The sequence below is a fragment of the Mytilus edulis genome, chromosome 1 (genome assembly GCF_963676685.1).
Source record: "Mytilus edulis chromosome 1, xbMytEdul2.2, whole genome shotgun sequence".
Classification (NCBI taxonomy): Eukaryota; Metazoa; Mollusca; class Bivalvia; order Mytilida; family Mytilidae; genus Mytilus; species Mytilus edulis.
Window position 1 is genome coordinate 120,581,502 of NC_092344.1, and position 59,190 is coordinate 120,640,691.

At 31.1% G+C, this 59,190-nt stretch overlaps 1 protein-coding gene across 1 annotated transcript; it reads right to left on the reverse strand.

Annotated features, from left to right (window-relative positions):
* Positions 1 to 8,949: 8,949 nt before the first annotated feature.
* LOC139503797 (rho-associated protein kinase 1-like) lies at positions 8,950 to 53,261 on the reverse strand. Its single transcript, XM_071293728.1, has 37 exons — positions 52,718 to 53,261; positions 50,286 to 50,367; positions 45,094 to 45,194; positions 44,337 to 44,396; positions 43,825 to 43,902; positions 41,575 to 41,750; positions 40,785 to 40,869; positions 40,387 to 40,531; positions 40,050 to 40,188; positions 39,076 to 39,167; positions 38,550 to 38,709; positions 36,564 to 36,597; positions 36,061 to 36,072; positions 34,096 to 34,175; positions 32,655 to 32,763; positions 31,474 to 31,632; positions 30,227 to 30,307; positions 26,565 to 26,730; positions 24,738 to 24,844; positions 23,875 to 24,025; positions 22,983 to 23,143; positions 21,616 to 21,738; positions 21,222 to 21,283; positions 20,642 to 20,711; positions 20,157 to 20,260; positions 19,608 to 19,794; positions 18,983 to 19,076; positions 18,529 to 18,620; positions 17,924 to 18,061; positions 17,389 to 17,608; positions 16,727 to 16,886; positions 16,163 to 16,241; positions 15,624 to 15,686; positions 14,701 to 14,833; positions 13,497 to 13,562; positions 13,090 to 13,222; positions 8,950 to 12,456 (listed from the first exon to the last, which is right to left on the reverse strand). Exons 1-37 carry the CDS (start codon positions 52,811 to 52,813, stop codon positions 12,351 to 12,353), a joined length of 4,104 nt encoding a protein of 1,367 aa, XP_071149829.1. The 5' UTR covers positions 52,814 to 53,261; the 3' UTR covers positions 8,950 to 12,350.
* Between the last annotated feature and the right edge of the window lie 5,929 nt (positions 53,262 to 59,190).

Below are 59,190 nucleotides of genomic sequence, written 5' to 3' on the forward strand. Positions count from 1 at the left end.
TCCTTGCAGGTTTTTCTGCATTTTAAGAATTTTTTTTATATCCATCCTCATAGCAATTTCCCCATATTGAGCAACAAAAATCAAATATGGGCAGAATATAAGCATTATAAAACAGCTTTCTACTACTTATATCCAAAAATTTCTTAATTCTAGATAGCAGTGCGATACGAGAACTTAAGTTTTTACATACATAGTCAATTTGAAATTTCCAGTCCAAATTTTTGTCAATATATACACCCAAAAGTTTCTGTATTTCAACGGGTGTGATTGGGCTATCTTGTATACATATATTCATATCATTTCCTAGCAAAGTCCGTTTCTTATTTGTTCCAATTAACATAGAAGTAGTTTTTAAGGGATTTATAACCATCCTATTGTTCAGACACCAATTATTTATGGAGTTGGCATCGTAATTTAGTTTTGTTTTTATAATAAATGCAAGCACTCATGACAGAGAAATACATAAATAAATAATATAATAGAACATTACGCCATGTTAATCACACAATAACAACAATGACCTTAAATAAATTTAGGACAGTACACAAATCAATATAATAGAATAATGAACTGTGCGTCACACGAAAATATAAACGCCTCCAAAAAGTACAACTTCTAATTAAGCACATATTGAATGAGAATGCACTAGCATAACGCATGAATTGATACATTGTATATGTTAACTTATTACCAAAGAAAATATCAAGATTAGAAGCTAAATAAAATCAGAACTTCTATTCTAGTTTCGGTAGTTTCATCAATTCCAAGTTCACTGGGATATATGAGCTGCAAACACCTACTTGTATGTGGGTTATTGAGTGACAATATATCTGAAAGTGTAAATAAAGAACTTCCCAAATTATCGTTTATTATCTTTGAAAAGGTTTTCTATAAATTCCATTTCATGTAAGTACAAAAACCAGTCTACATGAAGTGGTTTACAATTAAAGCCCATTGGTATACCGTCAGTTTATGGAAAATTCTCATAACAAAAAAAAATGGAATCATAAAAAAAGTCGAGTATTTTGCTAATATTCCATTTGGGGTTTTTGTTTTTATAATAAGTGTCGCATGTCATAAAGTAAGATATTTAAAGACCTAAAATGAAACATTTCTTTCGACAATTCCTATTTTTTTTTATGTATGTACTGTTCCCCTTTTCTTGGCGAATGGCTGACTTCATATAGGAACTTCTTAGTAAGAAAGAAAAGAAGTTAACCGAATCCCTTAACTTTACTTTCCGGTATATATTTAATCATATCTAGATTTGAAAAAGAGATGATTTCAGCGTCCAAGTTGTGAACGTTCGATTTCCTTGAAGCAACATCAAAGAAGCGCCTGCATACGTGGTATTTATCTCCCAGTTTATACGATATTCCAGGATTTGTATTTCTTATCATGATTTTCTAGAAAGAAATTTGTCAGATAAAGGCAAGGGTAGTATATCGCTTTTCAATAGTCGTGAATCGATTTCACTCAAACAAATCCGAATCACAAACCAAAATGAAAGAAACACATCAACTATAAGAGAAATTAAAACGGAGAAACAGAAAATTTTAACTCTTACAAAATCAGACGCCAACATACATAGAGACGGACTATGGGATAACAACTGCCATACTCCTGACTTGGTACAGGACATTTTAAGATAACAGAGGTTTTACTCAGCTTGGCGTTCTGGAATATCCGTTTCACAGATTATAGTCGAAATGTTCCTAATATCGGCACTACTATCCTTTCTTCTTTCCGAATGAGACCTACCAAATTAGAATTACTGTCGTGTTTGAACTAACATGAGCAGCACCTGAGATCACCCATTTTTTTTTTTTTGAGTCCATATTGCTTAGTTTTTATTTTTCTATGTTGTGTTTTGAGTACTATTGTTTGTCTGGTGGTCTTTTTTCATTTTTAGACATAGCGTTATCAGCTTATTTATTTCAAGTTTCAAGGTTCCTGTCTTATGTTTCCCCTCTCTTGTAGAAAAGGCTCGAATTACTGAGACAGTGTATTCTTTTTCAATTGAGCATAGAAGTGTAAAGCGTAGAAAATCAGAAGTTTTCAAATTACTACAGAACTGTAAAAATATGATTGTAGATCTTTGTATCTTTTTAAAACTCCGAATTTAATTGCCACAACAAATGAAATTTACCTCATTACAATATTTCTGAAGGCCAATTTTACTGTAAATGAGGGTGGTATCAATATAAGATAAAAGTAAAATCACAAAAAAATACTGAATTTTGAGGAAAATTCAAAACGGAAATTCCCTAATCAAAGATATTGATTCAACAGATAACACTTGGTGTATCTTTGGGTCTACGACAAAATATATTTCTGATTGAGAGTTGTATCATTGACACTCATACCATCTATTCTTATTTTTATTGATAGAGCGGTATGCTTATAACTATTATGAAGTTCATTATTTTCAGTGTTCCATATATAGAATCTCGACAGAATAATTCTATATTTTGGAAAGCAATTTAAGGATAAATAATCCGTCAGAACCTTTGATTATTTCAATATTAATCGAAAATAAATGTGACATTTAACACGGATGCACTTGCTGTATGATGCATTTATTTGATAAGGAAATATCGCCTAAAGGACATTTGTTTGTTGTCATGGAAATAATGTCAATAACGCTTCCATCGAAACAATTTTATTAAATTCACTGTCTCAAATCAAATCAACATTCTAAAGCTCTATGGATTAAGAATGTAATTATGTTGTTTATTTCTCGTGCCAATTGCGTCATTATAACATTAATTGATACAGTCAACAATTAACGTATGCAACAAACATATGTAGGCTACTAATTATTGAGTTGCATGCAGTTTCTGTTTAGTGTATTGATGCATTAGAATAACAATCTTGGTGTAAATCATACATTTTTTCAGCTCTTTAGGTACATTTTGATATTCTTTTTTTAAATTTTTTAAAGACTTTTTATAATTGATAATTGTTGACAACCAACCAGCTCCACAGACGTGTAGCATAAATAATAATTATGTTTTATATTAGACAATAAGGATGATGTATATTTTACTCTTTGATAATGGACCGACCTCATGGGGAAAAAAAAAAATTCTTTTAATTTCCTCTGTATTTTGGTTTATTTTGTTGAGTGCTGTCCAGTAATGAAGCAGAGTTATTGTTTATGTAGTGTTTTTGTCATAATGGCCAATCAGCTCATGCTGGCGACCGTAAAATTTCTTGAGTGATGACCTTAATTTGATTGATTCATAGCCCTGTCTTAGCAACTTTTGAGAAAGCAGTATTGTTCGTTCAACAAAATCAATGTACTTTGAGCTAGCTCTAGTGTAACGTATCAATTGAGACACATATACTCCGTATGCCGGTGCCGCTGAGCTTAAATAAAAGGTCTTAATATCAAATTTGCTTCATCAGCTGAGAAGATATTATCATGATACATATTTTTTTTTATTTAAGTGCTGTTAAAAGAGGCATAGTGGGACACAATATACTTTTGAATTTTTAGTTTTCAATAAGTAAAGGAAATGTAAATTCACAACAATATCGAACTCCGAGGAAAATTCAAAACGGAAAGTCCATTATTAAATGGCAAAATCAAAAGGTCAAACACATCAAACGAATGGACAGCAACTGTCATATTCCGGACCTGGTACAGGTATTTTTTTATGTAGAAATGGTGGATTGAACCTGATTTTAAAGCAATATAAACCTCTCACTTGCATGACAGTCGCATCAAATCCATTATATTGACAACTATGCGTGAACAAAACAAAAAGACATAATAGGTGAAAATGTCAAAAATAGGGATAAAGCAGTCAAATTTGAGATATAGTCTTAATCACTATAAAATCAAACAAATATGTAACAAAGAAGCACAAATCTATAATATTAAAATAACGAGGTCCAATTTATCAGCCGTCATGGGGAAAAACTACAGATCAAAGAATTGAACTTTATATATAGCTAATATAGGACTATGGTGTGGATTAAAAATTACACCACTCCAGACCATTTTGTTTTCCACATTATTAATATTTCCAATAATTGACAAGTTCCGGGTCGAATCCGATACCGATACCAATAGTATATTCACCTGTTACCTATTACCTTATCTGAACGTTTCGCATCTGACAGGCGCACCACCAAACGGTGTATTTAGGATTTTGCTATATAAACTGGTCATAATCACAGGGTTGACACTAGTTTTCAATTTGTTAACCAGCATATGACATAAAACAGCCAATCAAATTCAACTTTATTTATAGGACAATGCTGTTGATTAAAAAATACTCAATGCCAGGCCCTTTTGTTTTCCCGAAATAATTAATATTAACAATAATTGATAAGTTCCAAGTCGACGGGTTAAACCAGAAAGATTTTGAAAGCAGGGAAAACTGTGCATCTTATAATCGGCAGGACTTTATCAGATGACAAAATAAATACTAAAATAAGGCTTACGCATAGTAATATACATGAATTCAGTCACGGACCCGCGATATCACGGGTGTGTTATAGTATATCAAATTTAACAACCTCATTCATTTGTAAGTTAAACCACTATGTATACTTAAGTTGTTTTTGTTGTTATTGCTGTTGTTATATTTGCGTGTATTTAAAGTGGTTCCTTGGTTTCTTCTGTCTCCAATATAAGGGATGCCTCTTGTTTTATGTTTATATCTGTTTTCTTCATCCATATTGACTTTTTCTTTTAGTGCCATACGTTTATTTGCTACTTGCTGACATGCAATTGCAGTTAGTCAGACAGATATTCTATATAAAAGAATTCAATATTCTTTGACAAATGATTCTGTTTGCTGAATTCTTTAAAAAATTCTGAATGTATAGTGAATAGTAGGGTGATGGCCATAACTGTTTTTGGATGTCTCCCTGTGCATTTGCTGCAGACATGCAATGTAATTGCTTTCTGGTATATATCACCAGATATGATTTACGACGTTTTAAATCCGTTGTGAATTCACTATGATGTATATACTGTCAACATATATTGACGGTTTAAATCACCAACACTTAATAAGGCTTTGTCAGTTAACAAAGCAATAATGGTGTCAAAGAGAATCAGACAAAAATAATACAGTCATATCATGGACATGGCATATATTGTGGACAGGTCAAAAAGTGAGTTCTTACAAATTGTCATGTAAACGAAAGACATGTAATGTTTAATTAAATATGACAAATACCATGATTGATCAAGTCTAAACAGACTTAAACTGAATAGACATATTTGTATTTTCTTTGAGGTCGCTGAGCGAGAAATCCAAGATATTATCAGATATGTTTCATTTATTGGGATACAACTGAGTAGCATAACGCAATGTTTTTTTTATGAACGCACCATTCTATTGACACTAGTATCCCTTAGCCCGATTTTCTGTGTGCACCTTAAATGAAGTTAAAACAAAACTTTACGCCAAAAGAGATGATTTCAGCTTTCCAATTGTGAACTTTCCATTTCTAAGTAGCAACATTCCAGCAGCACCTGCATACGGGGTATATATCTCCCAATTGATACGATATTCCCGTGCTTGCATTTCCTATCATGATTTTCTTGATAGAGGTTTGCTGCTCAGGGGGAAGCTATTAAACCAAGAGTTCCAAATGGTGAAGTTGAAATCATCCCTTCGTAAATTTTACGGACGCCATCACGAGTTGGTTGACCGTTATGGAATAACCGTTTCACAAATGATATCGGATATGTTCCTTACGTCGTAACTACAATCCCCTTCCCTTTCATGAATATGACCTACCGAATTATACTATTTACCGGATTTGTAATCACATAAGCAACACGACGGGTGCCACATGTGGAGCAGGATCTGCTTACCCTTCCGGAGCACCTGATATCACCCCTAGTTTTTGGTAGGGTTCGTGTTGTTTATTCTTTAGTTTTCTATGTTGTGTCGTGTGTACTATTGTTTTTCTGTTTGTCTTTTTCATTTTTAGCCATGGCGTTGTCAGTTTGTTTTAGATTTATGCGTTTGACTGTCCCTTTGGTATCTTTCGTCCCTCTTTTATTGCTAGTCTTACTAAATATTCAAAGCTCAACTGGAGAAATGTGAAAGCACAGTATCAAAGAAGGATTCATCAATTTACTATTTGTGCCGTGTCCACCAGTTGATCGAACTTATTCAAATGGTAAATTGCATTTTCTTTGATCGAATTGAATATGGAAGCTTTCCCTGGAAAAAGAACTTGACGTATTTCAAGACTATCCGGACTATAATTGGAAGATTAGAAAGATGTCAAAATGTTTTAAAAAAATGGACCCTTAAAGTTTGCGGGTTGAAAATGTTCCAAAGTAGTTTTTCTTCTTTATTTATCAAGGTATTTCCGAACATCAACTTTAAGAACGCTGTTTTCTTCTAATTCTACTATTGTGCCCTTTGTGAAACGCGATTGCATTTCCTCGACCTAACAGAACTCTAGAATTGTTAACCTAAGTAAATTAAGGCACAGTAGTTTACCACTGTTCAAGTCATAAATCGATTAAGCGAAAACAAATCCAGGTCAAAAATCTAAAAAACATCGGAACAACTGGAACACTTAACTGCTACAAAAACAAGCGCCAACATATATAGAAGCGGATTATTTGATAACTGCCATGTTCCTGACTTGGTACAGGACATTTTGAGACAAAATGGTAGGTAAAACCTGGTTTTATAACTAGCTAAACCTCCCGCTTATATGGCAATGTTAAAAATACCGCTAAAATGACAACATTATGTAACATGAATGCAGTACAAATAAACACAAGAACACTAAGGACAAAGATATAACACTATACCCAAACAGACTTAACAAAAGAAATATCATAACTTCAACCATGAATGTTGGACGTATAAAAACTGAGACACGTGTAATAGCAATTATATTTAGAAAATTGGGCTTAAACCTGGTTTTATAGCTAGCTTATCCTACTGTATTACAGTAACATAGAGTCCCATTATATTGACAACAAAAAAGCAGTCATATTTGGGAATAGGTTAAAATTGTGACTTACTTTTATATATATGTCTGGCGTATTAAATTATAATCCTGGTATCTTTGATAACCACCAATTATATCACTACAAAATTTGGATTTGTTTTGTAAACGTAAAAATTACAAAGCATCTCACAATCAAGCATATACATGTATGCACAATTTGACCAAATTCCTAGAATGTCCCTTCTACGTTATAACACATACATTTATGTGAACTCCTCAACTATATATGCAAATAGAAGGACCAAAACAAAATGACATAGCACTGTAATTATGGTATTGGGTGGCATCTCAAATTTCTTTATCCCATTGTGAAAAGTAAAATAACAAAATAAAACTCCCAGGAAAAATTATAAACGGAAAGGAGGTTATCAAATAGCAAAACAAAAAGCTCAGACATCAAACTAATACAAAACAACTGTCATATTCCTGACTTGGTACAGGCATTTCTTTATTTAGAAAATGTCGGATTAAAACATGTTTTATATCTAGCTTATCCTCCTATCCATATTTGTGTATGACAGTTACATAGAGTCCTATTATATTGACAACAAAAAAATACTTGTTTTCAAAATCATTTCTTTGTGTATTTAACTTTAAAATAAATTAAAGTCATTAATAATAAGTTTAATCATAAACATTTCCACATAAATCCATGATTGGGATGAAATTTTTTAAGAGTACATTTGCATGGCATGTAAAGTGTTCTTAGTCTGTGTCTTGGGTCCACTATTTTCCTCTTAATACGTAAAAAACTGGACTTATTTTTATCTCAATTCATATTAATGCCATTTTCGGAATTTTTTGTTTGAAGAACAAATCAATGTCCTTAGCTAAAAATCTGCCTAATCTCTTAAAGTCATTAGAAACGAGTGAGTGGTGAAAAATAATGTTTATCCAATTCTTGAACCAAAGCATGTATATATCATGAACTTAGTCCTCTGTGCACGATTTTCTCATTTTTTACGCAAATATATCGTTTAATCAGCAATTTTTTTCTCATTGTCTGTTATGATTTAAAAAATATGGCTGCTCATTAAATGCCGTGTTTTGAAGCCGAAGTTTGCTGAGTATTGAGCACGTGTTTAACCTGTACGATCAGATAATTGTTTATTTTAATGACATATCCATGCGTATTTCCACCACCGCATTTTTACGAGGAGGGTTACGCTCAGGTCACTATGCATACGGAAAATATGTCGGCGAATTGCTTCCTGGAAGCAATTTAAAATAAGTAAACTTCTTCTTAATGTGGACAAATTTAAGAATTTTCCTCAGAAAAAAGTATATATACATAAGTTGTATAATATAAACTATCCATTTAGTTATAAAAAAGATATGCATATTTGTTTTTAATTTGAGGTTTCATATCACTTTAATTACTTTACAAAACAATATTGCAAAATGATGACAGCTATCAAGATACTATTTATTTTATTTTACAAACCCTAAAACTCAAAAACTCACATCTAACCCTTGTTTTTTTTTCTCTAATGACTACTTTTACAAACACCTTTTAAACAAGTATTCAGTAAAGACCAAATAACTACATATAGATGAATTATTAGATAACTTCGGTTGCAATATGTGCTTAATGGGTAGGTAATTCAACAGAAAGGAGGCACAGACTTAAATCTCAAATATGAAGTAAAACCAGAATGTGTCCATAGTACAGGGATTCCCCACTCACATTATCATTTTAGGGTAAAAACTTTTAATTTAGCATTTAAATTAGAAAGATCATATCATAGGAAACATGTGTACCAGTTTCAAGTTGATTGGACTTTAATTTCATCAAAAACAAGTTTGACCAAAAACTTAAACCTGAGGCGGGAAAGATGGATGAATGAAAAAATGCTTCTTGTCCCCTGCTTTAAGGTAAGGGGCTAAATTCAGACAACAAGGCTCTTTTCTCCAGTAGGCATTAATAAAAATAAAACAACCAAATATCATTAGCATTAAATTTTATTGATGTTGCATGTGATATGCAAAACATGTTTGTCAGAATATACAATGTGTGTCACAAGTATAAAAAATATGGTTGATGCAATTAGAAGCCATTAAGCTTACATAAATATGTACATCAGTATATACAAGGAATAATCATACAGCATGCATAGCACAATGGTAGCACTTGGTACTAACAGGAATGTTCAATGTTCTGGGTAGGTGTCTTTACTGAAAATGAAATCACCTATTCAAATTTTTATCAAAACGCTCATTTTCCCCAGATCATAATGCTGATACCGGGATAACTAACTCAAGTATTCAATTATAATAAATGTACTTCTCTTTTAAATCTAAATTTGCAACATCTATTATATATACATATATAGTATAATGTTTATATTCACTACTTTGATTTTTATTATTATTGAAATAATAAGCAATTTCATTTCCAACTTTAACTAAATACAAAGCAGGTTCAACAGTTTCACAAATAACAGTCTAATAATGTACATGAAACAATGAGAAATCAGCAGCAGTTTGGTCTCCATGGCGATGACTTTGTAAGCAAGTGTTTACTGGAATGACCTTGAAGTGATGACAATGAGCAAAGTTAAAAATAATACTAAGGTAAGAGAATTGTTACAGTTGAATAAATGATATGTTAGTCACAAGTAAGATAAGTGTATGAAGTTTTCATGATTGAAGATGCAAGCACTCCTATACCGCTGTTAAATTCTAGGTATGTGGCCAGTTTGCTTTGCATTTGATTATATAATGAATATCTTAAAAAAGCTAGCATGTATTATTTGGAATTCCTGAAATTGGATATGCTGTAAGATTTACTTAGTGTGACTACAGAATTATTATAATGAAGATCCTTTACTTTTACTACCGAAATATCTGACTTCAAGAAGAAATCGGTAACATAGTGTACTGATTGATCAATTTGGTTTGTTAGCATGAAATGTAGTTTGGTATACAAAAGATGAAGTGACAAAAATGATCCAACAACAAAGACATAACTGGAAGGTTAACAGTGACATTACTTTCTTTCAGTTAATAAGGTAGCAACCCAAGTGAAGAATTGAACAGAACTTCATTTTACCCCATTACATACAGACATACATACCCAAATGGTTAAGAATAAAATGGAATTTCAACTAAATAAATAATACCTCTAGACAAAAACAAACATGCCAAAAATAACACTTAACAAAGAAACATAAGAGGTAAACTTGGTTTAATGAAACTAATTCAGCAAACTGTAAAATCTCAGTATTTCATATATTGCGGAATTTTAAACTGGTACTAAAACTATTGTAATACTACCCAAGTTTTTAGGGAGAAAAAGAACCTGTCCTGAGTGTATTTAAAAAGTGCATAAACATTTCTCTAAAAAGTGTATCCTACCATAACATAACTTTAAATAATTATTCTAATGCCCCTTTTCGGGATTAAATAATAGCAAATATAAAGGGAAAATGTCTACCTATTATATATTTGACTGAGCTACATATCCTTATAAAACTTGTTTTTTATCTTCTTTGAACTAGCATTACTACAAAGATAAGTATATGAAAAAGTTCTGTCCATTAGGTATAAGATGTATTGTATATTTTTTGTGCAAGTGATCAAATAATTTCTCCCATTGGTGGTGTTGAACATAATTGTAATTGTATTTTATTATCAAATTATTTTTTTGTTTAATTAATTATTTAAGCGAAAAGCAGAGCAATAACATGACAATAAAATGAAGGTGTTAACGCTATCACTTATCCATTACAACCTTAACTGAGCATTTGTCTTACATGATTGTAACAAATCAGCACCATTTATATTGCTAAATGTACACACTTTATATACATGTACAATATATACACATATTTATTTACATAGTTTACAATCCAATGACAAACAATATAATTCAACAATATATGAGAGTATAAAAAGTAGATCAATTAGCACTACTGTAGGTTTATATCATGGTTAGCACTTTACGAAAACTAAATCGCACTATTTTATTAATTAATGTTACTTGATTTTTAGGTTAAGAAAGGTCTCTAACCAAAACCTGTATTTTCTTTACTCTGAGACAGTATCAAAAGCAGTACATCAGTCATTTATATGAAATATTATCAATAGTAATGTAAACATTTTGGTTTAAAACCAAATACAATTGTGGCTTGAATCAAGTTTTGAAGCAGTTATTTATATGTTGATTGCAATAATGATGCAATTGATCTCTATCTTAGCTATAACTAAGAGTAACCATATGGTTCAGATATGTCCAGAACAGTCCCCAACTGATATCATTGAATTATGTTTTTATCATTGAAATAATGATATAATGGATTTACATCATATAAGTTAACATATGAACACTTACATTGGTCAAATTATATAAATATCATTAATAACGAGAGATTCTGATCAACATTCATCATGAAACAGATCTGCTAAACTAGCACTTTCTACACTCCAGGTACTACTGCACTATAACTTGTACTAAATATGCAATACATGGACATTTCTTTAATAACAAATCAATAATAATATTATTTAAAATCATCTTATGGAAAGTTATTAACAAACCGACTTTTTAAATACTGTAGAATCAATAGAAAAAAATATTACTGTCTAGTAATTTTAAGTACCATTTAAAATCTATTTCTTAAAAAAAAACTTCACTTCAAATTAGTGAATAAAAGTATATATGATTTGTGTCCCCAAGAAACCCATAATAAATTACATTTAACAATTAATAATAAAAGTAATACAGTATGCAAGTCTACTAAATATACATAATGATATCTGTGACAACAACATGGTGTATACTGGCTTTCCTAAGCTACGACTACGGTAAGAAGCTGAAAATCAAGTTTTGATTTTATTAAGTAATAACGGTTTCTATCATTTAATACAAATTACCCTTTTTTATGGAAAGATCACAGAATTTTTCCCTAATTTTGTTCACCTTTTATAACAGATATCTGAATAATCTTTGCATGTTTTGTTTCTCTTCAATTAAAATACAGAGTTTTAAACTGAGACAATTGTTTTTATAAAAGTGAACAGATCATAATGAACACTGATCAATGACTAGCTTATAAAGGGAGATAACTCATGGGAGACAGTGATTGCATTGCATTAATAATATTAGTCCCAAACTTTATCACCTAATAACCCAAAATATAATGTATAAAAAGCACCACTAAGGAATTATAAATAGAGAATATTATATGAAAATTACGAATGCTCAAAAATACAAAGCACATTTGTCACAAAGCACTATTGGAAGATGGGTGATTTGTCCATGGAAGAAGGTAGAAATAAGGTTGCGGCACCACTCAGTCTTTGTGTAGATATTGTTTGGTTGACTGCCCTTATCCTCTCAGTGATCATCCCGGACGCGAGTTAGGAGGTAATGTGGCTGCATTTCTGGGACCACTACTTTGACGACCTTGTGGTCCAAAGGAGGAATACTGCTTTGTCCCTCTTAAAGTGCTGTAATAGAAGAAAATGTCAACATTAGTACAAGTATAGACATAACATGGACTCCCGGAGAAATATTCTAATATAGAGGATACTACAGGGAAATAAATAGGGATGTTAACTCCACAGTGCTGCCACCTACCTTGTTTACTGTGCCTTCTGTTTAGGGATCTACTCTTAATTTCACTGAAATAAAATGTCTTTCTTAAAGATGACATACTTTCTTCAAATTCCAATCCTTAAAAAATGATTTCTTCTTGTTTTCTTATTATCAAGCAGATTGTTAAAGTATTTTTCTCCTTACCCAGACATTATACTCTGGCTTAGGATCAAAATGCACAATGTACCAAACTCAAGGCCAGCATTTGACCATGAGACCATTGAGGTGGTTAAATTGTATATTGTCAGAAGATTTTTTAAAACACAATAACCTGAAAACCACAAAAAAAGTTTGAATTCTATTTCAAGCAATGTAGACATAGCTGTTATCTAATCTTATCTACATTGCTATCAGTGTCAGCATATACAAAAGATCTACAAAATCATCGATAGGTCAATGTTTTTAGAGCAAAGCCTTTTACTAAACTAATAAGGAATAGTTCTTTAATCACACAATATTCACTTCTGAATAAACCCAAGACTAACCTTAAATTTCCTGAACTAACGATGCCTTTCTTTGTTATCTTTTTACTTAAATGCTGTATCCACTGTTTTTGTTTTTCTGTACTTTCAGCTAACAGCAACATTTCCTTAGCTTGTATATTTTGGTCATAATTTACTGTAAAGATAAAATTAATGTTATAACATAAATCTAATTAATTACAAATTTTGATACAGATTAAACATTGAAATTTTCTGTTTTTATTTATAATAGAAATAAGTTTTTATTTTTCATTTCAATAGTGTTTTTTTATTATACTGATTTATCTTACAATGTTTATAACTTCTATAAATTATATCTTGGTAAATCAAAATGCCAAAACAAAATGAAAATATTATTCATTGCACAAATTTTTATGATTGACTAACTCTATCTTGTAATAATACTGTACCTTTGCAATATCCAATGAATTCTTCATTTTTATCAAAATGATCTTTATGTACTTTTGTATGACAATCTGCAAAGGAAAAAAAATACACATCTTATTTTTTATTGAAAGCAGGTACAAGCAGTTACAAGTTACCAATCCAAAACTCTTTAGAAGACCATGATTTCTCTAGCATCCTTTTTGTAGTACATGCAAATAATACAACCAAAACTAGAAGAACAAAATATCTCTGGAAGGCAGGATCAGTATTGTTAATATAATGGACTTTGATGCGGCTGTCGTACAAGTTAGAGGTTTAGCACTATAAAAACCAGGTTCAATCCACCATTTTCTACATTTGAGAATGCATGTACCAAGTCAGAAATATAACAGTTGTTGTCCATTCCTTTGATGTATTTTATCATTTGATTTTGCTATTTGATTAGGGACTTTCCGGTTTGAATTTTCCTTGGAGTTGAGTGTTTTTATTATTTTACTTTTTTCTCATATAGTGATGTTTATTTCTTACTTCAAATGGTTTAGTCTGAAGGATATGCAAAGTTTTGTGAGAAAAAAACTCAACAAAATTAGATTTCTGTCATACTTAGTAATATGTCCATATTTTTCAATATTACAGTTTCAGTTATGCAGACAACCAATATAGCATACATATACATAAATTATTCTGAATAACCTCCTTAGGAACCTTCAGGTGAATGGACAACATGCTTCCTTGTTTTGTAAAGAAACAAAATTACATCTACATTAATGATCGTATGTGGATGGACAATATACAGTTTGACAAAGACAATGTGTTTATATTCACAAGTCAGAGGGGGATGGAAAATATACATATTGTATTATGCTTGAGGTGAATGATTGTTTTGAGAATTAAATAACATATGTCTACATTCCAGAGCTTTAAGTGGAGGGACAATATATAATATAATTTGATAAGTTAAATAACATATGTCTACATTCCAGAGCTTGAGGTGGATGGACAATATATACTTTGATAAGTTAAATTAACAAACGTCAACATTCCAGAGGTTGAGGTGGATGGACAATCTATATAATTTGACAAAGTAAATAACATACGTGTAAATTCCAGAGCTTGAGGTGGATGGACAATCTATATAATTTGATAAAAAAATAAACATACGTCTACATTCCAGAGCTTGAGGTGGATGGACAATATATATATAATTTGATAAAGAAAACAACGTACGTCTACATTCCAGAGCTTGAGGTGGATGGACAAGATGCCACACTGGTTTATTACAAGCATCACAGGTTGTAGGAGTTCTATAATGTAAGGGAATTAACTCATGGCCTTTATAGTTAATCACAGCAGACTTGTCCTGGAAACAAAGTAAAGTATGTAATCTCAGTTATTTGTACAGACACATTACAGATCATAGTCCTAGCAATTATGTACTTGGAACAAATAAGGTGGTAGCAGTAATAAAGAAAATGGAAATCAAAGCTCCTGTTAGCTCTGATGGAAAAGATTATTTTCATTTTGCAAAGTGAATATAAATTTATTCATTGAATTGCAATGGATCATATTGAGGAAAGTTTGGAATTTGAATTTTTAACTTTGAGTCATAATTATAGTTGAACTTCACTTATTTTGAGAATTGATAGATGTGTATGTCATGTACAACTTAACAGTTCATGACCAAGGGCAATTAACAAGTTGCCATGTGGGGTTGGTTGGGGATGTGCCCATCTGACCTCTAGGTGTCTGTTTTGGTATATTTATGTTTCTCGTTGGGTAATTTTATTTACCTCATATATTCTTTTTATTGGAAATAGTTTCTTTTAAAAGTTATACTGAAAATACAATTTTTCTTTGTATATGTTCAATTTGTTTACACAAGAGATAATTAATTTCATGTATGTGGTTTTAATAGTATTTTGAAATTGTATTTTATTTAACTTGCAACACTAAAACATCTTACAGCATCTTTCAGAGTTGATGGACCATGACTAAGGAAGCAGGCCAAATATACAATGGAAACTATGTTCCCTTTTCATCAGAACAACACCTCTCAGTCTCACCTCTGCTGCTTTGTTGAGGCAATGCAATGTATTTAATTAGAAAATATATACAATATGCACATAGCAATATGATTGATATTAGCTTACTTGTTGGGCAATTTCATGAACTTCAGACTGGCGTCTATTTTCACCTTCTGATGCATACAACACCTACAAAAAAAATCCTACATTATGATACAAACTTAAAGTCAGTATACTAATAAAGTGGTAACTTTTCTTTGTACGATGAAACCGTCATTTTTCTAGTTTTCCATTCTTATCCTTAATGCAAAATGTATAATGTCCAGGGATTTCTATGGAGGAAATTTAACAATAGAGAAAGTTACACAAGAACAAAACATGTATGATGTGATCAAAATTATTTCATTTCTCCTTTATTGTTATGGAGAATGAATAGAATGATAAAGTGTCTATTATCATTGTAGAATAACCAATATTTTTATTTATTATCATTTGTAAAAATTCTAATGTCCTGTTAATGTCAGTCTTTTCTTGTAATCATCAATATCAATCTGTTGTTTCTTGCTATTTTTAGCAATTTCATATTTGTCCTCTAAAGAGTAATATATTCTATCATATTATATGGTGTTGTATATCTTAGCTGAAATATTAAACATGCTACTAACCTGAAAGATCCTTGGCACATCCTTAGCTTCTGCTCTATATACATCACCCTGTGTCACTGATCGCACATGGAATAATTTTCTATAAAAGCAAAATTTAGTAATTAAGACAACATTGAAAACCTCCCAATTCAGTGATCTCAAAAATTAAAATAGCAAATGCACATAGAAGTATAAGAGTGTAAGTATCACACAGAATCATTTCCTTTTTAGCATAAAATCAAATCAAAATATTTTAATATACACTTATCAGTTTAAGAGTTATTTAATGAATGGCTATTATTTATTTTGATTTTATTGAACCATAAAACTAATTTTTGACTCTTCACATTGAATAATCCGTGCATTCATTATAAATAAATTTTCATAAAAAATAAGGCTCAAAGAACATTTTTATTATTATTTTTATTAACAATAACAACGTACACACATGTTGGCGTATGAATACACAACGTCAGAGTGGGCGTGTCGCCATAAAAATTGACAACATTGAAAATAAAACTAATAATTTTAACCAATCAGAAGACACTAAATACACCAAATTTATTTATATAAACCTGTACTTACTCTATATCTAATACTAAAACTGGATCAGAGTTCTGTTTATCATTTTCTGTATTATAAAACAAGACTTTTCGACTGCTAACTACCACAAACTGTTTTTTCCATCCATATTTCTTAATATTAGATTTATTAGGAACTGCTAACCAACCCTCTAATATCACATCTGAAATTCACAAATACAATTCCGTCAGTCAAATTGCTTTATCATATTATATTGAAAGTATTAGCTGCACATTACAAATTACAAATGACACCTTCTAAAAGTGTTCAAATGTTAACAAACAAAGACAGCTGAAGAAATGTTAACTTTTTCTTGCATGATTAACATCATTCTGCCGGATCCTAATACATTACATTTGTAATTATCATTTTGATTGGATGAAGTCAGTATTTTAGGGGTATTAATGAGAGTTTATCTGCTAGAATGTCTTTTTACCAATATTGACTTTCATGCAAAAGGCAATAACACCTGGGTAAGACTAACTGTATTCCTGTCTCTACAAAGCAATTGTTGCTCAAGTGCTTCTAGATTTCATTATTGTTTCAAGATGTATGTTTTTGAGTACTAGTATGCATTATCAGATCTTCATCAGTACTGTTTTATATCTCAACAAAATAAATAGGTGCAGTATAATAAGCCTAACTTATAAAGGGAGATAACTTACCAGACCCATCTCCTCCATCTTCCATCGTTAAACTGTTCATTGAAGTTGTATCAATATTACCATAGGCAAGTTTTTGTCTTAGCTGTTCTATTTCACTATCTTTAGAATCTAATTCCATCTGTAAATGTGCTTTTTGTTGTCCTTCATCATATAAAGCTGCTTGGGTTTCAGACAAATCACGCCCATGTTTTTCTACCATTTTATTATATTTTTCTTTTTCCTGAAATATTTTAGAATAAGAACTTAATATAAAACACAACAAACTCATAGTTGTGAGAAGTACACAGAATTCGTTAAATAAAGCAGAAATATATCAACTCTACGTACTGAGTCTACTATTCGAATTTGACAGATAGCTACCGTTTATCTAATACTGGCTAGTACAAATAAATGTAAACAACTAATGACAATCTATTGAATCCAACATTAATTATTCCTGAACAAAAGAAGATGTGGTGTATAGGTTAATGAGACAGCAACACAACAACACAACAAAGACAATTTCCCATAAAAGGTATTTGTTTGTTAGTCTTACCATCAATAACTCTTGCTGTAGTTTCCTCAGTTCTCTGTCTTTTTTCTTTACACTCTGGTCAGAGTTTGCATTTTTAGCGTTTTTACCCTGGTTTCTGAATTCTTTCCTATTCATTATTTCTGCTAACTTATTTACAGCCTAAAATATTCAATTCATAGAAAGGTATATTGTCAACATTTAAACATACTCAAAAATATTTCCTTATCTTTTTTTTTTTTATAATTTCAGCTTTTTTTTCTTCAAACTTTTCCAAAAATGTATAGAACATATTCTTTCATTATCTAATCTCTGCTGTTCTTATAAAAAAGATGTGGTATGATTGCCAATCAGACAAATCTCTACAAGAGACCAAATGACAAAGAAACTGTAGGTCATTGTACCGTCTTCAACAATGAGAATAGCCCATACCACATAGTCAGCTATAGAAAGCCTAGAAATGACAAATGTAAAACAATTCAAACAAGAAAACATCTGGTCTTTATTTAATCAAAATTTCTGATTTAGTTTTTAGACACACCTCAATAGTTGTATTAACATTTGTTTTTTACAGATGTATTATATCAACACTTCTTCATTTGTTTCTAAAATAAAATATAAAAGTGTACCTGAATCTTTTTCATTCTTTCTTCTTCTAAACTTTTCTTTATTTTATCAAGTTCATTATCTGGGACACTCTTCTGTTGCATATTCTGGTAATCTAAAATGGTTTTGTTTTACAATATCAAATGTTTTGTCATTATAAGATGTCGAAGTTAGGTATTAAGTTCCCTACTAGGAATTCACTCCTGGTATCAGCATAATATCTTTTTCCAACTTCATCATTAGTTGGATGGAGTGTTGAAGCCAGGAAAATTGAATTAACAGAGACATTACTATATTTGAAACATGGTATTTTCTTTATATCAAAAACAGAATAAATAACCGTAATCCAAATGAATTCTTAATAAGATGCATAATTGTTTTCTAGGTGGCTTTTGTTCTCCTGTTGTAAAAAGCTAATTCTTTCACATCTTGTTCAATCAGTTTATGATTTATTCAATAATTATGGATATTACTTACCATCCTGCAAACTTTTCATTCTGTTTACAATATCATCTTTCTCCATCTGTATTTGTTCTACTTTCTTTGAATATTCTCTACAGTTATCTTCAGACTAAACATTAAACACATTATATAAATATCAGTGGTTTTGAAGGAATTTTTCTTCAATAAACAAATTTGATGACATTTTCATCATGTCAGCTTAATAAATTTTTAAACCACTTTTCAAACTACAATTGCAATGAATATCAACCATAAAAGCTCTCTTTAAAATATAATCCATTCTAAGAATTCTTACTTATAATAAGACATCTCATACATTTCATATGGACCAGCTTATAATTTCAAAGATTTTGTTGTACACATCTAAGACAAAATAATAATATTGTTGGAACTTCTACAAGTTGCTACAAATATGACCCATTTTAAAGACACTTCAATATACAATGACCCCATATAGTAGCTACCTTACTTTTTTGTTCAAATCAATTTTGGGTCACAAAACTTATTCTGTTCTAATCTTTGTCCAATTTATTTTTTTGTTTCATGAAAAATGAATAAACGAACATCTTATTTAAACTACTTTTCTGTGTGTGAGACATGATACTTGAATAACTTATCCTTAACAAAGCTGAATACTCACTGCAACAATCATATTTTCTTTCTTGTTCAGTTCATTTTTATGTCGAGATACTAATTCTTTAATTTCTAATCGTAACACAGTTTTTTCTTTCTCTACATCTGCTAGTTGTTCTTCAGCTATTGTTAAGGCTATATGTTCTGATTCAGCTTTGGCAAGAGCTAACTGTAACTGCTGGACTAGTGAGTCCCTAAAATTACCAAAATCATTTATAACTCTACATTTTTTTCATATATATAATTCATATTTTGTAATACAATTATATATTTTTTTATATGTAACAAAGGACACAAGTTTTAATGGAGAAAGTAAAATCAATAAATTACAATCATACTGTATTAATGCTTATTTAAATGAAAAGAAACAAATTTTACAACATGAGTTCTTCATTATGTAGTATCCAATCCATCTGAAAGCATCTTAGAAATAACCCTACAGTCTCTATCACTAAACCTCTTTGAAATATAATACTTTAAAATATTCCCCTCCCCATAAAATAAAATCCAAACCCTTCCTTATCTTGTCTGATAAATATTAAGATTGCCAGCTTACTTTTCCTCCTCTAATGCTATCAGATCTGTTTGTATATCTTCATAACTTTTATTTTTCTCTTCTACATCATCCTTTAATTCTTTAACTTGTGTTCTGTATAAGGACTGGAAAGTAAATTTATATATGTCTTTGTTCAATAAATTGCCCCTCATCAAATAGAAGTTATAATAAAATTCCTAGAACTCTAATACCTACCTTCTTCTAAACCCAACACATCATGAATGTCTTTTAGTATTTTTATATTAATTTAAACTATATCAATGGATTGATTTATAAAGCTGTAGATACAAAGAAAGTAGCACTGATTTTAGGTTTGATTGAAACCAATTATGATCAATGCAATGCTTATTTCAAATTAATTAGATTTTAGGCAATTCAATTGTAAATCTCACATTAAAGAAAGATGGAAATACATGGTAAAAATGTGCTTTATTCTCAATTTTATTTATTGAAATTCATTGAAGTTTGAAAGTGTCAAAACTTACTGAAAAATACTGTTCAGCCTCTAACTGGTCCTGTAATTCTTTCATTTGTAATTCATTTACTGAAAGGTCCCTGGAAAATAAAATGGTAATATTTTTTTTTAAATGCTCTCCTGTTATACATTCCACAAATGTGAAGAATACTTTAAATTATCCTGACGAATGAACGCACATAACATGTTCTAGTTTGAATACTCTTGATACCACTTTTTACTGACTGAAAGCGCTAACATGACCGGACAGACAAATGCTAGGTATTTCTATGTACCTCAGGGAAAACTGAGGGAGAGTATGTTTAATGAACACTTGTGTAAAATTGAGTGAAACAATACAGTGTAGTTGGTTGCATAAATTAATATTCCTTTTAATTTTAATTCCATAAATTTGCAAAATATCAAAGCAATCTTATTGAAAATAAATGGCTATTAAAACTTGGGCTGCATGCATTTTAATAAATCCAGAATCTTTAGATAAAGATTTCTACAAAATCGCTAGCAACTGAACAGAAATATTATTCTGAAAAAAACGAAATTATCTGCAATACTATTTACTATTAATAATTTAATTATAAAGCTAAACTTACTCTCTTAACTTTCTGATTTCTGATTCTGAACTTCTTGATGCTTCTTTTAAGTCAGATATTTCCTGAAAACAAAATCATAGAAATGTTGTTTTTTTAAATTTCCTGATTACTTATTTATTTAAATACTAGATAGAAAAATGTAAAATAAATACTTATCAATGCAACTTTAATTGAAATAAAGGTATGACTATTTAGCATCTGTTGTAAATAAAAGTGCCTCAGTAAAGTCCTTGACCTTTAATTATTCCAGATAAAACTAAAATGTATCTAGTTCTTTGAAAATGTTTTAAATCTTATTCAGTAGCCTCTACTTAATATAATGTTACCTAAGTTTATCTGTTTTTTTTTCTAATTTTCAAACTTTATAAAACTTATTTGTTTTCTATAACCATACCTTATTAAGCTGTTTTTCTATTGTTTTATATCGAGCTAGTTCAACAGCCTGTGCTTTAAAGTCAGACTGCATTAAATTTCTTCTCTGTATTTCTTGCTCAACTTGTAATGATAGATTTTTGGACTGCAAAACAAAACCAAAATATCTAATAACTATAATTATGAAACCTCTGTCTATTCTTCTACCATATTTTAGTTTAAAGGTGTTAAAAAACAAGAATGTGTCCCCAGTACACAGATTCCTCACTTGCACTATCATTTTTTATGTTCAGTGGACCGTTAAATTGGGGTAAAAATCTAATTTGGCATTTAAATTTAGAAAGATCATATTATAGGAAACATGTGTAATAAGTTTCAAATTAATTGGACTTCAACTTCATCAAAAACTACCTTGACCAAAAACTTTTAACTTGAAACTTGCACTATGATTTTCTATGTTCAGTGGACCGTGAAATAGGTGTCAAAAATTTAATTTGGCATGACAATTAGAAAGATCATATCATAGGGAACATGTGTAATAAGTTGCAACTACCTTGACCAAAAACTTGAACCAACAAGAATGTGTCCCCAGTACACGAATGCCCAACTCGCACTATCATTTTCCATGTTCAGTGGACAATGAAATTGGGGTATACTTAGTTTGAAGTCGATTGGACTTCAACTTCTTCAAAAACTACCTTGACCAAAAACTTTAACCTGAAGCGGGACAGACGGACGGACGGATAAACGAACAGACACAGACCAGAAAACATAATGCCCCTCTACTATCGTAGGTTGGCCATAAAAATTAAAACATGGCAACAATTTGAAATCGATTTCAGATGATGTTTAGTCCCTTCAAAATTGTGCTGTGCATTGCATCTTTTCCCTCAAATGTTGAATAAATGATAAAAGTAACAGATCACTGATATTTGCTCTGTACTGAAGTGTATCTTCAATCACTGATATTTGTTCTGTACTGAAGAGTATCTTCAATCACTAATATTTGTTCTGTACTGAAGTGTACTGAAGTGTATCTTCAATCACTGATAATTGTTCTGTACTGAAGTGTATCTTCAATCACTGATATTTGTTCTGTACTGAAGTGTATCTTCAATCACTGATATTTGTTCTGTACTGAAGTGTACTGAAGTGTATCTTCAATCACTGATATTTGTTCTGTACTGAAGTGTACTGAAGTGTATCTTCAATCACTGATATTTGTTCTGTACTGAAGTGTATCTTCAATCACTGATATTTGTTCTGTACTGAAGGTATCTTCAATCACTGATATTTGTTCTGTACTGAAGTGTATCTTCAATCAGCTTAGGCTGTTCTAAATACAGACCATTTGTTGTGATGAGGATAGATATTTAAGAGTTATCTTACCTTATCCCTTTCATTTCTATATTCATTCTGTAGCGTAGAAAGTTGTTGTTCACACTGTTTAATATCTACAGAAAGGTCAGCCTTATATTTTTCTACTTCCAACAATCTTGTCTCAGCTGATTGTCGTGCAGTTTTCTCCTGTTCCAACTTTATCTGAATATCTACAAATGAGAATTACAGAATTCTATTTAACTATGTACACAAATTATTTACATTATAAATTTACCAAAAAAACATTTCTTAAGTACAAATTTACTTTCAATTTTAAATGTTACTTAAATTTCAGACTCATTCTACATCTTTCTTTCCTTTCTTTTTAAAATAAACAAAAATAATTGCAAAATAACCAGAGCTGTTTCTTGTCGTGTAACAATACTTCCATTGAAAGAAAATTAACCAAAAGCCATATCTTACCTCTTAATTTGATAGCAATTTCATTTACAAAACTTTGCTATGTTTATCAAAGATTCTAAATTGGTTTTGATGCCATGAAAATAGAAAACATGTATGATGATTGATCTACAGAACTGAGAAACATAAGGATTTACTAAACCAACCTTTAATGGCACTTAATGTTGTAGTCTCTGTTGTATTTACTAAACCAACCTTTAATGGCACTTAATGTTGTAGTCTCTACTAAACCAACCTTTAATGGCACTTAATGTTGTAGTCTCTACTAAACCAACCTTTAATGGCACTTAATGTTGTAGTCTCTACTAAACCAACCTTTAATGGCACTTAATGTTGTAGTCTCTACTAAACCAACCTTTAATGGCACTTAATGTTGTAGTCTCTACTAAACCAACCTTTAATGGCACTTAATGTTGTATTTACTAAACCAACCTTTAATGGCACTTAATGTTGTAATCTCTGTTGTATTTATTCAACCAACCTTTAATGGCACTTAATGTTGTAGTCTCCGTGGTTTCCTTGATGGTTTTCTTGTCAGCATTAAATCTATCTATAGTTGTTTGATGAGCGTTCTTCTCATCGATAAACTTCTTTTTAAATGTGTCCAATTCAAGTTCCATATTATTTTTACTCTACAATAAGATTTTAAAATACAAATTGCTTTTTATAAATGTCTTTTTTTCACATTCAAAAACCATTTTTGATTTTTGACAAACACAGATGTTGTTTATACAGCCCATAAATTTAAATAAGATCCAAGTAAATTGAATTTGTTATCAATAAATTTAAACTGAACTAAAATATTATTGTTTTACATTTATGAACATTCACAGTCGTGCTTTCTTTAGATACTTATATTTTGGCAGTGATAATATCATGTTTTTCTATTACTGTAAATATCTTTACACTCAATCCATTGGATGTTGGATGTGTTCTGCTTGATATTTTGCATAGTTGCATATCATGTTATAAAGAACTTGATCTGAGTTTTGTGGTAATGAGAATTGTGCGTAAGTTTCATAATATTTAAATGAGGCAAATTAAAGAAAGAGAACAAATATGAAAAATTCAGCACTTTTCCCATATAAAAGAGGGGCATAACTCCAGAACGGTAGAAGTGGCGTCACCATATTTGAACTTGATCTGTTTCTGTATTAATAAGCATTGTGTTCAACATAAGAGGTCAACTTCAGTTATAGAATGGTTACCAATTTTGGGACACAAGTACAGATTGACATACAGACGGACAAGGGATAGATACACTTATGCCCCCAACATTGACGGCAAGGGCATTAAAAAGCTAATTTTCCGAAAATGAAACAGAAAAATTAGGAATTAACTCACCTTTTCTAATTTAACTATACTATCCTGTAATCGCTGGATTTCCTTATTTGTAATTCTTTCTTTTTCTTCAACTTTTTGTTTTTCTGTCTGTAATTTTCTAACTTTTTCTGAAAATAAACAGACAATTAAAGTGCTTGTGAGGACTCAAGGGTAATATTGCTTTCGTTTAAAGACAAAATACTGCATTGTGTAAAAGCATTAAGATTAATGATAATTCATTAAACTACAATTATGGACGAAAGCATGTAACTTGAATTTTAAATATCACTTGAACAATGACATCATTGTTAATTTTAGAAGAAACTAGATTCATAAAATGTGAACTATTCATGTTATGGTTGTTCATATACACATCATTTTGTAACTTATTTATTTAAGAATATGTGTCATTGATACACTTCTTAAAATGTTCATGGATAGGATACATACATTATTTTGCTCAATGCAATGTTTTTAAGACATCATTAGATCTAGAAATTCCTTTTAATGGAAAGGAAATGATAAAAAAAAAATCTTTAAAAAACCAGACCTAAGAAATTCCTTTGTATTTTTATAACCTGAGCACAGCATACAAACCAGGTGCTCCGCAGGGCACAGCTTTATACGACCCCAGTGGTTGAACCCTGAACAGTTGGGGCAAATTTTGTCACAATATTCAAGCTTGATTCTGTCTGAATTTGGATTGTGATCAATTTTTGACATAAGATAGGTTTTGTCACAAAATTAATGTGGTTAAACATCTCACAAATCTATTGCACAATACTGTGCAATTGAAGATTTCTTCTTGAAACTTTTCAAAATTCGAAATTTGAAAAATTTTGAAAAAAAGGAAGCTCTTCAAAAAATGGTAAACAAAAAATCCCCCCCAACTTTTTGAAACCCCCTTGGAGCAATAACCCTTAAACTAAATCCCATGCTTTCCATTGCAGTATTGAACCTTGTACAATTTCAGAGAGATCCATACACTTAAACACAAGTTATTGTCAAGATTGTTTGGAAACTAGAAACATGCTTCTTTTTGGCCCTTTTTTGGCCCCTAATTCCTACATATTTTAGGCAATTAACCAAATACTTAATCCTAGCCTCCCCTTTGTTATATGGTACATTGTGGTACAATTTCAGAGAGATCCATACAATTACACATAAGTTATTGTCTTGAAACTAGAAAAATGCTTGTTTTGACCCCTTTTTGGCCCTTCATTCCTAAAATTTGGCTCCATATCCCCTGAAATGAATCCAAACCTTCTACTTGTGGTTTTAAACATTGCAGTATGATTTCAGAGCAATTGAAATACTTCTACACAAGTTATTATCTTGAAACTAGAAAAATGCTTGTTTTGGGCCCCTTTGGGCCCCTAATTCCTAATCAGTTGGGACCATCATCCCCAAAATCAATCCCAACCTTCCTTTTGTGGTATTGAACCTTCTGAAAAAATTTCATGAAAATCTATTCACTTAAACTAAAGTTATTATCCGGAAATCAATGTGTCTTCGGACGACGACGACGCAGACGACGACATCATACCATTATACGATCCCAAAATTTTTTTGGGGTCGTATAAAAAGTATATTTGAATTTACCCCACTACTGACTTGAGACTGGTAATCTATGCATCCGTTTACAAGGTCAAATAAAACCAGGTTATTTTCACCTTTAAACAATGACAATCATACTATGTACATAACTAAACTTAGCATAAACATGTTTTTATTAAAAGAGTTCATTATGTATAGCTACATGAATGAATATATACAAATTATACAAGCAGTTATAAAAAATTTAGATGAGAAACAAGAGCAGTGCACCTATATAAAACTGAGACTTACCTTGAAGTTCTAATGTTTCTTCTGATGCATGGCTTCTATTGCTCATTTCATGGGCCAAGCTATCTTGTAATGTCATCACCTCTTTCTCTAAAGACAGTTTTATATTTTGTATTTCACTGTACTTGTAATTTAGATCACTGTAATTTTTTTCTGATGAATTATATCTCTGAAAATATACAAGATTTTTTAAATAATGTTAGCATACAACATCAAAAATTATAATATTTTAAAAATTAAAAGATGCTCCGCAGGGCGTAGCTTTATACGACCGCAGAGGTTGAACCCTGAACGGTTGGGGCAAGTATGGACACAACATTCAAGCTTGATTCAGCTCTAAATATGGATTGTGATTAAATAGTTGACATAGCATAGGTTTCTGACACAGAATGAATGTGTTCTAATGAACTTAAAATTTTTGTTTTCTCTTAGAGCAATTCACTATGCTGTTGAATATTAATCCTCTCTAAAAAATGTTTGAAGAAATTTTCTTTTTTATTTATGAAATTTCAAATGAGAAAAATTGAACCCAATTTTTTTAATCACATCCCCCTTTCCCTTATTCCAAAACTAATCTCAATTAAAATTTCTAATGGAGTTTGCAACAATAACTACTCGTTTAAATACATCATAAAATATTAAGATGTAAAAAAACTGCTTGTTATCACTGAATGGTAAAGATTATTTTAATTTATCAGTTGGTAGTAAAAAGTGAATATACATTGTATATTGTATATAACAAAGATTTAAGTTAATTCTGGACAAAGAGAGATAACTCCAATTAAAAAAAATCTTGCTATTGCACAATATTTTGCAATTAGATATTTCTTGCTTACTATTCTGGACAAAGAAAGATAACTCTAATTAAAAAAAAATTTGCTATTTCACAATATTGTGCAATTAGATATTTCTTGCCATTGCGCAATACTGTGCAATTGAAAAGACTTGCTATTGCACAATACTTAATATAATAATTTTAGATCCTGATTTGGACCAACTTGAAAACTGGGTCCATAATAAAAAATCTAAGTACATTTTTGGATTCAGCATATCAAAGAATCCCAAGATTTCAATTTTTGTTAAAATCAGACTAAGTTTAATTTTGGACCCTTTGGACTTTAGTGTAGACCAATTTGAAAACAGGACCAAAAATGAAGAATCTACATACACAGTTAGATTTGGTATATCAAAGAACCCCATTTATTCAATTTTTGATGAAATCAAACAAAGTTTAATTTTGGACCCCGATTTGGACCAACTTGAAAACTGGGCCAATAATCAAGAATCTAAGAACATTTTTAGATTCAGCATATCAAAGACCCTAACTGATTCATTTTTTGTCAAAATCAAACTAAGTTTAATTTTGGACCCTTTGGACCTTAATGTAGACCAATATGAAAACGGGACCAAAAGTTAAGAATCTACAAACACAGTCATGACAGTTAGATTCGGCATATCGAAGAACCCCAATTATTCAATTTTGATGAAATCAAACAAAGTTTTTAATTTTGGACCCTTTGGGCCCCTTATTCTGTTGGGACCAAAACTCCCAAAATCAATACCAACCTTCCTTTTATGGTCATAAACCTTGTGTTTAAATTTCATAAATTTCTATTTACTGATACTAACGTAATGGTGCGAAAACCAAGAAAAATGCTTATTTGGGTCCCTTTTTGGCCCCTAATTCCTAAACTGTTAGGACCTAAACTCCCAAAATCAATACCAACCTTCCTTTTGTAGTCATTAACATTGTATTTAAATTTCATTGATTTCTATTTACTTAAACTAAAGTTATTGTGCGAAAACCAAGAATAATGCTTATTTGGGCCCTTTTTTGGCCCCTAATTCCTAAACTGTTGAAACCAAAACTCCCAAAATCAATCCCAACCGTTCTTTTGTGGTCATAAACCTTGTGTCAAAATTTCATAGATTTCTATTAACTTAAACTAAAGTTATAGTGCGAAAACCAAGAAAATGCTTATTTGGGCCCTTTTTGGCCCCTAATTCCTAAAATGTTGGGACCAAAACTCCCAAAATCAATACCAACCTTCCTTTTGTGGTCATAAACCTTGTGTTAAAATTTCATAGATTTCCATTCACTTTTACTAAAGTTAGAGTGCAAAAACTAAAAGTATTCGGACGACGACGAGGCCAACGTGATAGCAATATACGACGAAAAATTTTTCAAATTTTGCGGTCGTATAATAAATGGAAACCAAAAATACATCACAATACAAATATAATACTGCAATTTTCATCCCATTTGTATCTTTAAAATCAATAAACTTTAAAAGATAAAACAATTGAATTGGAAAAACGCAAGCAGAACATTATAACAGAAATTTGAAGGAAAAGAAAGGCATAATAAAAGTGTATTGTTTTTAAACATTGACTCAAGTTATATTTGGTATGAAAAGAAACCCTGCATAATAATTTGTTGAAAATAATCAATCTATTCAATTTTTGTACTAATCTTTTCAGAAGAACAAATGAGGAAAAGCTCCATAAAAATACACCAGGTTTCATTTTCTGCCAGAAAAAAATGCAATAAAAAAGTTTTATGATTATTTTTTTTCTATTTTTTGTTTTCTATCTAACATGATTAATATTAAAGAACCTTAGTGAGCACGCTAATATACCCCACGTCCCCACATTGTCATTGGAGAAATTAAATAAATATAAGAAAAAAAAATTGTATAAGAAAAAATATTGAATAATAATTTCCTGTCAATATACATAGTATGTCCTTATTATCTACAAAATTTCATGAAATTCTGTTGTGTGTTTTCAGAGAAGTTGAGATGACAAACTGTTGCAGAAGTACATTGAAGCAAATAAGTTCAAAGGGGCATAACTCCTAGAAAAAAATTGAACCGTAATTTCCTGTTGATATGCACATCTACATAGTATGTCCTTATTATCTACAAAGTTTCATGAAATTCTGTTGTGTGGTTTGAGAGGAGTTGCGATGACAAACTGTTGCAGTAGTACATTAAAGTAAATAAGTTCAAAGGGGCGTAACTCCTAGAAAAAAAATTGAATCGCAATTTCCCGTCGATATGCACAACTACATAGTATTTCCTTATTATCTGAAAAGGTTTCGTGAAATTCTGTTGTGTGGTTTGAGAGGAGTTGCAATGACAAACTGTTGCAGTAATACATTAAAGTAAATAAGTTCAAAGGGGCGTAACTCCTAGAAAAAAAATTGAATCGCAATTTCCCGTCGATATGCACAAATACATAGTATGTCCTTATTATCTGAAAAGGTTTCGTGAAATTCTGTTTTGTGGTTTTAGAGGAGTTGCGATGACAAACTGTTGCAGTAGTACATTAAAGTAAATAAGTTCAAAGGGGCGTAACTCCTAGAAAAAAAATTGAATCGCAATTTCCTGTCGATATGCACAACTACATAGTATGTCCTTATTATCTGAAAAGGTTTCGTGAAATTCTGTTGTGTGGTTTGAGAGGAGTTGCGATGACAAGAAACAGGACTGACGGACTGACGGATGGACGGACGGACAGACGGACGGGTCAAAAACATTATACCCTCCGCAACTTCCTTGCGTGGGGTATAATAAGGATGATGATAAATAGGTTATTAACACCCATTGGCAAATACTACATGCATATAAAGACAAAAACCCTTGCTAATGATATATAAGTACCTGTTGTAATTCTGAATACGATTTTTTAAACCTAGCAGTCATTTCTGATTCTAACTGTAACTTCTCATTCAGGTCAGCAATCTGTAAAATATCAAAAGTGACAATAAAAATTGCACCTGCTAATATAACTGATGTTGTCATTTTGCTTCTTAAATTAAACTATATGGCAACAATAACTACTCATTTAAATACATCATAAAATATTAAAATATAAAATGATATACAGTCATGGTTAAAATTAATATTAATAAACAGAAACTTCTAAAAATAAATTTACAGCTACTAATCTCAAGACAATCATCATTTCTTTAAACATAATGTTCAAGCAGTGTTAGGGAGGTAATCAAGTACTTAAATTGTCCTTTAACCAGAAAAACCCTTGTTTTCCCCCTTTTTTTGTACCCTAATTGCTTGATGATTTGAACCATACCCCCCCCCCCCCCCCCAAAAAAAAAAATAAAAATAACCATTCCTTTGTAGTATGGATTGATTGATTGATTGTTGGTTGCTTTACGCCGCATTAGCACAAAAAGGCTATATCGCGGCGATTGTTTTATTATTGTAGTATGGAAACTTATGGTATAATTTCAGAGAGATTTATACACTTTTAAAAACACAAGTTATTGACTGAAAACTAAAACTTAACATATTTTGGCCCCTTTTTTTGCCCCAAAAATTCCTACACATTTGGGACCTTAACCCCCAAAATCAATCCAAACCTTCTCTTCAAATAATATTTTTACAATGAACTGTACAATGTTTGGGACAGAAAATATCAAAATTATAGAAAAGTGTATTGGCTCTTATCAAAATATGAATATTTTCATGTAAAGGGGGTCTACAATTCAGTTTTCAGACATACTAATTTTATAACATTTTCAACTGGACTAAATCACAACTACATAGAAAAATTCATCATTCATTTTTTTTAACATGTAATTTCATTCCACTACTTACTATTCTGTCTATAAAATATGGAGAAATAAATTTGGATGGTGTATGAAAAGATTTTGCAAGTAATACACCATCCACACTAGGGACTATATTTGAGCTAAATGAAAATATAAGGACAGTAACAGTGTCTCTGGATCATATACAGATAAATTAAATACTTTTTTTTCAATTGGAAGAGGGAATGCTGTAACGAAAGTTTCTAATGTATTTTAGCCATGCTTTGCTAAGTCACATGCTAATTTTTCAAATAACTTCTTTTTTGACACACACTTCACAATTTTATCATTACTTACCGATTTTTCTAGAGAGGCTACTTTTTCATGATTGTGCATTTTATTACTGGATAATTCTTTCCTTGCACTCATCTCACTGTCCAGTAATTTTTCTTTCTCTCTTATCATCATTTCAAGCTTTCTTTTATTCTCAAATTCATTATCCAATTTTCTTTGTGTCTAAAAGTAATAAGATTGTTTTATGATTCTATAATTAATCTAGAGCACAACAAAATGTATTATGTACCTTGATGTATTTATTAGTTATTCAACTGATCAAGGAAATATGAATTTGTTATCTAATTTAATCAGGCTTAACATTTATGTTCCTTGTTAAAGTCGGTCAAACAAGACACAGTTTGAAAATATTGGTCAATCTTGCCATTGAAAATCAATATCTGTGTGAATAAACTTCCTTTATTTGCAGTGCAATGGCTGGCATTTTTAAATAAGTGTTAGTTTAATGAGAAAATATGTTATTGAAAAATAACTTTATAACAGGATATATATAAATTTAAAAGAGTTTCTCTTCTTCTATAAATAAATTTTAAAATTTTATGGTTATAATTTGCAGTTAATGGACTATTTTAATCATGATTTACATATCTTCTACTGTCAAATTAGGATTCTGCAAAAGCTGAGTTTATATAATTATTTCAGCTGTTACTAGGCTTCAAATATTCGGCTTTGAGCGTTCCTGATGAAGGTAAATCCAGAAAAGCACTTTAGACACATGATATTTATAGTGTTGTTTTTATTTGATATACAAAGTTATGAAGCAGGTAGGTAAAAATAACAACATTCAGTTTCTTGCCACAAAAATAAGTTTTCAAAGTAAAGAGATTAAAATAATTCTTTGTGTTTTATTAATGATTCATTTGCAAACCATATGTACATTGTTTTCACACTTAATATCATTAATTATTTCCCCCTTCAACATGTGGGACCAAAAGATTTCCCTTTAAGCACATCCTCAGGAACTTTTATACAACTGTGCAAAGTTTCATCAAAACCTGTCTCATACTTTTAGAAGATTAGCACTTACATGACAAACTGACAGACAGACAGATGGGTAAAATGAATCCTATATACACCCCAAACTATGTTTGCAGGATGTATAAAATAAACGATGCATTTTAACTATATAACTAAGCATCAAATGGTTTGAAATTTTCATTTACTATTCCTAGTTAAATTGATACCTCTTTAAGGTCATGTTGAATAAGAGCTACTTTTCTTTCAAGTTCACTTCTTTCTAGTCTTATTTTTCCCTCCTCTGAATTCAGCCTATCTAAACTCTGTACTGCCTGCCTATAATTCAAAACATATTATATAAGTCATAAAAAAATACAACATTCATAATCATGTTCTATTTACATATTGTTTCAACAGAACATTTTTTATACTTTTTTTCAGTTAAGCTACCACATTTGATGCACAATACCCTCTGGTTTCATCAATTGACACTTTCCAATCCTACTGTGTGGAGTAAATAATGAAGAAGATGTTAAATACTCCCCCCTTTTTAAGAATTGGAAAACATTTAGCCGTTACAAAAGGTGCATTAATTCCTGCTCTTATCAAACATTTAAAAACAAGAATGTGTCCAAAGTACACGGATGCCCCACTCGCACTATCCTTTTCCATGTTCCATGGACCGTGAAATTGGGTAATTATCTAATTTGGCATTAAAATTAGAAAGATCATATCATAAGCAACAAGTGTACTAAGTTTCAAGTTGATTGGACTTCAGCTTCATCAAAAACTACCTTGACCAAAAACTTTAACCGGAAACTCCCACTTTCATTTTCTATGTTCAGTGGACCGTGAAAATTTGGGTCAAAAGTCTAATTTGGCTTAAAAATTAGAAAGATCATCTCATAAGCAACAAGTGTACTAAGTTTCAAGTTGATTGGACTTCAGCTTCATCAAAAACTACCTTGACAAAAAACTTTAACCTGAAACTCCCACTTTCATTTTCTATGTTCAGTGGACCGTGAAAATTTGGGTCAAAAGTCTAATTTGGCTTAAAAATTAGAAAGATCATCTCATAAGCAACAAGTGTACTAAGTTTCAAGTTGATTGGACTTCAGCTTCATCAAAAACTACCTTGACCAAAAACTTTAACCTGAAACTCCCACTTTCATTTTCTATGTTCAGTGGACCGTGAAAATTTGGGTCAAAAGTCTAATTTGGCTTAAAAATTAGAAAGATCATCTCATAAGCAACAAGTGTACTAAGTTTCAAGTTGATTGGACTTCAGCTTCATCAAAAACTACCTTGACCAAAAACTTTAACCTGGACGGACGAACGGAACCACAGATGGACGGACGGACGGACGAACGGAGCCACAGACCAGAAAACATAATGCCCCTCTACTATCGTAGGTGGGGCATAAATTTTTTTTTAACTTCTTATTACTACAAAACATTCTTAATTTCCAGTAGTATTTTTGGTCCATTTATCACAATAACCAACCCAATTTGTTTCAATTTTTTATGTAAAACGTGTTCTCTTCTTGATTGTTTATTCTATCGCCTTAACTGCCATCAACATTCAAACTTATATATAACAATAACTGTTTTATCAAATGTTAATGACTGATGCATTACATCAATGTATTTACAGTAAACTAAGTCTTACATATATTTTCTTTCAATTTCCTCTTTTCCAGATTTCAATGACCTTATCTGATCCTCTAGCTTTCTTTTATCTTCATCATTCTAAAACATAAAACTCACTATTTTAAACTTTTATACAAATGTTCTTTAAGACCTAGTGATTATTTTCAAAGCAAATGATGACTACTCTAAGAAGTTGAAATATTTATATTTTTTGAAAAGCATATAATAAATTAAAATTTAGCAAAATATTAAAATATTTATGTTTACATATACATTCTAATATAAAATTAACAGATTGAAAATTTTATGTTTTTCTAAAAATAAGAGAAAAACAAAGCAGTTTTGCAAAGTATGTGCAAGACTCACATGTATGTGAACGATGTACACACACTGAAGTCTTATGCTTTGTGTAATTTGGTATCCAGGATCAGCAGGCAGATACACAATGGTTTAAAAGATAGATTGAAGAAGTCTATAAAACTATCTACAGGTGGGTTATAAGGTAACAGGAATATAGATTGTATTATATTATCAAGGAATATATGACTAAAATATGAAGGAATATACCATGAACAAATAAACCACAAAGGGCAGATAATCCTGAAATTCAGACAATTGTAACTACTTGTCACTTTTGATATTGTCATAAAATAGTCTCCCAGAAATATAATATTATTGTCATGCTGCTGTTGTAGAGTAATGTGCAGTCACCCATTAGAAAAAAAAACAATTAATTCAACCCTATTTCTGTTATAAAACAATGTTTAATGTCTGGTCACTAATTGCTTTGTTGAGACTCAACTTAAATGGCAGTATATTTTACATAACTTGCAACTTCAAAGATCTATCAGCTAAATTTTGAAAAGAATAGAAAACCTATAATTGGACAACCAATAAAAAACCACATGTGTTTGAGGCTACAAAGGTGAAAGAGTGAAAGGCTTAAATGGAAATAAAAGCTATTTGCTTAATAATGTCAAATGCAAAGATATAATTTTATTATTTCATTGTCATAAAATAAATTATTGTAATCATTGTAATCTAAAACCTGCAATAGTCCACATTTAGTTAGAACCACATTTTCATGTAAATGATCAATTGAACAGCTCAGTGATTGTGAACCAATAGTATAAGAAATTTACATGCATGTAGTGTTAATAGTCAACATGGTCTTAAATACATTAATTATATGGTAAATTGAAATCATGCAAATGCTTTAATTTAATAACTGAATCACTGATTTTAGTTGGATAAATTATTTTTTATGAGTATGCCCCAACCTAGTCCATATTTCCTTTGGTAATGTCATTCAGTACTGATCAAAGCAAAAATCAACACTTACAAAACTGAAATGAGATGTGATTTAATTCATTATTTTTTTTCTTTCATCAAGTAACCTGTTCAAACATTTATCTTCAGTCCTTGTAATTAACGCTGCAGTCTTCAGGACCTTCTAGGATGCCAAAATATGTACAGTTCCTTAAATCCAACACCATAGGAAAATAAATCCTTTAGTAATTACCAGGAAAATATGGACCAGGTCGAGGCATTTTGCCAATGAGCATATCTGTTTAGACATTAATATAAAGAGGAAACATCTACACTTTAACTGAGTAGCTACTGTCTAGATCACACAACCAATGTATGACAATATACTCACCCCAGAAGACATTGACTAAAATATTACATAACAAGGTCATATAACAAGGTCAGATCCAGGTTGGTTTTCAAATCCATTCATTGCTTTTCAACTGACCACCAAAACAAATTAATCTTGTAAAATTGCATGCAAAACTAAATTCATTAAAGCTGGGTTTTTCATATTTCATGCTGTGTGCAAAATGGTGATATGCAATTTCGTACCATATACTTTATAAATACATTCAAAGGAATTTGATAAAAAGGTCACACTGTCTTTTAAATATATGCTGGAGAATCAAATTTAAAAAAATACATTCAAGAGCATAATATTAACTATACTTACATCCATGGTGGACTGAAAATGAAAGAAAACATAGATATTATATTATTTTGTTGTAAAAAAAACCCAGACTGGGAGTATGAATCAATGAGACCACAAAACAATGACAAGTTTAATTCATGGAAAGCCAATATCTAAATAAAAGTGCTCATCCTGGAAGATTCAGATCAAATGTTATATCCATGAATTAAACATGAGGCAACACAACTATGCATTAAAACAAAAGAGTACATACCAGTACATTGAAGGAATATACTGAAAGAATCCCTTTCTAATGAAAATCAATTGTGATGTAAAATTCTATGTTCTCAGTCATTTGTTATCACAATATTCATATGAAGTTATAACTACAAGAACCTGCCCATTGTAAAGATTTGAGGTATTGATTACCTTTTACAATAATTATAATATCTACTTGTTTCTTTGCCCTGGTAATATATAGTATCAAGTTTTAAGAAATATGAACCTACACTGAACCTTTAAATAAATGGTTGTTTTATACATACCTTTCCACCACCACCTGAACTGTCCATTGAAAATCTGTAAAACAATTCAAATCATTAGTTATGAAACATTGGTGTCTGGACAAACTAGAGGCTCTCAAGAGCCTGTGCCACTCACTTGTATTTACTGTTGTTTTTGAAATAATGTAAAATAAGGTTAAAATCATAATTAATAGTATTAGATACTATATATTATTAGATACTAAAGATTATTAGATATCATTAGATACTAAAGATTATAAGATATTATTAGATACTATAATAACCTTAAAGATAATAACCAAAAACTGCAAAATTTCTATAAAATTACTATTTCAGGGGTAGCAACCCAACAACAGGTTGTCTGAAAATTTCAGGGCAAATGACTCTTTAACCTGTAAACATTTTTCCCCAATGTCAGGTTTGCTTTAAATGCTTTAGTTTCAGAAATATAGGCTGAAAACTTCATTTTTCCCCTATGCTCTATTTTTAGCAATGTTGGCCATCTTGGTAGGAGGGCTGGATCATTGGACATTTGTAAAAGTTAACAACAAGAGCAGGGAGGTAATTATTTACTGGTAATCTCTATTGTAAGTAAATACTATAAAAGGGAGGTAATAACTTACTGGTAATCTCTACTGTAAGTAAATACTATAAAAGGGAGGTAATAACTTACTGGTAATCTCTACTGTAAGTAAATACTATAAAAGGGAGGTAATGACTTACTGGTAATCTCTATTGTAAGTAAATACTATAAAAGGGAGGTCATAACTTACTGGTAATCTCTATTGTAAATAAATACTATAAAAAGGAGGTCATAACTTACTGGTAATCAATTCTATAAAAGGGAGATCAGGGACTAAACTTAACTGTTTTCCTCCAGGGGCCTCTAAAATATTTTTTTCAGGGGCCCAGTTGAAATTTTAGGAGCCCAACCAATTGTTATACTAATAAAATAAAGCTTAGGTGTACATTCTATATACTAATAAAGCCATATTGTGTAATCCTACATGTAGGTTTTGAGTCTTGAAAAAGTTGTGTGTGGTACTTTTATAGTATTTGAATTATTGCCACCAGAAATATATCCTAAAATTTGACAATACTCATTTTAGGTTATTTCCTACCAAAATTGTCTCCCTTCATAAAGTTCAATTTCAACTTCCTGTTGACCTTTAGACAATATGGCTGTTTCTTTGATCATTAAATGCTCTTTCAAATCCAAGCCATCCTCTAATAGTGTTAATCAAAATATACTATTCAATAAGTTTTTATTTATTTAAAGATTGGATATCCAACTAGATATCAGGATATCTATTTACTAGATTTTGTGTTTCATTTTTCATTAAATATTTTGTAAATAGCAATTCAGGGACAAGTTGCCATCTAATACAGGCTTGTAATGACTCCCAGGTTAACTGGAAGGCATCCCTATTGCGATACTTATTAAACAGTTTGGAAGAAAACACTAAATAATAATGAAATAATCGTAGATGATTTAACAGGAGTTAAGATTATGTGCTGAGAGAAGGAGGTATATGCCATATCGTGACTTTGTATTGATAACATAGTTGTCCGACTTGGTTTGGGTTATTAAAATGAACCTACTAGTTTTCAGAAATCCTCTCTATTTTACTATCACGCTTTAATAAGACTAGCAGGTTTCCTTTAGGGAACAGTTTTTGTTGATATGGCGGGGAAAGGGTAGAAATGGGTTTCACTCCAAAATATTTTACAGTCGCCAGCTGGGCGATCAGGATGATTAAATATATTCGCCTAGCCAAAAATCTAGTTGCGATGGGCGACTGTTAAGTTTAGTCCCTGGAGATAATAAGTTACTGGTAATCTCTATTGTAAATTAATCCTATAAAAGGGAGATAATTACTTACTGGTAATCAATACTATAAAAGGGAGGTAATAACTTACTGGTAATCTCTATTGTAAATTAATCCTATAAAAGGGAGATAATTACTTACTGGTAATCAATACTATAAAAGGGAGGTAATAACTTACTGGTAATCTCTATTATAAGTAAATCCTATAAACGGTAGGTGATTTCCAGCGAAAGCTTTGGGTATTTCAAACGAACCCTCTGGTCCATCATCTTTATCTATGTCTTCAAAGTTACTAGTATCTATATCACTACTAAGTTCTGGTACAACTGGTGGTACAGCTGTAATAAAACAAAGATCTAAAGTATACATTTTAAATTACTAATGCAGTCAACTCCACTAAATCATATTACGTTTAATTGCATAATTCAGTTATTTGCATAAATCACTTTTGCTCAAAGCCAAATCCATTCATTTATTGAAAATTAGAGTGAACATGCTGAAATGTCTTGCCTTTTTAACTATTTATAATTGAATTTTGTGTCTCATATATCTCCAGACATCCCATAACTTAACTTCCATCTGCAACGATCAGAAAAAGTAACAAACAACAAATAACTAAAACTGACATCTTATCAAACAGACAAATAATGAATCAACCTCCATCTACTTTCATACTATTTTTTCTTTAGATATTTATATCTTACCATCTCGTATACTTTGCCAGTTCCACTGATCATTTTTGAAAAATCTATGGGCTTTTATTTCTTCTACTCCATTTCTACCCAGTCTTTCAGTTCTACAATACAGATTCATGATACTTTACAGATTGATACTTTTATAAACAGACTATTGTTATAATCACATAACTGCAATGCACATAGGAAGGGCACTTGGAGAAGACATTATTAAGGAACCCTCAGATATAAAGTGGGTCTCGTTGGGGTCTAAGCATGACAAGTGAAAATCAAATTATAGTGCTGTGAAAATGGGAAATGAGGTCTAGCAGGACACAGGAAATTACAAAAAAGTGAGAATTGCTTACATTAATAGTGTAAGTAGGATACAGGAATCTGACAAACAGTAAGCAGGATCCAGGATCAAAACCCCCCAATGAGACCCCCTATAAAGGCATACAATATCAAAGAAAGTTGCAAAACTTGTGTTTGATCCATTTGTCATTTTTAACAATAAAATGTGTTTAAACTTAACTAAACTTATTGTAGCCTGTTGTCTAAATATTTAGTAGTAAAAGATGTGTATAAAATTTGAGCTTTAACCACATGCACCTACAGTAATATTCCATTTTATATTTAACCCTGTGGATTCGAATTTTTCTTTTAAGTTGTATGCAGAAAATGAAAATGAAATCACATATCAATGAAAAGGTAATTTTCCAAAATCCATGAAAATCACTACCTTTCAAAATAAACGAATCTATAGGAGTAAAAGATACACATAAACAATTAAATTCACATATACACAGGGAAGGATCCAGCCATTTAAAAAAAGGGGGGTGTTCCTAACCTTTGGGGGGGTGGGGGGTGGGGGGGGTTTCAACTACATGTCCCCATTCAAATGCATTGATCGTCCAAAAAAAAAGGGGGTTTCCAACCCCCCAGAACCCCCCTTTTCCGCGTCTGTATACACATACATAAAAAATTTCAAGTAAAAATCCTACCTATCCATTAAAAAAGCACAGATTAAATCTTTTGCATCATGACTCATTTCTATTTCTGATGGAAAAGTAAGTGAGTTTTTATGGTCCATAATTTTACTGTATGTTCCCACTAGCGATTCAGCATAAAATGGAGTATCACCTGAAAAAGAATAATATCTGTTAATGTATTTGTTGACAACATGTTACAACCAAAGATTGTATTTCAATTAATCACTTGATACTATCTATTATACATATAGTGAATGTGTACATAGAACACATTTGATGCCCTACATAAGCACGAGGCATATAATATCAAAGTTATCCGAAATAAATTGAATTAGATTTGTCTACTTACCAACCAACATTTCATACAGAAAGACTCCAACAGACCACCAATCACATTCTCTGCCATAGTGCCCTGGTCTGCCTTGTGATTGGAGAACTTCAGGGGATATATAATCTGGTGTTCCTACAGCAGTATCAGCCCTCACCATTCCATCCTGTTTTAATGACATAATTCAACATTAGACTCTTCAGATTCTAGAGTTAAGAAGTGATATGCTTTCATGCTTAACCAAAAATGTTTTGGCCACAAAATATATGATTTCTTAAGATGTGTGTACTAATGTTAGTGATTAACAACTTCAATTTTCTTTAAACAAGTATATTGTGTCTTACTGATTAATCATAAAAATAGACGTCTTCTTTCTATAAGATAAAGTTTATACAGTTTTATTAATGAGAGCCCCTTACCTTATCCATTCTCATACAAGTACCAAAATCAGCTAACTTTAAATGTCCAGCTTGATCAATTAACATGTTGTCTGGTTTTACATCCCTGAAACAGGCAAAATTATTTCATTTGTTTGGAAATTAGAAACCAGCATTAACATAACTAATTTCTAGAATGTCTTACATTGTACACTAATCTAATAGGCAAATTGAATGATGAAATTTTATCAATATTTGTTTTCTTGGATTATCTAAACTTTTTAGCACATTTACCTTTAATGGAAATAAAGTATGAAATGCAAGGAATTACGTCTTTTTTTCATGTTTTCACTTTGTTTGAATGACTTTTGACACCTATTGATGAGTAAAATCACAGGATTTCCTTCACAAGTCAAATTATCCTATTTCATTTGCTTGTCAGTGGGAATTCCATGTATTTCATTGCAACCATTGTAATAAATAAAATAATGTTAACACATAGTCAAAGATATAAGCAAAGAAGTATCAATATTTGATTAATTTGAATTCCATGTATTTCATTGCAACCATTGTAATAAATAAAATAATGTTTACACATAGTCAAAGATATAAGCAAAGAAGTATCAATATTTGTTCAATTTGTTCCTAATTACAATACATTTTTTATTCAAATTTAAAAGAATTTTAACCTTTGCAATACTAGACCTAAACAAAACGCCAAGTGTTTTGTATAGTGCCGAATTAGAATTAAGATTAGTGCTTTGAATTTCAAGCTTTGCAAAGATTAGTCTTTATCCTATTGTTGCAAACATCTTATTTAAATTTGACTTACCTATGTACAAATCCCATAGAATGTATAGCATCTAAAGCTAGTACTACTTCAGCACAGTAGAATTTGGCCCATTTCTCAGGGACGTCGTAATTACTCATAAGATTGACCAAGTCTCCACCAGGCATATAGTCCATCACCATATATAAATACTTAGAATCTTGGAAAGCATAATGTAGCTAGAAATAAATAAATTTACAATAGTCTAGTTCACTTGTAAAAAGTTTAGTCCTGAAGATAAAAATGATAGGCTTTTTGGTAAGAGATAGTCTTTCAGACCAAATTTTAATTTTCAATAAACAACAAATGATTCCTGGCTGTGAAATAAAATTAACAATTTACATCTTACATAAAAGCTGAAATATAGCAAGACAAAAAACAAATTTGAATGACCAGATGCTCCGCAGGGCGCAGCTTTATACTACCACAGTGGTCAAACCCTGAACGGTTGGGGCAAGTATGGAAACAACATTCAAGCTTGATACAGCTCTGAATTTGGATTGTGATCAGAGAGTTGACACATCATAGGTTTCTAACACAGAATGAATGTGGTCTTATGAACTTAAAAATTTATTTTTTTGCTATTGAGCAATACACTATGCTGTTGAATGTTAATCCCCTTAAAAAACAAAATTGGTAGAAAAATTCTTTTAATTTCTGACACCCCTACCGACCCCCCCCCCCCCCCCCCAATCACATTTTTTTTCACAGTTTACTTATTTTACCTTATTCTTACCTCCCCTGTTTCCTTATTAAAAGAATAATCTCAATCAACATTTCGAAATGGAGTTTGCAACAATAACTACTCATTTAATTACATCATAAAATATTATAATATAAAATGACATACAGTCATGGTTAAAATTAATATTAATAAGCAGAAACTTCTAAAAATAAATTTACAGCTACACATCTCAAGCCAATCATCATTTCTTTATGCATAATTTTGAAGCAGTGTAAGAGAGGTAATCAAGTAATCAAACATATATATAACAGTGTTCTTTAAATTTTAATTGGATTTCCTCCCCATCACTGCTTTTAAATTTTCTAAATTGTTCTTTAACCAGAAAAAAACGTTTTTCCCCTTTTTTGTCCCTAGTTGCTTGATGATTTGAACCATACCCCCTTCCCACCCACCCCATAGTCATCCCTTTGTAGTATGGAAATTTGGGGTATAATTTCAGAGAGATTTATACACTCAAACACAAGTCATTGACTGAAACTAAAAAAATGCTTATTTTTGCCCCCTTTTTAGCCCCAAATTCCTACACATTTCGAACCATAACCCCCAAAATCAATCCAAACCTTATACCTGTGGTATTTAATATACATTGATGGTACAATTTCAGAGCAATTGAAATGCTTATACACAAGTTGATTTCCTGAAAGTAGAAAAATGCTTGTTTTGGGCCCCTTTTCGGTCCTTATTCCAAAACAGTAGGGACTATCATCCCCAAAACCAATCCCAACTTTCCATTTGAGGTATTAAACCCTTTTATAAATTTTCATAGAGATCCATTCACTTAAACTAAAGTTATTATCCGGACATCGACACAGACGACGACATTATACCATTATACGAACGCAAAAGATTTTTGCGGTCGTATAATAATAGCAATAAAGAAGAAGGTTCAGTAAGACCCCTTTTTGGCCCCAAAATATAGCAGTTTTACAAAATTGTTAAATTGTAAACTTTTAGTTATTTATCTGAAAGTAGAATGCTTCTGCTACATAAATATTGGCTGTTTTTGACAATACAATGCACATATATTGGGTACTTGCATCATTAAGTCATGCTAAATTACTGAAATCTTCACAATTTTAGCATTTTAGTTAAATTTTAGACGGTTTCCGTCTAAAATAAAAGTGGCTGCATTTGTGTTCATTCTTAATATTGAAATGTAAGTTTATTTGATGATAATACATAACATATATAAAGGTTAAGGAGGAACACTTTCATTTTTGACAAAAAACATCTAAAAAGTGATATTTTTGACATATTTGATAGATTTTTCATATTTGAGCTTGAATCGAAGCGTTTTTAATGACTTAAGCAGTTAAAATCTTCCACATAAATTAATTGAATCATATTAAGTGTTTAAAAAGTGTCCCAAATCTTTCGTCCGTTGAACCTGAAATCTGAGGCCAAAATCAACCCTTACCGGACCCACTCCTTTGTAAAATAAGTCAACACATTTTTTACTTCCTTATTTCTATATCAAAGGTTTGAGCCAAACTTTGAGAATAATTTACCTGTACTATCCATTTACTGTTAGCATTGGCCATTATTTCTCTTTCCTCCCAGAAAAAGGCAGAGTCAGACCTTTTAATCTGTAAAGACAAATATAATTAAATAACAAAGAACAAATTTATTGGTTTGAAGGAATGGTGTCATGTACTTTCTGTTTGATTAGTTCAATTGGTGGAATAAATTCCTTGTTTTACCAGATTGAGAGACTTGAATTAATTCTGATCAGTACAAGTTACTGACTGTCAAGGATTTGCCACTATTCTTTCACAGACTGTTACTAAGGTTACCTTTGTAACATCAATTCATTAATTACGTTATTGTAGTCATATGAGAAAGTACAATAACAACTGTTCACATGTTTATCTCAATACAAAGCGAAGTATTAACCATATCTATTCAAAATATTGACCTCTCAAGACTAAGTAACTCAGATCAAGGACATATGAAAGAAAATGTTCCTAAACAAGTTCACATTAACAATATTTCATCAAAAGAATACTTGTGTTTATCTTACCATTTCAAATTTACTCAGTAACTTTAAAGCATATACTTTTCTTGTAGATCTATGTCGTACCTATGAAAAAAGAAAGAATTTCATTTCAAAATGATAAACAACAAATATTTCTCAACTTATCCAAATTTTTAAAAGTAAAACAAGTTAAACTAGTTCATCTTTTCTACATTTAAATACCATTAAGTTATTACTCATTGAGTAAATGCCATCCATACACTAAGCTAAAATAGCCAATGTACAAAATTAATTTTACTGAACTTTTGCCTGTGCATGAAATGCTTTTAGTGACAAATTATGATGTATCAATTTTAAACACTTACTGGACTATTTTTTTTTTTACTGATTTCAGTAGGTTTCAAAATAATACTTCACACCTGTGAAAGAGTACAGTTTCTGATTTTTTTGTTTTCTTAATCTACATTACACCTCCAACAGGTGTACATACCTGTAGAAGCAGCAACCACAGTTTACCCTTGTGGTCTAAATAATGATTTGTTTGTTATTTCTTTGTTCAAATAAGTAGTCACAATGTTGGTAGCTGCACTTTTTTTTTTGCATTTTTCAACTGGTTTAATCACACTATATTTTGAACTTGTTCCAAGTAAGGTTATCTGGACTTTGAGTTATTCATTTGTGTGGTCTGTTCTTTTATTTTTTGGTTGTTTTAATATGTATTACGTAGAAACAATTAAATAAAATTCTATGAGATCAAATGTCATATCAAGATTTAATTATCAATGAATTACACAGTACATACCAGTTGGACTTCTCCAAAAGCTCCTCGACCAATTACTTTTACAACTTCAAAGTCTTTATGTTGCATACGACAACTGTTCACAAATTCTACAGGCTTGTTATCTGTAAACATCAGGAAAAAGTATTTCATGTATAAATAAATAAATAAATAAATAAATATTTTATTTGAGTGTCACACATCGATTGATACAGGACATATATACAAGTAAATTAAGTAACATCTTTAAAATTCAATCAATGCCCAGCCAAACATTTGACTTATGAGACACTTTAAAAACATACATGCACATATTTACAATAAACTGCATGTTAAATTTGTATAAAATATTTCTAGAGTTAAAAATCTAATAAATTACTTTTTCAAAATCGCTTTCAAAAAAAACTATTTGTAAAAATATAAAATGATAGTACTAATTATATGAAAAACACTATAAGAGTTCTTATTAAAAAATTATCAATTATCTTCTAAAATAGAAATAAATATAATAAAAATATTAAAGGGAAACTTCGCAAAAAAATCAAAAATTGATATTATGTCCATTCTGTATAAAAATGCTCAAATTTATAGATATTAAAGTTTTATTCCGCTAAATAGGAGATCACCATCGATTTCAAATTTTGAGTATCAGTTCTCTACTCTCCGCCATCTTGTCACCTTCTCCGATGAAAAATCACGATATGTCAATAAACCACAAAGGAACAAAACTACAGTAAACGATGTAGTCGTAATTGCGTGTCGATATCTTGTCAATCGTACGGTTGTTTTATCTGACTGACTAACTTGATACGGAAAATGGTCTTATATTTTTAAATAACCATATAGTCTGTTATTTTTAAACTGATAATATTGTAATTAGTTAAAAAGTCAAAGTTCAAATCATAAAATGATAAATAAGTGTTCCGTGGAAATTGTTTTCGAAAATCTAATTCGTTCATAATTCTTTCAAGTAATAAACTTTATTTAAATAAATTCGGATCTTCCCTCATCTGATCACCAGCATGGCTAAAGGTATTACTCCCAAAGGTATTGGAAGGGGTGTAAGGTGACACGTCCAGGTATTCAATCGATTTCCTGTCCGGCGGGCTTGCAAGTTCATGCATCGTTTCACTTCTGTAGGTATTGATCAGTGTACACGACCGTTACTTATAACTTCCATTTGAACTATCAGGTGCATGTATAATATACATTTTTGTCTTGCGTGTCCGAAAGTGATATAATATACTAGTCATTACTGAACTCATACGCTTGTTTATAAATAACATTTCTGGTGTAAAGAATATTATTTATAAAAAAAAAAATAATACAAAAAAAAATAATTGAAGAAATACAAATCTATTTACATATTTTTCCAAGGGTTAATTTGGGAAAATGTAATATATACTCGTTGTCAATAGTTTAGGACAGATTGGAACATACCAGAATTATTGATCTAAAAAAATGTGCGCACTTGTCGGCGATTCGTGTATACATACGCCTGGTAGAAAGTTACGGAACTATAGTCAGTAGCGCTATTTAAAATATGTATACATGTATACATTGAACATAAGAAAGAAACATACATTTTGTGTAAATTGTGGTAAAAGTTTTGTAAATAGACTAGTCCACGTATGCCAACAGTATGTAATCAACGAATTCGATAGACTATTGTATACCAAAAGAAGAAGAAGAAAAAAAAGAAACAATTTGATTTAAATACAGGTCAATTTATAACTTGCTTTGGTTCATCGAAGTTAAGAACATAGTAAACTCACAGATTTATATATCAATTAAATTGTTCTCGAATAAAGGACGAAATTCGTCATCATCACAATTGTTCCAACATTCATGTAAAATATATGCAACTGGACGTACACTAATAATCCCCAAGGAATGTGAATATTTTCTAGGAAAACTATTGAGTATCAATTTCGGGATTTATTTTCTTTCTTGATATTCAATGACAGCAATTTAAAGAATAAACTGCTTGTCGGATATTTGTCCGCTTTAGGGGTATTCTTGCAAGTTGAACAGACTTATAATAACATTCAAAAATAGGGAAAGATAACATTAAATTCGTTGTCTTTTAATTTTAAACATCGTTGATCAAATAGTTATTTAAGTATATATATACGTTGGGAGACGACGATTATTATAGTTGTCTCAGATTTTAATAAGGACGTTCCCAATTATGAATAAATTTGGTTGACGTTTATCACACTTGAAAAGAATATCTATTCGTAATTTTTCGATTCCATTACAAAAATATTTTTTTCTTTATTCGTACATATTATATTCCGCTTCGGTAGAGTTATCTTCAGATAGTTTCATATATTAATTAATACATGGCTTTCAAAAGTCTAAATGTAAGTGTTCTCGTACATTTTTTCGCCTAATAAAGACAAATAAAAATGATTTAGTAAAGCTATTTCTAATTTCTAAGTCCCCCTTTTTTATGAGACATAAATCAAGGACAAGACTTGTATATCATTTCATTCTTACATATGAATTAAGTTTCCCGTCTTTAACCGAAAATTGTGTATTTCTTAGTAAATTAACTTATTTGAATTCAAATAAATAATAGCACCAAATATAATTAAATAATTCCACGGCGACCAATTTTTATTTGTCACCAACTTGAATATGTATTTTTAATGTGTGTATTAAATGCTACCACTGATCCGAATAGACAGTCACACCTGGCAAGGTGTGCCCTAGAGGCGTGGTTAAATACCGAAGTGCAAATAACAATTTACCTTTCAACAAGCCATCTACGAGTATTGCCACAGAACCGTGAATACACACATCGTATAAACCTAGCCATAGCAGAGATAGTAAAAGGTCAATAATAGTACACCAACATATTGTCTTTACAGATTATTGTACTTTAATTTGTTCACCTTATCAGTCCGAAAATGCATTTATTAAAAATAAATTTATAAATTTTTGTGTTGTCTACAAAAAAAATTCGAATATATACGTTTAACATAGATAATTTATCTCACGAATGAGTACAAGTGAACGTCTGTGCGTTTTATCTTCTTATTATCGGATGGTTATTAGATAAAGCATACGTCATCGGCGCGCTTACGATTACGTTAAAATATGATTAAAAACCAAGACTTTTAATGATTGTATTTTAAATCCCGGCATGCAAAAATCAGGAGAAAACGTCACGACCTACAGGAAGTAGTTGATATTTTTTCATTAATTATTGAATTTCTCCTTTATTACTGCACATATAGCGATAAAACTTTGTGAATATATATATTATGTCATAATGAACATATTTAAACCATAAGTAAAAAATCGTGAATTTTCCCTTTAATCTCAATAAATAAAAATACCTTATTTTAAAGATTTGAGAAAAACAAATATGCTTAATGTTTAAAACTTTGACAAAAACTAGGCTATCAAAATAAAAATGTACTTCTTCAATCAAATGTAAATAATTTCCTTCTCATAAAACATTTCTGCAAAATTTTACATAGACATTTCTGAATTTGCTCGGATCTCATTGTAAATATAAACTTATCGTCCATATGCATTGTTTCAAAATTCTCAATTAAATAATTACATTCACAAAATAAATCATATCGTATATCTGCATATAAAGGGCACACCATCAGAAAATGTTTCTCAGTCTCTACATGTCCGAGATCGCAATATATACATGTATAGATCTAGATATAGCAATGGTTTTGTATCATAAAAGTAGCTTTGACACTCTGACACCTTTTCAGGCTAACTTTCATTCAGTACCATGATTTAGTGCATATACATGTATTTTTTGGTCACAGATTCCTAAGAAATTGTAACTTGACCTCATGAAACTTTCAAATAATTTTTTTGTGCAAGAGAATTGTAACATCAGTTTAAATAACAAAACAAGAATGTGTCCTCAGTACACGAATGCCCCACTCTCACTATCATTTTCCATGTTCAGTGGACCGTAAAATTGGGATAAAAACTCTAATTTGGCATTAAAATTAGAAAGATCATATCATAGGGAACATGTGTACTAAGTTTGAAGTCGATTGGACTTCAACTTCATCAAAAACTACCTTGACCAAAAACTTTAACCTGGAGCGGGACAGACGAACGGACGCACAGACCAGAAAACATAATGCCCCTCTACTATCGTAGGTGGGGCATAATTATGAGAAGACAGAATGCTTATATAGTAATTTTTAAGTACATGTAGTACAATGTAGTAATGGGTTATGAGAATAGTTTGGTGAATTACTTCTTTTACTCAAAACTTCTTTTCATGTAAATATTGAATAACAATTTTTCTAGATTCTTTTTAGACTTGATGACTATCTTTGGAAATAAACAATTCACAAAAAGGTTTAGAACAGTGTTTTGTTACTGCTTACCAGAAGTTCTCTTTTTTATGTCATAAGTAATATCAGCAAAGCACATCCTTCTTTTTTTAATTCAAATTTTAAAAGGTCAGAAATGACCTTTTTTTTTTAGGGTTGACAATAGAAATGGTGGTGAATTGAAAGTCAGGTAACAAGAAACATGAAATTCTATATTTTCGTCTTGTATGTAAAATATCTGCTCAAACAATAAAGGTCAACTATATTCTTCAGGTCAATACAATAGGCAACCATGTCTAATGGACAAATTTACTTCCAAAAGTCAATACCTTGTAGTTTATACCTTTTTGAAACTGATAAAACATTTTTTTTAAATTTCTTTTAAAACTAGTGAATTAATACCTCCTTGTAAGGCCTTAGCAAGAACTTTCATTCTTGTTTCTGATTCACTTTCAATTCATTTTTAAAAAAATACATTATTCTTCAACTTCCTGATATAGTTTAGAAATGGAACTTGATCTGTGCATGAATTCCATTAACTTGATCAAAATATCTCATCTGAGTCTCTACATAAAATCTTAATTACTTATTGACAATTCAACTTTGTCTGGTCAAAGTTTCCCAAAAAATATTGACTTGTCATACAAAAATACTATTATAACTGTAAAACTATCCACATCACTACTATTAACTAAATGAAAGGATTACATAATGTACAATTACAACAGAACTATACAAAGATGCATTGACAACATTTATATATCATATAACTTTTCAATTGGTAGATTTATATTACAAATTTAAATACCTGGAATGATAAAAACATAAAAATTCTTTTGTCAACATGTGAAAACCAAGTGATGTGTACATGTATATTATTATATCACTTACACCTATGTAAGAACTGATCTGCACATTTGTTTCTTCTAATTGCTGGATAGTCCAGATCTGCCACAAGTGCTGCCAAGCCATCCTGAAATTTATAAAATATATTAATACATCATAAGTGCCTGTAACATTCTTATTGCTGAAATATGTACAATAAAACATCATTAGTGTCTGTAAGATTGTTATACATATAACATGTATGGCTAACCAAAATAATCTGTTTTACAGGGTATGGGGTAATTTTGTACATGCCTCTGTTTCTTTACTTTGTCTCTTGAACATAAATAGACTTGAAAATTGTATCAAGAGCTCATTGCTATATAGAGGTTATTATACAATCATGCAACCTCAAAAAATATTAAATCCCTGCAAAATATCAAATGTATTGCTTTACATTTCCTGTGGCATATAATTTTTTTTTAAATTTACATGTATGAAATTTTAATTAATTCTGCTTTGCTGTCTCTTTATTTCTGAGACTGTATTTTAATATGATCTTGCTATGCAGAAAACACAAACAGGAAAGAATAATTCTCATTAGAATAGTTCAAAACAGCTGTAACCTCTGGGAAACAGACCCTTTTAAAGTCAGCTCAATTACCATGCTTACAGACAATAATTGTGAAGAACTTTCAAACCTCAAACAAAAATGCCTTGCTCATCATTATCTACTACTCAAGGGAAGTAATTCAGTCTCTTTATGAAGGCATTTAGGAGAATACTCCCTTTCACTTCTTGTCCTTTTGTATCTTCTGTATTTCTTTTACAAATGGATCAAATATCATAACCTTTAAGATATAACCTTGTTTACCAAAAATTGTTGGCTTTTATAAATCCAATACAAAGAAACTAGGAAGGGTGTAAGAAGAAGGTAATAAATCACCATGGCCTGGAAAGAAAAATGTAAAAACTAATGTTACACAGTTAATTACTGTAAACAGTGAAACAAGGACCTATCGAAAACCAAGGGCACACTCAAATTGCTATTCCACTTGAGGTAACCATCTTGTTGTTTATGACAAACAAAAAGCAGTTGACAATTTTAAGTCATAACAGAGGAAAGATTATAATTGAAAATACCTGCAATCATTTTCTGAATTGACTATATATAGCTAAACCAAATTGAAATAAGCATTTAAACCAATTATGATAAGAAAATCTGACTAGATTGAAGTGATGAGTTAAACAAGGCTACATGTTAAAGAAAGTAAATAATTCAATTTTTTCAACATCTAACATGACGGTACCCAAATTGCACCTATTTTGACAGTTTTTTCACCTACATTTTTTTATGATCAAGTAAAATATGTCCATATGGTGTTTATTTTGTAGCCCTATCCTTCTTCATTGTATAGGTACACTAATTTGATTTTTAATCCATACTGAGTCCATAAAAAAATGGGTTTGAATCAACCTCCAGGATTCTGTAATGAGGAGTACCCAAATTGCATCCATGCTTAAATTCACATCGTCAAAAGTCTAATAACCGAGCTTTTGTTTAATTTCTTCAAATATTTTGAACAATTGGATATTAGTCCATGCTTACTCTTCATATTTTACAAAATGGATGCTTATAATATATTGTTTTTGCTAATTTTAAAAAGATGACGTTTTGATGACGTCGTACGGACCAGTGACGTTTTCGAACATTTTGCTTTTTCAGTAAACAGTCCATCTGTTGATAAATACTGTGAACGTTTTGTGTATATCTAAATATGTTTACCTATGTTAAAAGACGTGCATAGTATCAAATAAAAAAAATGCAAATTGTTTAGTCTCTAGGAAATGTTGCAAGATTTCCGTTGCTATTTTTTCTAAATAGGTGCAATTTGGGTACTCAGTGCAATTTGGGTACCCTTACGTTAGTGCTGTAGTTGTCAGTATTACAAATTGAATTTGGCTGATTTATAAATACATTTGTTCAAATAGACCTCAAACATGAGGACATTAAGAAGGGAACTCTTGCTCAAATTGTGTCAATCAAAATCCATCTCATTTAAAATAAATGAGCTTCTTTCATACAATACACCTACTTTAATTGCTATTTGTCTTTCATTACTGGACATTGCACTGGTTCTCAGAAAATTTAACGTCACAATATAAAATATCTGACGCTACAATGGAAAAATAATTGTTGTATGACCTCAAAAGTTCAACATGCACAGATTCTCAGGTCAAGCGAAACAGATTTCCAAATAACGATAAGGTGTATAATCCCGGCTGACCCCAGAATCGGTCCTGCTCAAACTATTGACGTCATACAACAATCACTTTCTCATTGTGGCGTCAGATATTTTGAATTATGACCTCAAAATTTTACGGGAACCTGTGTGATGTCCAGTATTACGGCGGACAAATAGCAATAAGGTGTAATGCAAAGATTATAGCTCTACTCTGTAAACATCATGTTAGCTCATGTTGAAATAAATACATACCAATAAGCTGTTAATATTCAACTCTGAGTTTGGATTTCGCAGCCTCTCCTCCACTTTACTTAGTCTTATCTTATATTCCGGGTCAAGTGTAGCCATTCTTCAGCGGTAACTGATGTCAATTTAAAAATGACCGGAAGTAAATGTTTACACTAAGTTTACGATGATTTTTGTTGATACACAAGCATTTCGTTTACGCACAATGTCAATGTTTAACACTAATATCAGATTCTTTATATATTTTCATACATCGTTTGCTTAAAGTATGTTATAGATGTCCAATGATTAATGGAAACTTGTCCGACAAGCTCCCGTCGAGCGAAAAAATGTCAACAATTTCGGATGACTTCCGTCCTTTTAATGAGATTGACAGTGAGAAGTCTTGAATTTTAATAATGCAAAATATCACAGCTATTGTGTCTTTCTTGTGTGCGATATAGCAGTATGTCTAGTATGCATTCAACGTAAGAGGCTGTCACACTATCACCTGTCAAAGGGGACACAAGCCTCCATGATTACAGCCTCCTTTTGATACCACATTCTTAACGGATTATTTTTTACTGAAATTTTGTAATGATTTTTATTCACTATTTCAACAGAAAGTAATAAAGTAAAACTTTGAAAACACACATTAAGGAATATGAATAAAATAACGGAGTATTCTGAAAATATACATTAAATAATAAGAATAAGGTAGAAGTTTTTTTGGCGGGAATATATAAAAATGTTCGATGTGGAATGAGAAAAATTGTTATATTAAAAAACTGTGTTTCACCCCGTCGCATTTTTGTGACTGTCCGAGGACAAGAACACATGTTTGTGTTTAGGAGAGAACTAGCAAAAGCAAAAGCAACTAGAAATCCTTAGGTTTCATCAGAAGAAACCTTAAAGTCTAATCACAAACATTTAAAGAAAGAGCGTACCAAACACTATAAGACCAAAGTTAGAATACTGTTGTACTGTATGGGATCCATTTACAAACGAAAATATAAAATCACTAGAAAAAGTACAGAGATGAGCGGCAAGGTACGTGTGCAATAGACATCACAACACCAGCAAGTGTGTCTGAGATGCTAGACACCATGACATGGCAAACCTTACAGGGGCGTAGCCAGGTATTCAGTCAACTGCCGTAGGCACAAATCGGCAGTGGGTCTGGGTCTCAAGGACCCCCAGCAGGTCCAGGGCAGAGCCCTGGTAGGGGTTCAGGGGGGTGCCCCCCGACGGAAAACGGTTTTCAGCGTTTTAGCTGTAAAATTTTATGTAATGAAAAATATCAAATTTACTAGTTATTTAATCATGATAATTATAATATACAAGATAAAAAGTTCGAAGAATTATGAATTATGTACCATAACATCAGACTGGTGAATTAAATAACGCAGTATAATTGGAAATATAAAAAAAAATATGTACAATATGCATTGCCCAGCGTAGATCAGCGTATGGACTATCCCTTTAATTAAGCAGTACACCTTGTTTGGTATTATCATATCTAATTCCGTTCTGATTGATATATACTTTAAACTTAATTTATAGTGCATATTGACGATCCTTCATTAAAAAATAGGCATGTGAACACTGATCTTACTATAGACAATAAAACTATCCTTTTGGCTAGACATCAACCATCAATCTTGAATCTTAAACCTTCACTCTAGCCACACAAACACATACACACAAAGTCGATGCCTAACAAACTTCAAGAAATTCGTATTTCTTTATATCCTCTACTGTAAAATCCCTACCTGCTTAGGAATTTGAATAATTGTGGGCTGGCCATTACACGCAGATCTGAGACTAAGAGTACTCAAAATTACTGGAAGCCAGTTGATTGATTGATTTTTAAACATCCAGTGTCAAATATCTATGCAAGTTCAGGACAAAAAAACAATTTTACAATAACTACAACTTGGAGCTAGGACCTGTAATAGGTGTCGTCCAGGACGAAGGTCTGGAAATAAAAAAAATGCCATGCATTCAGTGGAAAATGAGGGATTATTGGATAGGCGCCGAATTTTGCCATTCAGTAGACCAACTACGAACTCCTCAAAGAGTTGCATTCTCTCTACAACTAGGCATCGGATTTAATGTCCCTATTCTGACCAGACGTAATTGCGTATTTATACATCCTGCACAGCCAAACGGACGACCAACATTGGCAAGTCGGGTAAAGACATAGTGGAAAGTTAGTTGAAAACTAACAGCAAATAATTAAAAACTTCATGTGTCTAAGTTGAGGTTCATTCAGGTTTTTATTGATAGTGAAATGATCTAAACCAAAGTTCTAGTTTATAGTTTCTATATAAGGTAAAATAGTAAAAACATTCAATTCTATTCAATATTCCATTCACTATTAAGGACGAGAGACTAGTGTACACATGACATTCGATAATCAAAGAGTTTTAACAATTTCACTGGCTTTCTTCTGCAGATAATGTTGTTTATTATTTTTTTTAGTAAAAATAAATGAAAATATACTGAGCCATTCCATCGCATAATGTATTACAACAGAGTCAGTCTACTACAAGATCCACCAATAAAGAATCCTACAGACAAATTCAGTCCAATAAAGACAGCTATAAATTTTCTTTTTTCTGTCAAACCATCAAAGACTGGAACAAACCAGGATTATAATTTAGTACACCAGACGCGCTACTGTTTCCTCACTTTGATCGAGTTGTCCCTGGCAATGGTGTTGAATAGTTTGAGTTGAGTCACACCTGTTGCAAAAAGAATGTTATTCAAACGAGTTTTTGCCATTCCATAAATCCTAGTGTTTAGACTTGTTATAACTTAAGTTCTATTCTCCCCATATTCTCTGACATGTTGTAACTTTGATCTGATATTATCTGCCATCCGCATAGAACCATCGGAATATACTGCTATATAGTGGATATCAGTAAGATCTGTTGTATATTCTTTGGATATTTTAAACCTAATCTTACCCTTCTGTTTTGGCGTAATTTCTACTTTGCCTTTATTGTAGTCTTCTTTTTCTATTAACTCATGTTCATTATGAACTTGTGGCATTCAAATAAGCTGTTAATATTCAACTCTGAGCACAGTCCCTTTGACTGACTATTTTTTTTTAATTTATTCTCTATCTTATATATTTTATGCCATAATGTAATGAATGTGTTGTGACTTGTCAGACTATTAAATGCCACATTGTAATGAATGTGTTGTTACTTGACTTACTATTTTATATCATATTGTAATTCAAATGTTGTGACTTGATTGACTATTTTTATGCAACATTGTAATGGTTGTGTTGTGACTTAACGGATTATTTTATGCCTGATTGTAATGAATGTGTTGTAGTTGGACTGACTATTTTATGTCACATTGTAATTTAAATGTTGTGACTTGATTGACTATTTTTATGCTCCATTTTAATGGTTGTGTTGTGACATGACTCTTTCTATGTCATTTTGTAATGAATGTGTTGTGACTTGATTGACTTTGGAATTGCCATATTGTAATGGATGTGTTGTTATTGGACTGACTATTTTATGCCACATTGTAATGGATGTTGTGACTTGACTGACCATTTTATGCCACATTGTAATGGATATGTTGTAACTTGACAGACTACTTGATGCCTCATTGTAATGGATATGTTATGACTTGACGGACTACTTTATTCCACATTGTAATGGATGTGTTGTGACTTGACTAGTTTATGCCACAATGTAATGGATATGATTTGACAACTAGTTCATGCCACATTGTAATGGGTGTGCTGTGACATGACAAATGTATGCCACATTGTAATGGATGTGTTGTGACATGATCGACTATTTAAGGCCACATTGTAATGGATATGTTATGACTTGACTGACTATTTAAGGCCACATTGTAACCGATGTGTTGTGACTTGACTAACTATTTTAGGCCACATTGTAATATATATGCTGTGACTTGACTATTTTATGCCACAATGTAATGGATGTTGTGACTTGACAATTAGTTTATGCCACATTGTAATGGATGTCTTGTGACTTGATTATTTTTATGCCACATTGTATTGGATATGTTGTAACTTGACTGACTATTTTATGCCACAATGTAATGGATGTGTTGTGACTTGACTAATTTATGCCACATTGGAACCGATATATTGTGACATGACTTATTATTTTTGCCACATTGTAATTGATGTGTTGTTGCTTGAATGACTATTTTATGCCACAATGTAATGGATGTGTTGTGACTTGACTGACTAATTTACGCCACATTGTAACCGATGTATTGTGACATGACTTATTATTTTATGCCACATTGTAATGGATGTGTTGTTGCTTGTCTGACTATTTTATCCCACAATGCAATGGATGTGTTGTGACTTGACTGACTAATTTATGCCACATTGTAATGAATGTGTTGTGACATGACTTACTATTGTATGCCACATTGTAATGGATGTGTTGTGACTCGACTATATTATGCTACATTGTAATGGATATGTTGTGACTTGACAGACTACTTTATTCCACATTGTAATGGATGTGTTGTGACTTGACTAGTTTATGCCACAATGTTATGGATATGACTTGACAACTAGTTCATGTCACATTGTAATGGATGTGTTGTGACATGACAATTTTATGCCACATTGTAATGGATGTTTTGTGACAGGATCGACTATTTAAGGCCACATTGTAATGGATGTGTTGTGGACTTGACTGACTATTTTATGCCACATTGTAATGGATGTGTTGTGACATGATTGACAATTTGATGCCAAATTGTAATGGATATGTTATGACTTGACTGACTATTTAAGTCCACATTGTAACCGATGTGTTGTGACTTGGCGGACTATTTTATGCCACATTGTAATATAAATGTTGCGACTTGACTGTTTTATTCCACATTGTAATGGATGTCTTGTGACTTTACTATTTTAGGGCACATTGTATTATATATGTTGTGACTTGACTATTTTATGCCACATTGTAATGGATGTGTTGGAACTTGACTGACTAATTTATGTCACATTGTAATGGATGTGTTGTGACATGACTTACTATATCATGCCAAATTATAATAGATGTGGTGTGACTTGATTATTTTATGCCACATTGTAATGGATGTGTTGTGACATGATTGAAAATTTGATACCACATTGAAATGGACGTGTTAATACTTGGCCAACTATTTTATGCCATATCGTTATGGATATGTTGTAAATTGACAACTAGTTCATGCCATTTTGTTATGGATGTGATGTGACTTGACTGATTAATTAATGCCAGTGTAACCGATGTATTGTGACATGACTTTTGATTTTATGCCACATTGTAATGAATGTGTTGTGACTTGACTGACTAATTTACGCCACATTGTAACCGAGGTTTTGTGACATGACTTATTATTTTATGCCAAATTGTAATGGATGTGTTGTTGCTTGACTGACTATTTTATGCCACAATGTAATGGATGTGTTGTGACTTGACTGACTAATTTATGCCACATTGTAATGGCTGTGTTGTGACATGACTTACTATTTTATGCCACATTGTAATGGATGTGTTGTGACTTGACTATTTTATGCCACATTGTAATGGATATGTTGTGACTTGACAGACTACTTAATGCCTCATTGTAATGGATGTGTTGTGACATGACTATTTTATGCCACAATGTAATGGATATGACTTGACAACTAGTTCATGCCACATTGTAATGGATGTGTTGTGACATGACTATTTTATGTCACATTGTAATGGATGTGTTGTGGATATGATTGACAATTTTATGCCACATTGTAATAAATATGTTGTGACTTGACTGACTATTTAAGGCCAAATTGTAATGGATATGTTGTGACTTGACTTACTATTTTATGCCACATTGTAATGGATATGTTGTGTCTTTATTGACTATTTTAGGCCACATGGTAATATATATGTTGTGAATTGACTATTTTATACCACAATGTAATGGATGTTGAGACTTGACACATAGTTTATGCCACATTGTAATGGATGTGTTGTGACATGACTAGTTTATGCCACATGTAATGGATGTGTTGTGACTTGATTATTTTATGCGACATTGTAATGGATATGTTGTTATTTGACTATTTTATGCCACATTGTAATGGATGTGTTTTGGACTTGACGACTATATATTATGCCACATTGTAATGGACGTGTTGTTGCTTGACTGACTACTTTATGCCATATTGTAATGGATGTGTTGTGACATGACTTATTATTTTATGCAACATTGTAATGGATATGTTGTGATTTGACTATTTTATACCACATTGTAATGGATGTGTTTTGGACTTGACTGACTATATATTATGCCACATTGTAATGGACGTGTTGTTGCTTGACTGACTACTTTATGCCATATTGTAATGGATGTGTTGTGACATGACTTATTATTTTATGCAACATTGTAATTGATGGGTTTCGACTTGACTAATTTATGCCATATTGTAATGGATGTGTTGTGACTTG

Coding starts and splice junctions, on each gene's coding strand:
- LOC139503797 (XM_071293728.1), bottom strand. CDS start 52,813: ATGGCTACACTTGACCCGGAATATAAGATAAGACTAAGTAAAGTGGAG. Junction 45,195..50,285: donor AGATCAGTTCTTACATAGGT/GTAAGTGATATA, acceptor TGATGTTTACAG/ATAACAAGCCTGTAGAATTT. Junction 16,887..17,388: donor AGATGGAGGAGATGGGTCTG/GTAAGTTATCTC, acceptor TGTGAATTTCAG/ATGTGATATTAGAGGGTTGG.